General features: G+C 41.4%; 2 protein-coding genes across 3 annotated transcripts; one reads left to right on the top strand and one right to left on the bottom strand.

Moving 5' to 3' along the window:
- Nucleotides 1-20,824: 20,824 nt before the first annotated feature.
- Nucleotides 20,825-45,534, top strand: RAB1A (RAB1A, member RAS oncogene family). The gene is made up of 6 exons (XM_016224198.2): nucleotides 20,825-20,929; nucleotides 34,984-35,056; nucleotides 38,121-38,216; nucleotides 43,069-43,164; nucleotides 44,339-44,470; nucleotides 44,722-45,534. The coding sequence occupies exons 1-6, from the start codon at nucleotides 20,907-20,909 to the stop codon at nucleotides 44,917-44,919; spliced, it is 618 nt and encodes a 205-aa protein (XP_016079684.1). The 5' UTR covers nucleotides 20,825-20,906; the 3' UTR covers nucleotides 44,920-45,534.
- An 853-nt stretch (nucleotides 45,535-46,387) lies between these two features.
- CEP68 (centrosomal protein 68) lies at nucleotides 46,388-69,754 on the bottom strand. Of its 2 annotated transcripts, XM_016224195.2 has the most exons (7): nucleotides 69,674-69,754; nucleotides 61,700-62,077; nucleotides 58,286-59,812; nucleotides 56,689-56,811; nucleotides 54,245-54,341; nucleotides 51,063-51,233; nucleotides 46,388-49,789 (listed from the first exon to the last, which is right to left on the bottom strand). In XM_016224195.2, the coding sequence occupies exons 2-6, from the start codon at nucleotides 62,033-62,035 to the stop codon at nucleotides 51,067-51,069; spliced, it is 2,250 nt and encodes a 749-aa protein (XP_016079681.2). In that variant the 5' UTR covers nucleotides 62,036-62,077; nucleotides 69,674-69,754; the 3' UTR covers nucleotides 46,388-49,789; nucleotides 51,063-51,066. The 2 variants fall into 2 exon arrangements, with proteins under 2 accessions (XP_016079681.2, XP_016079683.2); XM_016224197.2 differs by lacking the exons at nucleotides 61,700-62,077; nucleotides 69,674-69,754 and adding an exon at nucleotides 60,203-60,806.
- Between the last annotated feature and the right edge of the window lie 1,910 nt (nucleotides 69,755-71,664).

Below are 71,664 nucleotides of genomic sequence, written 5' to 3'. Positions count from 1 at the left end.
TTTGCTCAACCTACTGGTTCCAGGTAAATTAAACAAGTGGTACTAGGGGCTATAAGATAGCAATAAAGAGGGATATCAGCCCCAAACAAAGAATATCTAATGCAGGAGAGTAAAAAATGCTTTACACAAGAAGGCTATTTGTTTTGGGCCTAGAAAGTTAATTAGGAGCTGTTAGACCAAAAGTGGGGCATGATGTTGCAAGTGGAAGGAATCATCATGTTCTGAGACAAAAATTGTAACGGGACACGACATGTTTAGGGATTGTGGTGACACTACAGGCCCAAAATGGTGTCACCATGCTAAAAGCCCACGGTACCAAATTTAATACCTTACCTAAATGCAGTTTCAACCTCTTCCAGAAACATAATATTAATCAACCAGTATGGGATTATCTGATCCGGCACCAGTAAAATAATCTGTCACAAGGGACCTCATAGAAAAAAGGCAATCTGCATCATAAAAGCCCTTCACATTCTCTACCCCCCAAAGAAAAGGCGTACTCAGCCCAAAAAATCCTTTCATTTCTTTTGTTAATAGTTCCCTTGCCCCACCCTTCTCCCTATAAAAACCTCCCATGTTGTGGAAAACAAGACAAAAACTAAAAACAACAACAAAGGCCTTCCCCCTGTTGAACAAACCCTCGAAGTGCCCTTCTAGTTGCTTGGTCGGATGCTGCCCAATTCATTCAAGCATCACTTAATGAAATGAATTAAATCTTCAAATGTACTCAGTTGAATTTTGTTCTTTAATAGTGGCAAGCCTACCATGGCCAGAATGAAGGGCTTGTGGGTGCAGGGTGGGGAATGAATGGACTGGTAAGGTGGGGCAGACTGAAAAGTTTTGTATACCATGCCTGAGAGTTTGCTTAGTATCCTGTAGCAGATTAAAGAGAGTCTGCAGAGACTTTCAAACATGATTCAATCAGATTACATAAAGCTCTAGTGACAGAAAGAACAAAAAGGTGTCCCACTAGGTGGGTGAGGCTGGTGACAGGAAGACCAATAGGGAAGTGATTGCTGCAGTGCAGTGCACACGGAAAAGGTCTCGATGGAGCCAAACTGAGTCCTATCAGAGCCTACAGCATTATTTTGTCTTGTCCCTGACTTTCACAAAAATCCCAGTCACTCCTCACTAGAAAACCCACCTAAACTCTCCAGGCAGCAACCCTTCCCATTATCTTCCATACCAAAGGTGTCACCATCCCCAAAAATTCTTTCTAAATATGTTTATTTTATTTTATTGATTTTTTAGAGAGAGAGGAAGGGAGAGGGAGAGACAGAAACATTGATGAGAGAGAAACATTATCCATTGGCTCCTGCATGCCCCGTCGAGGATCCAGCCCGCAACCCAGGCATGTGCCCTCCTGGTGCATGGGTCGACCCTCAACCTCTAAGCCAAAAGGTCCTTTCTCTTTTTTTATTAATAGCTCTACATTGTATACTGTTGTTTTAAGGGGGAAAAGTATTTACCATCTTTCCATGAAACTCTATGATTTAAATGAATAGGTTTTGTGCCATGTGTTTTTTGTTATCTAATTCAAGCATTCAGGCTTAATTCAGTTCCATGGATAAGATATGATTTTCACTCCTCAGCAGACTTTCAGAGTTTGGAATGGCTTGAATTTTCTTTTTAGAGTTCTTAATAAGTCAGAGACACCAATGACATGACCTCCTGGCCCTGACAGGTGTTGTGGTGGACTGTCCTTTAGAAATACCAGAGTCATCCAGCATTGCAAAGGAGTTAGTCACCAGCTAATGGGAGCCTCCAGTGAGGTTTCCAACCTCACTCACTATTTTTGTGCTCTTTTTTGCTGATCTATACCACAAAATAAACTCTAATTACAAAAACTACTTATGAATTGGCTTGGTATCACATCAGGAAAAAGTCTTTCTAGTACTCTAGATCATCAGAAAGCCGTGGCACCATCAAGCTTCTAAAGGCCCTTCAGCAGAGCCTTATTTAGACACCTGTCTTCTGCCTAGGCTTGGGAGTGACTGGTTTCACTGATTTTAGGGCACAGTCTCTGGACCCTGACTGCACATGAGAACTGTCTTTTAAAAAAACTTGAGAACTTGAGTGTTCAAAGAACTTAAAATAAGCTTGTCCTCAGTTCTCACCCCAGATCAATTAATTCAGAATATCTGAGGATAGAGTGCAGACAGTGGTGATTTTTTGAGCACCCCTGGTGATCTAAAGTGCATCTGGCTTAGGAGCCCTGACTTAAGGGTCCCATGGAGGGAGGTGCTTGGCTGGAGTTTCTGGAGCTTTTCCAGAGCTTGTTAAGGTAACTCCTCCTCTAGGTAGGGCCAAGCCAGAGGAACCCAGGCCTCCTCACTTCAACTCTGAGAGCCTGGAAATGAAGCAACAAAATCTTTTGATATTTTTCCTTCTGAGAAAGTTGTTCGACATATGCATGCTTTTTAAAAATGTTTTTATTGATTTCAGAGAGAGGGTGCGAGAGGGAGAGAGAGATAGAAACATCAATGATGAGAGAGAGTCATTGATTGACTGCCAACCCTGTCCTGACCGAGAATCCAACAGTGACTTTCTGATTCATGGGTCGACACTCAACCACTGAGCATCACCAGCCAGGCTATGCATGTTTTTTTAAAGGGCTTATCCCTTAAGCGGCGACAAGGAATACTGAGGAATTATGCAGCAGTCCTGGTTTCACACTTACACTTCTAAGCAGGTGTTATAACATCTCTTAACTTCAGTTTTCTAATGTGTGTATATATATGTGGATAAAAATCTCATAGTGCTCAATAAATAACAGCTTTTCTATTGTTTAAATAATAAAAATAAAATAAAAGGCAAAATAAGAACTTAAAAATGGTACTTCTGAGGTAAAAGATACTACTGAAAAGTTGCTCTGGGCAAAATGTGTCTGATTAGCACTATATCTGGCAGGAATGTTGCAAGACAGGTGTTGCATAATAGTGTTTTGCACACTTTAATGTTCCTGGAGGATCGTGTTAGGATGCAGATTCAGATTCAGTGGGTCTGGAGTAGGACCAAGAGTCTCCAATTCTAACAAGGTGATGTTGATGCTGTTGGTCCAGGGACCACACTTTAAAGAGCAAAGTAAAGGACATGTCAGCCACATGCTTGCCATGGTGTCTGCTGAAACTGATCATCTTCCTCCACAGTCCTCCATTCAGGACTTTTGCAAGGAGTGGGGAGAGGAGGGTATTGGACCCATGTTGGACCTCTGACCCAAGGAGAGCTCATGCACAGGCTGGGCTTCAAAATTTAAGATAGTGGAGCTTAAGGGGACTATGGTCACTAGCTGGACCACCCAGACTAGGAATTTACAGTCTAGGCCCCAAAGGCAGTGTCTGTAGCTTCCAATGGGGCCAGATAGGCTCTAGAGTTCCATTCCATGTGTATCTAAAACACTCCTTCCACACTTCTCCAAAGAGGACATACAGATGGCCAATGGACGTATGAAAACAAACTCCATGTCACTAATCATCAGAGAAATGCAAATTAAAATCACAATTAGGTATCACCTCACACCAGTCAGAATGGCTACCATTAATAAATCAACAAACAAGTGTTGACGAGGGTGTGGAGAAAAGGGACCCTCATGCACTGTTGGTAGGAATGCAAACTGGTGCAGCTACTATGGAAAACAATATAGAGGGTCCTAAAAAAATTAAAAATACCTTATGACTCAGTGATTCCACTTCTGGGCATATATACAAAGAAACCCAAAACACTAATTGGAAAGAACATATTCCCCCCTATGTTCATTGTAGAGTTATTTACAATAGCCAAGATATGGAAGCAACCCAAGTGCCCATCAATAGACGAGTGGATAAAAAAGCTGTGGTAAGTATACACAATAGAATATTACTCAGCCATAAAAAAGAATGAAACCTCACAATTTGTGACAGCATGGATGGACCTAGAGGGTATTATGCTAACTGAAATAAGTCAATCAAAGAAAGACAAATACCATGTGATTTTACTTATATGTGGAATTTAAAGAACAAAATAAATAAGTAAACAAAATAGAAACAGACTCATAGATATGCAGACAGACTGATTGTTGCCAGAGGAGAGGGAGGTTGGGGGGCTGGGTGAAAAAGTTGAAGGCATTAAGAAGTACAAATGAGTAGTTACAAAATAGTCCCAGGGATGTAAAATACAGCATAGGGAATATAGTCAATAATATTATAATAACTATGATGCCAGGTGGATATTGAAAATATCAAGGAAACACTTTATAAAGTATATGATTGTCTGATCGCTATGCTGTACACCTGAAACTAATACAAAATAATATTGATAAACTGTAATTGAAAAAAAAAATTTTTTAATCCCCTTTTTTTCACAGAGTCTGGATACATTCCTCCATTCATTCATTTATTCAACAAATATGTATTGAGCACCTACTCTACTCCAGGCACAGTTCTGGGCTCCAGAGATACAGCAGGGAGCAAAATAAGGTCCCTGTTCTCAGGGAGTTTTCATTCTAGTGGAAGACTTCTTATAACCAAATAGGTGAGCTAAATGCAAAAGGCATCCTGCCAGAGGGCCTTTAGGGTCTGTTAAACACCTGGAATGTGTTTAACTAAGTTAAGGGAGCTGGTTATGATAGAGACTTTGTGAGCCAGAGTGTACAGGAACATTTCAAAAGAATCACACAAAATAATGCATGATGGAGTCATAGCTGTTGGTAATGTGTGAATTACATATGCATTCAGGTGACAAAGGAAGTAGAAGGTGTATGGAGGTACTTAATCATTAAGAAATGCACTTTAGAGAGCATTTGTCTTATCTGAAAATGGTTTGGAACAGGCTATTGGCCACCACTTTTATGCTGAGCTTTATTTACTTATTTATTTATTTATGAGAGAGAGGAGGGAGAGAGACAGAGACACACACATATCGACTTGTCGTTCCACTTCTTGATGCATTCATTGGTTGCCTCTTGTATGTGCCCTGACCAGAGATAGAACCCACAACCTTGGTATATCAGGATGATGCTCTAACCAACTGAGCTACCCGGCCAGGGCCTACACTGAGCATTTTTAAGTACTATCGTAGGATACCAAAAAAAGACATTTATGTTGAGTGTATGAACTTGTAAGAAAAACTACAAGCCTTTTTCTATAGCACTTAGTAACAAAACCATGCATGTATAAAACCTCTAGCATTCTTAGCCGTGCTTTAGGAAATAATAGTCAATGCATAAAATGGAGCAACTAGCAACATTTGGAATTCTGATGCTTCACACCTGTCCTCATTTTCTATATAAGAAAGCAATAACGAACAGTGGGTAAGAACACAGATTTTAGAGTCAAATATACTTGCGTTCTAATCCCAGCTCTGCCTCTTGAGGGCCATGTGGCCTCAAGAAAGTTACTTAACCTCTCTGACCCTCATCTGTAAAACAGGAGCAGTAATTATACTACCCTCACAGGATCTATAGGAGCTAAATGAAAACAATCTACATATAACTCAATACCTACTGATGTTTTAATGAGTTGCTGTACTCATAAAAAGAGACTCCCACCCCCTGTCCCTCGCAGTGACCCTGCATTGCTGTTGGCAGCGACACAGGGATGCTTCACTAGTGGCCGTCATGACGCTCCCTTCACCCCCTTCTCCAGATTTGGTCCCCTTTGTCCACTGCTGCTGCCTGCGGCTTTATAGTGATACTTCTTATTCCCACCCCCAACGTGTGGTCTTAGCATGTCCACTCGCAGAGCCCCAGAACAGTGCTGAGGCAAACAGGAGTGGCGGGAGGGCCCTCGTTTTCCTTTGCTGTTAGTGACAGGCCTCTGAACGCCCCTCTTGAATAGCCAGCCCCATTGATCTCACCAACCTCTGTCTATAGCTCCATTTTCACTAGCAGCTCAAAGCCAGTCCAAGGAACTACACGGATGCTGGAAATCCTATGTCTTCCATTCCCCCATTCCTTAACTTCTGCCTCTCCCCCTCCCAGACTTCTTCTCCACCTTCTTTTCCAAAAGAAAAGCTCCTCACAGATCAACGTGTATGTGCTAAATGGGTCTGACATGAATGTAGGATCAATGGTGTCTACACTGGCAGTAACCAGACAACAGACGTCCTGTTTTATACATGTTTGGATGTTGATTGCACTTCATCACACATGTGACAACTTCCTTTTCCAATTTTTAATTTAATGGAGTAGTATAGAGTATAATTTTGCACACGGTGTACTCTACTAGAGACACTCAGTTTTTTATTACGGAGAAATCAATTCCACAGTGTCAAATGTTTAATAGGATTTTGTACAATGAAACAAAATAGGGTGCTGCTTCCGCCTGGCTGTCCCAGCAGATGAGAGAAACAATATTAATGTCTCAGCTCTTAATAATCGGAATGATTTTTGAGGCTAATGAACAGAATCCAAGGTTGGGACGCTGAGCAAAAAGAATAGAGAGTACCAGTTTCTTCTTTTGAATTGTCTGAACAAGCTCAGTGAATTCCAATGGGATAGACTTGCCTCAGCAACTGGATTTCAGGGATGACCCCAATGCTGGCTTGGCCACAGTGCAGTCCAGCAGGACATCTGGAAACACATTGGACCACATTCCAAGGAACAGTGGGTGTGTCCAAGGATATCACACTGTGTCACACCCTTTACCCAAGAGAAGAGGACTTTTTGTGAACGAGGTATCATGGTTGCATTTTTTCTGTATACACAGAGTGTTTTCATATTGCTGAACGTTCTGATTTGATTTTTTTTATTGTGGCGAATTATGCATAAGATAAAATTTACCATTTTTATCATTTTAAATTTGCAGCTTAGTGGCATTAAGTACACTCACATTGTTGTGTAAACTATCACCACTGCCCCTCTTCAGAACTTCTTTATCATCCCAAACAGGAACTCTGTATCCATTCAACAAAAACTTCCAATTCCCCCCTTTCTCCACCCCGGCTCATCACTGTTCTACTTTAGTCCCTGTGAATTTGACTATTCCAGGTACCTAATTTACCTGAGGTAGACGTGTACAGTATTTGTCCTTTTGTAATTGGCTTATTTCACTTAGCCTGATGTCCTTGAATTCATCCATGTTGTAGCATGTGCCGGAATTTCTTTACTTTTTAAGTTTGAATAATATTTCATTGTATGCATCTACCACGTTTTGTTGATCCACTTTGTCCACCTGCTGATGGGCATTGAGGTTGACTCCACCTTTTGGCTGTTGTGAATAGCACTGATGTGAACATTGATGTAGGGCCAGCTGAAACCTGTGTTTCTTACTCAGGAAGCACTTTTCAGTTATTTCAAAGCACTTTGAAAATAACTTCGGTATGAGAAAATTAAAAAGAATTTAAGTAAATTCCATAAATAATGTAGAATTATTATACTTAAGAAAACAATGGAAGAAATTTTGTTATAAATCTAAAACAAATATAAGAAACCATTGGAAATGTTAGAAAAATGTCAAGACATGACATTCTATGTATCAGAATGGGTAGAAGAAGAGTGCAAACCTGATTTCAATGAGGCTGTATTTCTAGTTCTCATAAAGAATGCTAATTATGGAGCTCCAACATTCCCTTCTCTCTCTCTTTCCCCTCACCCTCCTTTCTTCCACCTTCCCTCCCTCCCTCCCTCCCTCCCTCCCTCCCTCCCTCCCTCCCTCCCTCCCTCCCTCCCTCCCTCCCTCCCTCCCTTCCTTCCATTTGTTGTTGTTTTTTTTAGTTTTATTGATTGATTTTAGAGAGAGGAAAGGAGAGAAAGAGAGGAAGGGGGAGAGAGAGAAAGAGAGATCAATTTGTTGTTCCACTTATCAATGCATCGTTGGTTGCTTCTTGTGTGTGCCCTGACCAGGGATGGAGCCCGCAACCTTGGTGTATCAGGATGACACTCTAATCAATTGAGCTACCTGGCCAGGGCCTTCCTTCCTTTTCAGAGTGACATAATAGAAACTTATCTACCATCTTCTCTACTCATTTTGGAGTTTCAGCATTATTTTAAAATGGTAAGAAATATGATGGGGAGAGGGGTTTCAGGTTGGAAGCGTGGCAGCCGGGAACCAGTCCTACTTCCTTAAAGTAGAAAATACTGTATTGACTATGTGAGCATAGGCATAGTTTTCCTAACCATTCACTTCCTTCTCTCACAAATTTGTAGGACCAATTTTCCTTGTGGGCTCTGCTCTGGCTATACTGGGAGTTGTCTGCCAGCATCACTTCTAATTGGTTCATGCTTCATTTGGACTGGTTGGTGCCCAAGCCGAATATTTTTACTATCACCGTAAAAAGTGGCTATAACTATACTGCTCACCCCAAAGGGTTTGGAAGGTTCTTGTAAAGCAACTGAAAACACATTCAAAGAATAGCAACCATGTAAATATAAGGTCCCAAGGAATGAAAGGATAGAAAAATACCAAGGATGACAACCCAAAGATCAAAATGTGCATGGCCCCATCAATAAAGATGTAATTTATATATATTTCTGTGTATGTGTGTGTGTGTGTGTGTGTGTGTGTATTGACTTCAGAGAGAGGGAGGGAGAAGGAGAGAGAAAGACAGAAAAATCAGTGATGAGAGAGTCATCATTGATCGGCTGCCTCCTGCACACCCCGACCAGGGATCGAGCCTGCAACCCGGGCATGTGCCCTGACCCAGAATCGAAATCGAACCGCGATCTCCTCGATTATAGGTCGATGCTCAACGGCTGAGCCACGCCCGGCCAGGCAGGGTGAGGTTCTTTTTAATTTGTTTTGCTTTTTAAGCTAAGTCTTTGTTTCCGCTACCATTTAACCTGGGGAAAACAAAGGCTGTTATGACCTTGAATTTTATCTCAGAGTATACTTCAACCCCCCCCCCCTTTTTTTTTTTGGTCACAGGAAAGCAAATTATGACAGAAAAGAAAAAAAATATTTTAAATAATTGGGTCATCATGGCATGGATCCATGTGAGCTCTTCTGGGACAAGATTTAATCACTCCATAAATTGCGTGTGTTGATTGTGTTATAATAATCCTGTGTGCCTCATTAAACCCCAAGTGCATGTATTTGCATAAAGCTCATTTGCTTCTTGCCAGCAGGACTGGATGCATTGTCTTTGAAGTTGTCTTGGGAAACAGGTGCATCTGGCTCAGAGTTAGGCAGGTGTGCAATGCCTCAAGAGCTGTGGAATTTTATGCTCTTCATTTTGACAATCCATGCTCTAGATTAACTTTTAGGGTTTCCTTCCATGTTTTTCTTCTTTTCTTTTCTTTTCTTTTCTTTTCTTTTCTTTTCTTTTCTTTTCTTTTCTTTTCTTTTCTTTTCTTTTCTTTTCTTTTCTTTTCTTTTCTTTTCTTTTCTTTTTTTAAATTGATTTCATAGAGAGGAAGGGAGAGGGAGAGAGAGAGAAACATCAATAATGAGAGAGAATCATTCATCCACTGCCTCCTGCTCACTCCCTACTGGGGATCAAGCCCACACAACCCAGGCATGTGCCCTGACCAGGAATTGAACTGTGACCTCCTGGTTCATAGGTTGACGCTCAACCACTGAGACACGCTGGCTGGGCCCTCCACTTTTTTTCTTAACTGGTGCATCAATTAATAAAAATTTTTCCACCTGGGAAAGTAGCAAAGCACCTGAGACTCCAGTCTGTCTTATTCTATATTTAAGGCTTGAGATGGAGTTTTACAAAATGCATGCCTGTCTTAATTTCATCCACCCAAACTATTTGAAATATATCTACTAGAATAAGCCAACTTCATTTGATACAGCAATGAAAAATAAACTATTGAAAGTGAATGGATTTTTTAGAGTAATAAAGACTGTAATAAGGAGTTCTCACCTTTTATAGTGGTGCATTTACAAGAGACGCATTTATTGCAAAATTGTACAATGTGAGGTTTGCCTCCCTAAAACAGCAGTGCTGCTCAAGATGGGATCCTTTGACTGGCACCAGTCAGCAAAGTGTTTGTTACTTGCCCGTGACAACAAAAACATAGAAATTGATAGTAAGAATCTAGGAAGTTTTACAGCAATCTAAGTATGTGATTATTTTTCTACTACTGAACTTGATTTTCAGTTCATTTGGCAAAAATGTCAGTTCATGTTGGATTGGAAATGAAAAAATCTGGTCCTGAGATAGTTTGAGAAGTGCTACTGTAGAGAATTCTTTCATCACTATACTATCTTTCTCAAGGATGACTGTCCTCATAAAAGTTTCTTAGGCAAGAGAATAACACTGTTCTGTCCTTCTTGGCTGCTCTGCTTCAAAGTGTGAAGACACATAACAACCAGTTTTTACCTGCACGTATCAGCTCCTTGATGGAGAACCAGTGTCCATTCCTCCTGCCCTCTAGTCTCCTTAATTCTTTCCAAGTAGGACTCGTTTCCTTCCAGATATTATGCATTATCTAAAGTATGCCCTTGCCCTAGCCTGTTTGGCTCAGTGGTTGGGGCGCCGGCCCTCAGACTAAGGGGTCCCTGGTTTGATTCTGGCCAAGGGCATGTACCTCGGTTGCAGGCTCTATCCTGAGCCCCAGTCGGGGCGCATGAGGGAGGCAACCAATCGATGTGTCTCTCACATCGATGCTTCTCTCTCTCTCCCGTCCACTTTCTCTGAAAAGCAATGGAAAATATATCCTCGGGTAAGGATAAAAAAATAATAATAATAAATAAAATAAAATCTTTAAAAAAAGTATGCGGTTTGTGAGATGTCTGTGATGCTCCAGCTGGGCCCCTGTGCCTAGACAGGCGCTAAGAAACATCTCTTTCCCTGGTGCCTCCACATTCCTCTCTCCCATTCTAGGAGGAGCTGGTGTGTTATCATTCTTGCATCAGAGATAAGTTAGATTAGCTGAGATGTGAGGTAACCTGTAACAGGATATGAGGTGACCTTTCTTCCTCTTACTCAGACTGTGACTGAGGCACCCTCCTGGCCTGAGTGCCCTTCTCCACCCTGACAACCACACAAGGGAGCCTCTCAAGGCTTTAGGGCTCCTCTGGCAGGCAACATGGTATCTCATTAAACATGAAAGGTTTAGAGTTCCTTTGGTATACCTATATCTATCTTCTGGAGGAGTATGTGTGCATTGGGGGATGGGAAGGCTGAACAAACAATTTTTTAAAAAATTTTTATTTATTGATTTTAGAGAGGGGAGAGAGAGAGAAACATTGATTTGTTGTTCCGCTTATTTATGCATTCATTGGTTTCTTCTTGCATGTGCCGTGACCAGTGATCTAACCCACAATCTTGGCATATCAGGACAGTGCTCCAGCCAACTGAGCTGTGTGGCCAGGGCTGGACAAACAATATTTTTAATTAAAAAGTTTCAAACCCAGAATTAGCAAATGTTAATTTTATCTTTTTTCTGGATATCTTTTGTTTGTTTTTAAAGAACTAACATTAAGTCCTCTGCAGTCACAATCTTCTTTCGTCCCTTCCCAAATGCTATCTTGAAGTTGGCAGGTACACTTTCTATCTCTATTTTTATACTTTTACTATTTACTATTTATTTATTTATTTATTTACTTACTTACTTACTTATTTATTTATTTTTAATCCTCACTTGGGGACATGCTTAGAGAGAGAAAGGGAGTGAGAGAGCGAGAGAGAGAAACATGGATGTAAGAGAGAAACCCTGATTGGTTGCCTTCTGTACGTGCCCTGACCAGGAATCAAACTGGCCACCTTTCAGTGCACAGGATGACGCTCAGCCAACTGAGCCACTCTGGCTGGGCACTATATTATTTATTTTAATAAGCACGTATAAAACACTGTATCAGTTATCTATTGCCCTGTTACAAACCTCTCCAAAATTTACTGGCTCAAGGTAATAACAATAATTGTATTATTATTTTTTACCCTTCTGTGGGTTGATGAGGCTCAGTGAGGTGGTTTTTCGTAAGATTGTAGTCAGATGGCAGCTGGGGCTGGAGTCATCTTAAAGACTTCCTCACTCACAGATCTGGTGACTTATGCTGGCTATTGGCTAAGAACTCATCTAGAGCCATCAGCTGGAACACCTACATGTTCTGGGAGAAAATGTTCTAAGAGGACCAAGTAGAAGGTAGAAGTTGTATCACCTTTTATGATCTACCTTCAGAAGTCACATGACATTATTTCTACCACAGTCATAGGCCCACCCACATTAAAGAAGAGGGAACACACACATTTCCTCTAAAAAAAATTTTAACTTATTGATTAATTTGAGAGAGAGAGAGAGGGAGAAGAGAGACATCTGTTGTTCCACTAATTTACGCATTCCTTGGTTGTTTCTTGTATGTACCCTGACTGGAGATTGAACCTGCAAACTTGGTGAATTGGGACAATGCTCTAACCAACTGAGCCACCCTGCCAGAGCCTTACATACACATTTCTTGATGGGAGAAATGTAAATGTCATATTGTAGGAAGATCATGTAGAGTGGAAAATCCTGTGGCCATCTTAGAAAATACAACCTGCCATAAACACTTATTATATGCCAGGTACTACTGGTCTGTGTTTTACAAATAGTACATATCCATAATCAAAATGTAGTAGTAGTTTGTATATGTTTTTAATCTTGTTTAAGTGCTATCATATGGTATATATCATATGTAACATTTTTCACTTAGCTTTATAGTTTTGAGCTCTACCTAGCTCAAAAATTAGTGAGGACTAATTCATTTCTTTCTCTTTTTTTCTCTTCTCATTTCTTTTAATGGCTACTTTCTGTTGCATTGTAGGAACATATCACAGTTTGTTCATTCCCCTTATGCACATCTCTTTCCTTTTTTAATTGAAATGATATAGTACATATTACTTTGTGATATCATTTTAAAAACTGGAGTAAATAGTCAGTACTTTCCCATGCCACAAAATACTCTCCCAACACAAAATTTTAGTGGCTACATTGTATTCATCCATCATATAAGTGGAACATAATCTTTAAACCCTTAGAGATGAAATTTGGGGTTGTTTGTAATTTTTTTCACTACTGTACTACTTGTACTTTACCATGTCTTGCTCAAATAAGCCTTCCCTGACTCCCCAGGTAAGAGATGCTTCCTTCTTACAAAGCACTTAGCTTAATTTTAATAAACAATTCATTGTGTAATTAGTTGTTTAATCTCTGTCTCTTCCACTAGACCATAAGCTCATGAAAGCAGGGAATATGACTGTCTTTTCACTTCTACAAGCCTTAGAGTCTAAATAATTGTTCACTGAATAAATGAATGAGTGTATGAATGGAGAAAGAAAACGGATGTTTAGATGGTGATCTCATCACCATCCCCTTCCATGGCCTCAGCTTTCAGTATATTGGTGACTAAAATGTATATTGCAAATTCTCTTTTTCTTTTGAAACTGAAGAATAAAATTATCTTTAGGGAAAATCTCTTACTATATTAGAAACAGAAGTGCTAGAATATCAGAATTCATGTAGATATTTTGAAAATGCCAAATGTCAACAAAGGGGGCACACAATTCAGCTGGTGCTTGGCCTAGGAAATAGCATTTTACTGCCCAAAGAGTGTTGGGAGACAATTCTCCATGGGCCTCATGTCTTGTGAGGAGAAGCACCAACAGTCCTTTGTTCTGTACTATCTTTTGTTAATCCTCACTTGAGGATATTTTTTTCCATTGATTTTTAGAGAGAGTGGAAGGGAGGGAGTGGGGGGAGAGAGAGAGGGACAGAGAGAAACATTGATGTGAGAGAAACACGTCGATTGATTGCCTCCTGCATATGCGCTGACCAGGGGCGGGGATTGGACCTGCAACCCAGGTATGAACCCTTGACAGGAAATTGAACCCGAGACCCTTCCCTGTGGGGGCCAAGGCTCCAACCACTAAGCCACACAAGCCAGGGCTGTACTATCTTTTCAAGGATGGTAAAGCCTGGGACGATAAAGCTAGTATCTCCCTCCAGAACAGAAGGTAGAATATTTGTAGTATAATAAAGATAACGTCTCTCTGTGGGGCAAACACTGGGCAATAGGTTTGCCTGCTGCCCATTATACAAAATTGGAGTTTCCTAAGCTTGAGGTTCTCCCCCCGGAATGAAATCCACTGTATGTACAGGCGTTGCTTTGCTCTGGTTGTGTCACCTGTAGGAACCGGAGCTGGGGAATCGATGAAAGAAAATGATAGTCTCTGGATACAGCTATTGCTGTGAATAATAAACTGTCCTTTGTCACTAACCCAGGAGATTTGTCTTTTCTCAGTATCCACAAAACTGTGGCCAAGTAACTTGTTAGTTTGCAAGTAGAATAAAAATCTCAAATCTTTCACAGTTCTTGACACAAAGCAGCTATTTATAAACATTCATATTACTTATTTGGTGATCAGGGAACAAATGTTTTAAACATTTTACATCCTAATATAATTCTCACATATGTAGGTGCTTTGGAGTATTTTAGTTACGAATTAGAAAATTGTGCAATTATGCTTTCCCCTTTAAATAATACAAAACTGGCTTCCAGTCTGGGTTTTCACACAGAGCTTTTACTTTTTAGGAGAGCTTTTCTGATACTGAGTGGGAGGTGCCTATGTCTTTGTCCATATTTACTGGTATGTGGTTTTGGAAGTACCTGAACTCATTCTCTCAAGTGTAAGCATAGTATCGCCAACAATCACCTCAAAAGCAAGGTCCATGCAGGCTCTTCTTTTGCATCCCTCCCCCCCTTCTTATAAGGCTTGGTACAAGCTTCTGTCCAGATACTACCATTCTTCCAATATGGTAGATTGTACTTTCCAAAGATTGCTGCAGTGATATCTCCCACCCACCACATTGCTCTTGTGCAATGTGACATTGTCATCCTCTCATCAAGAGGTGGAGCCACTTTTTCCATATCCTTGACTGTGGGAAGGCCCTGTGACTCTCTGACCAGTAGAATATGGCAGAAGTAATATGGGGGAAGTTCCGGGCATAGTCCTTTACTGGCCCAGCAGCTTCTGATTCTGCCTCTTGGAACACTTGCTCTTGGGCCGCTTCCTCTCATTACTCAGCCTTCGTGTTGTGAGAAGCCCAGGACACATGGAGAAACCCCATGTAGGTGCTCTGGGTGACAGCTCCAGCTGTGCTCCTGACCAGCATTTAGCATCAACTGCCAGCCAGGTTAGAGAGTCATCTTGGATGTCTAACCTAGTTGAGCCTTCAGATGACTGCAGTCCCAGTTGATTGCATAAGACATGGAACAAGAACTGCTGAGCTGAACCTAGTCAACTTGCAAGCCCATGAGAGATAATAATAAATTGTTGTTTGGGGGTAACTTGTTACATAACCATAGAAAATCAAAACAAAGAGGTACATGAAGAATTTCAGTTGAAGGTATAGTTCTAAACCCATTCTCAACTTCTTAGAATTCTTAAAAACAGGAAGTGAGTTTTACTCAAGATCTAGCATGGCAGCTTGTACCTAGTAGACATTATTGAAGTAATTTTATGAATTAATAAATGATAATATATAAAATAAAAATCACTGCAAAATAGAGATAGTAAGCCCAGATTTTTAAAAAAATGTCGATTTGGTCACCTATACGTCAAACACTTGGAAATAACACTTCTTCCTTAATTAAAACTTACCTGGCTTCTTGGGCATGGCCAGATATACAGACTAGAAACAAGATAACCTGTTTGATCACAAGTTTGAGCTCAGGTAGGAGGATATTCTACAATTGGTTTTGCTCTTGTTGGGCAACAATTTGAATCTGATGTAGTTATGGTAGTATAGCATGAACGCTCATTCATCACCCTTTTCAAAGCCTTGAGAATGTTAGATCACTATCCTGGGGATACAATCTTCAGGTCTCAGAACATAAAGTATTTTTTGTAAAAAACCCTCACACAAAAAAACATTACTAGTGTATAGCAGTGAACAGAAATCTCCTCCCAACCTCCCATCCAATTAGCCTAAACTGTGTTTCTTTCCTATCACTACTTGTGCTCCCACCTTGCTGAACTTTTAAGTCCTTAAATATACCATGTCACTTCCTGGCATTGGACCTTTGCACATGCTGTCTTATTGTCCCACTCCCAGCTTTCCATTTCTTCATCTGGCCAAACTCATTTTGCCTCAGTTCAAACACAAGTTCTTCAAAGATGCTTTTTCTGAACTCTGCACAGTAGTGAGGTGCCCCAGTTATATGCTCCAATTATATCACAACATATTTTGAAATTATAATTACATATTTTTAATTGTGTAATTATTTTGTTTCTCCTAATGTGCATGTAACTTTTTACATGTTTATGAGACAATCTACATAGCTTGTTGTTGCCATCCACATAACTACGATTTCAGGAAACTCTTAACCAGCAAGATGAAAGTTACAAACAACTTTATTGTTGATTTTAGGATCTTCTTTTCTTTTAAATCCTCACCCGAGGATGTTTTTCCCATTGCTTTTCAGAGAGAGTGGAAAGGAGGGAAGTGGGGGAAGAGAGAGAAATAAATATCGATTTGTTGTTCCACTTATTTATACATTCATTGGTTGCTTCTTATATGTGCCCTGACTGGCAATTGAACCCAAAACCTTGGTGTATTGGGACGATGCTCTAACCAACCAAGCTATCTGGCCAGAGCTGGGGGTAGCATTTTGATGCTAACATCCAATCAATGTGCATATTTATTGTGATAGCACTTCTTTTTTTATTTCCCTGAAAAGCTGTTATTAAATCCATGATAGTGTAGTGAAGGAAAAAACTTTCCTTTACCCTCAAGGTTCCTCCGGTTGGTCTAATAATCAAATAAACATGAAACAGATTAACAAGAGAAAATAACCAAATTTAATACTATATATGCATGGGAACCCCACATACATGAGAGGTTCTAGGATAGAAAGCTAAAATGAGCTGTATATGACATTCTGAACTAAGGGTGAGGTAAGGAGCCTTGGGGGCTTTGGAAGGTTACTGCAGGATGACAAGAAGAGCAGATGTTTAGAAATGAGAAGTTTGTCCTGCCCTATAGATAGGTCATTAAAAGTTATTTCTGGTGATAACTCTCATTATGGGCAAGGGCCCTAATTTAAATTCTTTAAAGGAGAAGTACAAGTTTCTCATGAGCCTGCAAGTCTCAATTGCCTTCAGCTCAAAATAATTCACACGCCAAAGTGGCACATTTTGGGAAGGCCTGTCTGAACCCATACAATAGAAATCAATGGTGCCTTGGATTTGAAGAAATATAGTAGTTTATTGATAGATCTCTCTTGGGAATTCACATTCTCCATAATGACATGAACCTGGTCAGTTCTGTTCATTAGTTTACCCTCACATCAGAGCAGAATAGGTGCTTAATGCATAATTGTTGAATGAATCAGTAGATGGCAGATCAAGATGGATATCATGGAGTGCAAGGGTAATGCTTACTGATGAGATTTCCTGGCTGAGACTCTTGTGGTGGAGTAAGTTGGAAAGATAACTCCACTTTCTTACCCTTCCACTCTAGCCCAGTTCCAGGGAATATCATGTATGGTTACACAGGATTTTACATGGAGCTCTGATTGTGACTTCTTATTGTTATACAGCTGCTTCTCTGCTAGTTCATGATTTTGACTTACCCAGCCTTGTTATGCAATATCGCCAGTAGGTGAAATAGAAGTTGTCCCCAAGGGTTTCCATTGTTTGAGAAGTGAGTGAAAGAGTTCCTTTCGCACATATGTCAGTATGGCTTGACTGATTAAAGAAAGGGAGCAGAATACGCCACACCAACATATGCCACTTTGGCATAAGGTTTATTTTGAGCTGAAGGCAATTGAGAAGCAACAAACATAAAGAAAATGCTCTGCCCTCCCCTATTTGCCTAAAAGCAGGACATAAATTTGTAAAGGTGTACCCCTCTCCCCTCTCTACCTAGGGTTATGCTCATATTCTTTCGTCATTTCCTTCATAAAAGCATTCCCAATAATTTGAGTTGGAATTGTTTCCCTCCCCTGTACTTTCACCTCGTATCATTTTTGAATGCCAGGCTTATAACTGAGGTATAACTAACCATCACCACAATGAAGATATACAGTTGACCCTTGAACAACACAGAGGTTAGAGGTGTTGACTTCCTGTGCAGTCAAAAATTTGTGTATTAACTACTGTTTCCATTAAACAATGTTCCCTTCTGTCTCTTTGTAGACGATTCCTTCCTCCCACTCCTACTTCCTGGCCATCACTGATCTGATTTCTGTCCCTATACACCTCATATAATTTAATCTTATTTTTGCATTTTCCCTTGTAGGCCTTGTTTTGTGTGCATGTTTCTCTCACTGGGTTGTAATCTCCTTGCAGATGGAGAGCTGTAATTATCCACCTTTGTATTCCTCGTGGTTCCAAGCACAAGTTCCAAACACACTGATTGTGTGCCAGGTCATAAATATTTGATAAAAGAAAAAGGGAAGAAAAGGAAAAGAAAAGAAGGAAGACATAAAGGAAGAAAATAATGGCCCAAGAACAAATGGACAAACAGCTCTAGAATAGCTCTGATTCACCAATAGGGCAACCAATAAGGGCTCATGCCAGTTTAGTGAATTATTCTGAGTTATTAATCTAAAGTATAAAAGTAGCTACTCTTACACACCTACACATAAAATAATATTGTTTGAATCAGCAAAACTGACACTTTAAGTTTGGGAAGGAAGTCTTAATGTAAATGACATGTAAGTTGTAGTAGGGTGTAGGAAACAACCAGCCACCACTCTCAAACTGAGCTACCTCTGATTTCCTTGCATAGCACAATACTGTAAGATCTGAGGTGTTCTGTCCTTGGTATACAGCAAGTACACTTAAAAGTTTCAGGGAAGTTATGGGAAGGAGAAAGGTAATTAACATTTACCAAGTGCCCCCACAGCCACTGTGCAATATGCTTTATAATCTGTTTTAATCTAATTCTTACAACTACTCTCTCACTTAGGTTAAAAGTTATTAAGAGGTATTTTTAGGTTGGGAAAGGAAATAGGTAATTCAAGGAAATTTAGAGGCATACCTCCAAGGAGAAGGGGAGGTTAAAAATTGTATTTTTGGCTCAGGATGAGTTCTTTAGAGATTTTCTGGTGTTTTCATCTGTGAAATCACAATAAGCAAGAAAGGGTAACAGTCTAGGGTAATCAACACTTAAAAAATTTTTTAAATTGATTTTTAGAGAGAGGGAGAGAAACATCAATCTGAGAAGGAAATATTCATCAGCTCCCTCCTGTACACACACCCTACCTCTCCTGCCTCAAGCCAGAAACCCCGGCATGTGCCCTGACCCTAAAAGGAACTGGCAACCTTTTGGTGTAGAGGACAATGCCCAACCAACCAAGCCACACTGGCCAGGGCTAATCAACACTTTTTGATGTCTATCATTGACCCATTCCGAGTGCTTCTGGTGTGGTGACCATGTTCATTAGCCAATATGATGTGAAGGAACTCTAGTGTACTGTTTAATGAGGTTGTCAACTATGGCGCATGGTGGAATTTAGGGTTAAGGGGTGTAGTTCATAAATGGGTAGAAATAAGAACCGCCTTTTTTCCTTATTTTGGTGTCACGGGAATGTAAAGTGATTTTGCAATCACTCTTGGGAGATAATTTCTTGGTTCTTAGAACAAGTTGGAAGATAAACTTTGGACAACATGTTATACTATGCCCCTTGTAATTAAATAACCCAAGATAATGTGCTAAAGTTTAGTGATTTACATTCTCGAGCTGATTAAAGAGAGCTGTTAAGACCAAAAAATGTGTTGTTACTACTACTACTGGAGTTTTCTCAGCATTATATAGGGATAAACTGCATGTTTCTATCGCTTATTACTTTCCAATCTTGCAGAACAGCTCAGCGTTAAACAACTAAAAACAAGTACAATTCAACTTGAAGGCTGAGTCCAGGGCAGGAACACCTTGAATTTTTGGTTATCTCTGGGCTGGGTCCCATCCACGAAATGCGAAGCCATTAAAAGTTGCGGGGTAGCGACCGGAGTGCCATTCCAGGAGGCTCCACCTGGCTGTGTGCAAATAACCCGGCGCAGGGCAGACACAGCAGCTCGCCCACTTGGAGGCCACTGCAAAATCCGGGCTGCGGACATCAGCGCAGGGATCAAAGGGAGTCGTAAGAAACGGAAAAAGAAAATGATCGTGCCTGTGGGGTTACGTGAGGAAGGAAACTGAAAGAGCCGCTTCGTGTGTTCCAGAGACGCGAAGTTTTCAGCAGAAGCCCGCCGCCTCCCGTTTCGCCCTCAGAGCGGACATCCCGACACCAGCCTGAAGGCTGCAGCGGCAAAGGCGCGAGGGAGTCAGGAGCGGCCGGAAACGGCCTCCAACCCTTCCCGCCCCGCCTCCGCGCTCCAACAGTCCTCGGGGTTCTGACCCCTCTCCCTTCCCAACGTCGTCCCCAGATTCCCCCCACCCCCATCCTCTCCGCTCTCCGCCCGCACCGCCTCCTGCCCCGCCCCTCCCCTGTGGGGCGCTGACTCTCGGGGCTGCCACGTCTCACTGATGACATCACCAGGGCCGCTCGGTCTCAGCCAATCCGCTAGGGGGAGTCCGAGCGAGGTCGTAGCCAGCGAGTCAGCGGGGAGGGGAGCAGGGAGGGGCGGAGGGGGCGGTGGGAGAGTGGGGAATGGGGCGGGAGACAGCCCCTCAAGTACGCATGCACCAGACGCGCGGGGCTTGGCGGGAAGGTGAGTCCTGGTTTCTGCGCCGCACCGTCAGTCCCCAGCGCCCGCAGACGAGCTAGCAACACTCTTTCCCGGCATGCCACGCGGTGCGGCCGCCCTCTGGGCTATGTAAAGGCCCTCTGTCTCAGGCATTCCTATTTCCTGGTTCGCCGGCGGCCATTTTGGGTGGAAGCGATAGCTGAGTGGCGGCGGCTGCTGATTGTGTTCTAAGGGGACGGAGTGGGGGAAGACGTTTGTTCTCCCGGAACAGCCTATCTCATTCCTCTCCGATTACCCGTGGCGCGGAGAGTCAGGGCGGCGGCTGCAGCAGCAAGGGCGGCGGTGGCGGCGGCGGCAGCTGCAGTGACATGTCCAGCATGAATCCCGAATAGTGAGTGCAGGAGAGCACCGGACGGCTGGGTCCGCGGGCCAGCTTGGGAAGGATTAAAGGGGGCGAGGAGGGCTGGGGAGGGGGTTGGGGTCTCGGCCGGGGTGAGGTGAGGGTGATGGGGCAGGAGGAGAGGCTGGCGGCCGGGAGTCGGGCCCCATTGTCTGACGGAGGAGGGGCTGCCTCGGGGAGGGGTCGGGTCGGAGGGGCGAGCTGCCGGGGCCCGGACCGGCTGAGGGTGGAGGCCTGAGTGTCGGGCGGTGCGGAGGAACAGTCTGCTGGGAGGGGTGGGGCGTTTGGGAGTCGGTGGTAGGGCGGTGGGAAGGGGCAACTTCTCGTGGAGACAGTGACTTTTGAAGGACTTGTGTTTAAGGGGAGCAGATAGGGTGGGAGAGCTCTCGCGGAGGGCACTGTCATACCCTGCGCCCGCACTCTGCGGAGCTGTCAGAAGCATCTGGGTGGAGACCAGTTTACTTGTAAATCTTGAGCTTGTTGGCTCTGTTGTCTTCCACCCTCTCCGCCAGGTTGCAGGTAATACTGGTGCTTTTCAGGGCTGCGTGGGATTAAAGGAAATAAGTAGATGGTGAGAAGCGATTTAAAATTTTTAGTTGTCTTTTTTAGTTATTTCCTGGAGTTCTTTAAGAACTCGCCAGGCCCACCGCCTTCGTACAAAGCCTAGGCATTTGTGATAATTTTTTTTTTTTTTAGAGGACACTAAAAGTCATATTGTATTGTGTCGGTCAAGGGAAAAAAAAGACTAAATCTTAGGAACATTTTTCTGATATTACCAAACTGAAGGAAGACTTTGCTGTCAAGTTGAAAAGAGAAACGAATGGGCCCTATGATAGATCTGTAGGGTTTGGATTACCTACTTGAATGTTTGCAGATAGGGAATGAGGTTCCATGACGTGTCATGAAAAGTTAATGCATTTCTTTTTCTTGCTTACTCAAGAAGTCACCACAGCAGATGTGACACACCTGGCACTTTTTCTAGGAACTGGTGTTCACTTTCTTTGGGAAGACTTTGTTTGGGCTCTCGTAATGGCCCTTTAAAAAATCCTTCTACAGTTTGCGTATATAAATTAATAATTGGGGGAGATTTAATTGGTTTTCTTCTTCAGTGTTGGAAGGCTTTGGGGGACAGGGTGAATTTTTTTTTTTAAAGCAAAAATCAGTATTTGTTCTAACATTTGAGTTTATTTGCTGCTTTGCTCAATTAAACATTTTCCCTACAAGGTCCACCCATCAGTTTAGCTGACTGTCATGTGTGTGTCACATGGCTCTTGCAAAATGCATCTGACTTCAAGTTTTGTAATAATTGTGGTTTAATGCTGAAATGTTCCCTTTTTGTACTAAACAGAAGCCATAGTATTTTATTAAAATTTTATGAACTTTTTAAGAAGTTGAGGATAGTGTTCTCATAGTGCCATATTTGCTATGTTGGCAGTTTTTACATTTCTTTATGTAGGGCTCCAAGGACAAAGTTTGTTTTGCATAGTTGGGCAGAGTTGAACTTGAGGTTAGTAGTTTTCTTGGCAACAATAAAGTACATGGAGTTGCCACTCTCTGGAGGTTTGTAAACCTCTTTTGCTCAGGAAATTTCTTGTATTTCCTACATATATTTAGTACTGTAAATAGATTTTGAAGATTAGTAGAACAGAACCACAATATATTACTTAGCCTCTGAATTTGTTTCTCCTTTTTTAAAGTAAGATAGTAGTCATTATTCATAATCAGGGTAGTTGGAGGTTCAAGTGTATTGTAAAAGAATTCGGAAGACTAAGAGCACACTAGGTGATGTACATCATTATCATGTAAGATATTCTGGTAGTGCTAGGATTTAGGCATGTAATCCTTACTCTCAAGGAGCTAATAATGGAATATAGAAAATGTCAGTAGGTAACAGCAAATTCCAGGTGTGCACCATGGATTGGAACAACAAAATTTCAAAGGAAGGTAGAGGGTTGTTGTTGGCTAGTTGGGTTCAGGAAGGCTTTATAGAAAAGAGACCTATTAGGGAATTATTAGCTATCATTTGGAGAAGCGGAGGGAGTGAGGAGGATTTTTCAAGGGAGTTAGAAGGAAGAAGAATAAATGGCAAGGATAGTAATTCTTCAGTAAATACAGTGCCAAATTATCCTTCTTTTGTGTTCTCTGGACTAGTGACCTCAACAGAACCAAACCCAGAAATCAAGTTTATATTTTTTCTGGCATCAAGTATGCCAGTACCTGGCCTACTGTATTTATATTCTGTATTGTGTCTAGTCAAATAATCTAGGAGTTTTGAGAAAACCTTTGGAAAAGCATTAGTGGAAATTACTTGAGGTGAGAAGGAGTGATTGATATTTTATAATGGAAGGTCATAAGGGCAACTAGCAAGCAGATTTTTAGCAATCTGCCTTCAGCAGTTTCTTTTGTCTTCAGTGAAATTTGTTATAAAAGGTATAAGAGAAAAAATGTCATATAGAGAAAAAAAGGAAAGAAATTCTTAGTTTTATCACCCCCACACAGGTCCCTTTAATACTTTGTTCTAAACTTTAAAGTCTTATGTTTTCTTAAATTAAGATTTGTATTAGTTGACATAAGATTACCTGTTATAGTTTTATTACTGAGTGCTTTTATAATCTTTAAGTTGTAAGCTTTTGGTTTTGGAGTGAGGAGAATAAAAAATATGTCAGTCACTGTTTAAATTTTAAGCTGTCTCTGACTTCATGTTATTTTTCTGATTTGGGAAAATTGACAAGCCAGGGTTATCTTTATGGTAGAAATTAAGGGTAATGACTGACTCACTTGAATTTCAAGTACAAACAAAAGCAAAAGGCAACTGGAAGTGGTATCTGAACAGTGGAAAAGTAGGTGGAAAGTGTCAGAGCTTTTTTTTTTTGAGACCCGAAGAAAGATTTTGATTTCCTGAGCTAGGTAAGTGAAGCAGGCAGTGATTATTTCAACATACGAGTTAAGAAATACTTAACATTATTCTCATACCAGAAACATTTTTCCTAATCTGTTAGCTTCTAGTGGGCTTTTTAATGTCAAGAAAATCATTTTGCCTGCTTCATCTATAAGGACTGTGTTAATAATAAAGTGTGTTTACCTATCAGGAATATACCAATTAATTGCATTCAAAGAACAATAATAGTCTACTTGGCTCAACTGTGGTTCTTTAATGCAGAAAGTTTTTTAGAGTAGTTACTCTGTTTTTACTTTTCTTTATTTGTTTGCTTTTTAAAATCATGGTTCTAGATGATATTGAGATCATGGCTCAAGATTTAATCAGTCTTTCAAACTTTGCTCTTCTGTCATGGTAGAACTCAAGAAACATTTGACTTTTTTTTTTTTTTTTTGCCAGCACTGTGCTTTGATTAAATCTGTCTTTTAACTTAAGGATTTGGAAGTAAAAGCAGATTAATTAGGTATCTTATCTACCTGATCAGTATATCTTTACTGGCTTTCATATAATTTTTAGTTAGGATTTTATTAGAAAAGAAGCTGAAAATCAACTAAAAGTAAGTTGTCTTTGTTGTTTATCTTGATGACTTTTTGGTGGTGGTGATAGAAGTTTGAAAAATTCAGAAAAGTTTAGAGAAGGAAAATAACCAGTATTTTCACTATTAATATGATTTCTTAACGTCTGTAGAGAATCAATATATGCAATTCTTTGAGTAATGTAAGTTTTCATTAACTATATAGAATCTCCACAAAATGCATCGTAAGAGTTTTGTGTCAATGGATGATCTTGTAGGATCATTTAAACATAACTGAAATTTTGCAATTAGAATTTCTATTCTTTTCATCATAATTAAGTTAAAATGAGAGATGTTGAGTTTCTTACATATTCCAGCAAATAAATAATTTAAAGCTTTAAAAAATATCTTAAAGATGGATAAACTTAAGAATCAAGTGTTCTCTTGCCAACTATTTAGTTGGCTTTTAAAGAGAATTTTGCTTTCTGAGTAATTTTATTTCAGTGTTTTTTAATTCTGGAAGCAATCTTAGTAATTTACCTATGAGCTAACATCTTGTTATATTCACATCCTACTAGCAATCCTTGGGCTGTGTATGTGTCTCTTTGGCAACTTTTGACTACATATATGATAATTTTACTAATTGCAGTTGTTAAGTTTCGTTTTTGATTGTTAAGAATAGCTTCCTTTTCCTAATGTTATCTATTCTTTTCTCTTTCCTAATATATGAAAATGTTTAGGGTTAAATAAAATGCTTTTTAAGATTTTGAGATTTTTAAAGATTTGCTAAAAAATACTTTCAGTGTTTTAAGATGAAGAGAAACCAAACGTGGGTGTAGGATGCCAGTGCATGAGATATTTTAGATGTGTAGCTTATCAGTTTTTACCACTCTCTGAACTACATTTTGGGGTTTTGAGATTTAAGCAAAATGCCCACACTTTTTAAAAAAATCTTACAGGGAGAGGGAGAGGTCAAGACTATTCCACTGTTTTCCTGTAGAGGGTGGGGTTGAGATTGCTTATTTGATGTCTGAAATAGAATTTAAGGGAAAAAAATCTAGGGCTTGGCTTTTCTGTGGAACCACCCTGTGAGTGTTTCAGATTATAAAAGGGTAATGGTGGAATATTTGGGAAAGAAAAGTAGTCCTAAAGCCTTAAGAAGCCTGAGAACAAGTGTTTGTTGGTTTGTTGACTAACTTAAACATGTGAGGAAGTAAGGGACAAAGAAGTAGGAAATGGAAGTTTTCCTTGGTACTTTTGTGACTTGTTGGCTCAGTTGGTCAGAACACCCTGCTTTATTCAATCCAAGGTTGTGTTAGGTTCCAGTTAAGTTTACTCTGTTCCATGTTTGTAGATTCCTAATTATGACAAAGTGTGAATGTCTTTGCTCACAAGGGGAACCAGTCTTTGGAAACATTTTTAAATAATAATAGCTAGTGTTTAATTAGTGCTTAAGCTTGGCTAGGGTCTGTACCTTAGATTGTGAGCTGTACAAATAAATTTAGTGAATTATATAATTGAAGCTTTCCAAGAACAGTGATGTTTTTAACTTGTCTGAATGTATTTCCTTTGAGTAACAATAGAAGGTAAGTGGAATTATTCTTTGTCCTTTCCATTCTGCCTGTAGATGTTTTCTAGTAACTTGATTTAGGACAGTAGTTATTCTTAACACATTTATGGTCATGTACCCTTAGGAGCATTTGTGAACCCTGTGGACCTGCTGCCTATGTGCATACATACTCTTAATATTTTTCATAAAGTTGTAACCTATTCTCACTGCCTGAGCTTATTCATGAATCTCAAGTTAAGAATGCCTGATTTAGGAGACTGAAAACAGAAAAGAGAATTTACTACCACTCTTTTGAAATGTGGAAACCTGAGAGTGACAAGAGTTTAACTTTAAATCTGGTATCCTGAAGTAATTAGTTTTAAAATGTGAGACTTGTTTGGGCATGGCTTGATTTTGATGATCTAGTCTGTGCTTCTCTTCCTTTCCTTTTTTTTTTTATGCTTAATTACTTTTCTGTTCCTTACTAAGTTACTAATATATGAAGTGTTTCTAGGAGTCTTGAAAGAAAGGCACACTGAGTTCACTGAGCATTAGCTTTCACATTAAGAATAATAGGTCATCTCTAGTGTGTCTTTACTACTTTAAAGTCCATATGGTTGTAGTTAGGATAAATGCCTAGCCAAGTGTAATATAGTCCTAGGTGGATTAGATGGAACTTATAAAAATGGTTAAGTAGCTAGATTTATAAAAGGGTATTTGAAACAACTTTGTGAAATATGCATCATGGTAGATTGGTGGCTAGTACCTGTCCTCATGAATAGCATTTGTGTTCATTACTTACTAAAGCTAATGAAGTCTGAACTCCAAAATTTACTATGTTCTTCAGAGCTGAGCTAACTTATTTACTAACACAGATGTTCTAAGTTAACTTTTTTTAAAAATATGTTTTTATTGATTTTAGGGAGAGAGAGAACATCTATGTGAGAGAGGAGCATCGATTGGCACGCCCCCTACTGGGGATTGAGCCAGCAACCCAGGCATGTGCCCTGACCGGGAATCAAACCAGGGATCTCTCGGTGCATGGGCCATATAGGCCAGGGCTGTTCTAAGTTAATTTAAGCTGTGAATCACACTTTTTTTATATTTGGTCAAGTCCTACATGCTAGTTCATAGATGTTCTGATTTGTGCTGATAGGTTTTATACATAGGACTTAACATATTTACTGACATTTTTGTCATCTCAGTATATAAAATATGTCATTGATAAAATGTGGTGTGATAAAAAGAATATACCATTTGGAGTTATAAACCCTAGGTTTAAGTTCAGGCTGCCACTTAACTTCATACAAGTCATTTATGCCTTTGAGCCTGTTTCTTTATCTATAAAATATGATTAGTTTCATCTCAGTTCTGATTCTCAAGAGTAGTATAGTGCTATACAGACATTATTCGACATGTGCATTCTAGTAAGGGATGTTAGAATATGTGTAAATAGCAGGTGGTTTTCAATTTTAAATTTTTTCTTGCACATTTAATCATTATACATTTACCTCTGTGCTTGTCTGCTTTAACAGTTTTTCTAGTACAACTTTTAAAATCTTCCAATGAATGTATATGTGTACATACATACATACATATATATGTGTTCACACACATGGCTAATTTCACCTTGAAAGAAAGCTTGATAAAGAAAACAGCCAGCCCTTCCTTTCTCTGTGGTCATTTAAGAGTATGCTAAGATTGAGGGGGTTTTCTTTTTTTTTTTTCTCATCATCCTCACCTGGGATATTTTTTCCATTGATTTTAGAGTGTGTGGAAGGGAGCAGGGGGAGGGGGAGAGAGAGAAACATCAATGTGGGAGAGCCACATCAATTGGTTGCCTTCCACACATGCCCTGAATGGGGCAGGGAACCTGCAACCCAGTACGTGCCCTTGACCAGAAATTGAATCCTAGACCCTTTGGTGTGAGGGTCGATGCTCTCACTACTGAGCTACGCTGGCCAGGGCTGTTTTTGTTTTTTAATTATGAAATATAAACTCTGCTCCTAGGTGCTTGCTAATTAGTTACGATGACTCATGCTCAAACAGGCAAAATCAATATGACAGTATTAGCACAAATTGAGTCTGTGATACTTTTAAAGAATTAGGATGGCAGGATAGCCAGTGCAAAAGATTTGGAGAAGGGGCCTGTGATTTCTGTTTTTTTAAACAAAGTTTTAGTTATGTTTGATTTAGCTGGAAAGAAATAGAGCACTGAGGAAGACTCTCCAGAGCCCTTGATACTAGCTAGTTCTGGGATGACGTCAACAACTAACAATTTGAGTTTCCATCACCAGCCAGAAAATTATGTATGTACGTTACTTCCCTTAATTCTGTGAAGAGATAGTGCCCTAGTTTTACTGATGAGGAAAAAGAGTCAGAGAAGAGTTAAGTGGCTTGCCCAACGGCATTCCAAGTAAACAGCAGAATTGGAATTTTAACTAAAGGGTCTGTGAATTCACAGTCCAGATATGCTGTTTCTAGTTTTACTGTGTGTACTTAACTCCTGAGAATTCAACATTTAAGCCACCTAATTAGGCAACTAACATTTTTGTGGTCAATTATTTTTAAAATTCATGATTAGAGAGGTCTTTTTAAAATGTTAAAAAGGGTTTGTGAGTTACATATTATGAGTGGACCTTTGACTTTCTCCCTTATATCTTGTTTTGGGTTGATATTTAAAACTTCTTTAGGTTTGAAGTTAATTATTGTATCTATTTTCAGTTTTTCTATCATGATTATCCTTAAGTATGTATACTTGGGGCCTTAGAAGTCATGGTTGTCTTTTCTATGAGTAAAGCAAGTGAAGCAGAGAACTGCCTTTCTCTTGCTGGAGAGGACACACTTGCTGCAGACCATGCTACTATAATGTTCCTAGGTTTTGGGAGTTGTGACTGCTATGATCATAGTACTAGTTGGTAATTTTTTAAACTTTTAGATTATACTGGTAAGTTGTGATACTTTGTCATCCATCTTCTGAACAGAAGATTTGGATAAATTGCTTTAAAGTTTTTGTCCATAGCTCTTAAAGTTTTTCAAGTTACCTTGTGGTTGGACAGAGGAAGGAAAATTAATAGTAATGCCACTTTTTATGCTCTTATAATGTGCCAGGCACTGTGCTAGAGGTTTTAGAGGCATTATTTCTAATCCTGACAAGAAAAGCCTAATTGGGTCGTGGAGGGTGCTAATAGAATCTTTTTACAGATGAGGAAATTGGTGAGTATCTTGCCTCAATTATAGCTAGTATGCTATGGTACTTGAATTCAAATGCAGGTCTTTCCAGCTCTAAAACCTATGCAGGCTTTGAAAGGTAAAGAGGTAGAGAACATTTACACCTCTTCCTTGGCATGTTTCTCAGCAAATATTTGTTATAGAGGCTGTAAGACCATCTACTGGTTTGTCTTTTTGCATGACTTGCTACTTCCTTCAGCACTAACAATATTGCCCTCATTTGGAGAATTCCAGTTTTGAATTTTTGGAGCACTGTTCTAAACAGCTAAAATGGAACCTGGAGAATTAATCTGTTGTCTCCAAATATCAAAGAAACACATGTTGTTTTAGGGGTTGATTATGGGAATAGTTTTTTAAAAATTGCTTGGCTATTTCCTTAAATTTAGTAATTGATTATTTTGACTATTTATTTTGATTAACAGGTTGCTTTTGCTGAAGGTTTATTTATTTTTAATCACAAAACAAATATGTGCTCTATAAAATTCAAACATTATAGAAGCACATGAAGTAACTAGTTGTTACCGCTCTTCCCCAGCCTTATGGTCAATTTTGAGTTGTTTTCTGTGGAGCATAAAGTGAATAAAAAAGAAAAGTTGATGTTAGAAACAATTATTGCAGTTTTTATAGTCATTCCATGCCCCAAAGGCTAATAAAATAATGTGTAGTTTAGTAGTGAATTAAAGTTTACTTGGCTTCTATACATTAATATAATTTTGTTTTAAATTTGATATGTAAAGTTAGTTTTAGGCTGTTTTCAAGTATGATATTTATAAAAGGTAAAATAACATGATTCCTATCATGCAGGTGAATTAGTTCTAGATGAAAGAGAACAAATTTAGTTTCCATTGAACTTTTTAAAATAGCAGGCCTTTTTAAAGGTATACTTATAGATGTTATTGGACAATTTTTATTTCGGGGCCACTGTTTGATTAAAAACTACTAGACATTGTAGTGTTCTTCTGTTTTACTTTAGTCTTCTCTTTTTTGGTGTATGTTTTCAAAGGGTGGAATGTTGCAAGTTGTGTTAATATCAGTCAACTTTCTCTTGTAAAATATTCACTGACCTGTGAACTATGTCTAATAATCCAAATTTTCATAAAATGAAAACATTTAATCCAAAAGATTATAGTTGTGGCTATATTGGGAATGTGCCAGTGCTATCTGTTTACAACCTTGACCTACTCTACCTACTTAGAAATCATTTGTGTTATGGCAGGTAAGCTGAATGAACTTGCAAGGGTGTTAAGTCATTGAACAAACCTTTCAATTAAAAAATTTGTTCCTCTCCTTGCCTGGCCGGGCGTAGCTCAGCGGTTAAGCATGGACCTAGGATCCAGGTGATCGGGGTTCGATTGCTGGTCAGGGCACATGCCTGGGTTGCGGGCTCGATCAATGACTCTCTCATCATTGATGTTTCTATCTCTCTCTCTCCCTCTCTCTTCCTTGATATGAAATTAATAAAGATATATTTAAAAAAAAAATTTCTTCCTCTCCTCAACATCTTTTTTGGTTATAAAAGTAATACAGGCTTACTGCAGACTGTTAAAAAAGGTGTAAAGAAAAAAAACAGTTGTAATACTATAATTTAGAAGTGTCCATTTTTTTAAATCTTTTGTTGTGTGTGCACAATTTTTTGAAAACAAATATGGGTTAGACTAAAATGTTCTATAATCTTTTCACATAACAGTGTTTCACATAACTGTCTCTTTTGAGATTTTTGAATTTCCAGTAATATTTTAGATTCAGAAAGCAGCAGATTTATTCCCTACTTCATATTTTATGTGTACAGTTTGGTAACTTCATGAAAAGGAAAGCATTTTACCTAAATAGAATTTTGAACCAAAGTCTGTTTTAGTAATTTTTTAAAAATCAGTAAACACCTTAGGATATGTTTATTGATTTGAGAGAGAGTAAGAAACATCGATGTGAGAGAGAAACACATCGTTGTCTCCTGCATGCACCCTATTGGGGACTGAACCCAGCAACACTGGCTGGTGATGTTCCCTTTGATCACTTAGTTAAGGTTGCATCTGTCAGGTTTCTCCCATTATGAAGTTACTATTTTTTTCTTTCCATGCTCTGTTAAAAAGCAATCATTAGGAATCTACACTAGGAAAGAGAAATAATAAGCTCCATCTCTTGGAGGAGTGTTTAAAAAATTTGTGAGCAAATATTAAAACCACCACAGTAATAAATATTTTGCGGGACTAATTTGAGGGCATTCAAATAACTTGTTTCTTCTTAAAGTTTCATCCACCACGAATTTTAGCATTCATTGGTGGATCTTGCCTGTAGTTGTTATTGTGATGATCTGCTGGTGATTTTCTATTTCGCCCATTCCTTCTACATGTATTATTTGGAATCCTCCTGTGAGGAAGATTTGTGTCTTCTTTCTCATTTATTTAATCATTTCTACCCATATGGACTCATGGATATCTATTTTATTGTTCTGGTTATAATCCCGTATGTGGTTGTTTACTTTGTGGTTCATATTGCTCTGCTTTGGTGGACACTAACTACTGAGCACACAGGCTAGGGCCCATATCCTTTTAACATGCCATGTTCTCATCCATTTTTTTCCTCTGGAATTTTGCCCCAAATGTTAATCAAGGATGGCCATAGATATTTATTAGCTATATCTCACAATGAAAGAGGCTGATTAAAAATGCAAAATTAAAATGTCCTCTGATCTCTTAGCACATGCTTTGTAAAATGCACAGTGCTAGATTTAGGATACACAGATGAATAAGTCAGTTTACCTTCACACTCACAGAGAGATATGTCAAACATAAGAGTGGGGGAAATAGATTCCAGATTATTTAGGGGGATAGAGTATGAAGGGTTACAGCAAATTAGGCATGAAAAAGACCAGAGGAAGTTCTTATTTGGGAGCAGTGGGTAGGATTTACTAGAATAATCCATGAGAATGATGATTACAGTTATAACTATAGATTTCTGATTTAGCAAGCTTATATTGTAGATTGAAAACATAATCCAAATTCTTAGGGAATAAAGGAAAAATACAGTCTTACCATTTGTGATAGTATTCTTGAATCTTTGTACCAAAATTCTGACCTTGTGCTTTCTGACTTTAGATTTGCAAATTGTCTTATCAACATTTTTCTTGGTTCTGTTCTGTAAATTATAGTTACAGAAATATCTTTAAGCAATCTTAAATCTGAATTCTCTTGAACATTCAGTATATTAATAGTTTAGAAATAAGTTACTACAGTAGTAGGTTATTTAAAATGTCCCAGTGCATGTAACATTCTCTGGGTGTGTATATTCAATAATGGAGAGAAGTTTGTGAGTTTGACTTTGCCATTCTCCATGTCTCATCATGTTAGTAGAGCTGATGATGGTATGGGGGAGAACAAAATACAGTTGACCCTTGAACCAATGGGGAGGTTAGGGGCTCCTACCCAGGCACAGTATAAAACCTGCATATAACTTAAGTTGATCTTCCTCATATGCAGATTCCCAGCTGCGATTGAAAACACTGTTGACCCATGGACAACGTGAATTTTAAAAATCCGTGAAAATGGATTGAACATGCGCAGTTCAAACCCATCTTAACTGTAGTCTTTTTTTTTTTTTTTTAAATATATCTTTATTGATTTCAGAGAGAGGAAAGGAGAGAGAGACAGACAGACAGAAACATCAGTGATGAGAGAGTCATTGGGGATTGAGCCCGCAACCCGGGCATGTGCCATGACCGGGAATCGAACCCCGATCCCCTGGATCCTAGGTCGACGCTCAACTGCTGAGCCACGCCCGGCCGGGCTGTAGTCTTGTTTATTAATGATTATCTCATTGTAGAGAAGAGAATTCTTCATATTATTTATAATGGCTGTGAACCTTATAGTGTCAGAAACTTACAAAAACTCATAAATTAGTGTTTGAAATAACACATTTTAAAAGAATGTGATCATCGAAAAAGGTGATTTTAAAAAATTGACAATTAACCCCCACCCCCAAAACCTGTAGGGAATTTTTATGAGTTTATTTGAGCCAAGCAGATAACATATGTTGGATAGCAAGATCTCATATGTTCCCGATTATTATTTCCTTGAAATCATAATGTAATTTGTAACAGGAAGCATTCATGTTTTTTCCAGCCTTATGATTACTCTGAAATAGAGAAATTGATCTTTAAGGTAATGAATGCTACCTTAGGCAACATTTGTGGCCCAACGTTGTCCTTTATTGTACAACTGATTCAGGGGATGTTTATTGAATGTCTACTGGATGCTCAGGGAGATTGGTAAAGTCATAGCATCTGTTGTGTTGAAATTTCTGTTAAAAACTAAGTGTAGCAGTATCAATGGTGCGATTATTTTTGCTAACAAATGTAAATTCTTAACATGTACTTACTCATTGCTAATGTTCAGTGTTTAGCATTCTTAAGAATTTAGTCAAATTAAATTGGAGGAAGCTATTAATAGTGCTAAAGTCAGTCAGGAATTGTACTGCTTAATAAAAGTTGTATGGTATTATGTATCAGTCATTTATTAAGGATAAATTTTTACAATCATTGCCTTCCCCCCTTTTTCATTAGGATGTCAAACTGGAAAGGCTGTTGTTTAGTTCATCCAGTGCTTCAATCCTGTTCTTAATGTCTTGTTTAAAAGCTTATTTCCTTCTATGACCTTTATTTTGCTGCTGACTAGAGCACTTTGGATTTCCCCCACTTTCCTTGAGATATAACTAGGGACAATAAGTGTACTATGTTAACTTGGTATAACCAAAAACGTTTTAAGTAATACTTATCACTATAAACCTGGGTAATGATGAGTATTCACAAAGATAATAACTGCTCAAAGTTTTACATCTTGCTAACATGCAAATACAATAATTGAAATCTAAATTTAAATTGTGAGTGATACTTGGATTTCACCTTATGTAAGTAGCATTTATAAAAAGAAATCACAGAACAAAATTGAAACTCATGTCTATCTTCTAATAAACTGTAAATTCTGGATTATTTTTATTCTTTTGAAATTGCTTAAAAGAACATATAGAACTGGTCAGAATTAGGAAGGATCTGTGAGGGATTCCTTTGGAGACCATGGCCAGATAGTCTGTTGTCTTCAGGTCCATAAAGGAATCCCCTGGGAATGGTCTTTGAGTCAGGCCTGGCAGTGGTCAATGTATATATAAACAGAGCCTAGCTTTCAGTGTTTTCTGAAGAAGGCTTTAATACAAACTTAGAATGTTGGTCAAGTTGTGTACTTTCATAAACAACCTTTGATTTTATCACATCTTCAGTTTAAAATATTTATAATACAGGGTTACCAGAAGTTACGTGATCCTTTTTTTTAAAGGGAGAGCTTCCAGGTGGATGCTAGGAAAGGATCATAAAAGACCCTTGGAAGATTGCTATGAAATAATGATTTGATCTTGGAATTAGGAGGAAAGATTTGTTTCGTTGGCGAGAACAATGGAAAGTTAACTCTCTGTATTCTAATACTGCAGAGGGAGTGGGATTTATCTAGCATGGTTTCTTGGGCTCTCCAAGAATGCGTATCACTTTTGTTTCCTTTCTTTCTTTCCTTGGAAGTAGTTCACTGATCTCAGAGATCACTGTTGGCATGGCTTATCTTACTTTTACATAATTCTGTCCTGTGTAGTGATTCATCAAAAGAGCTTCTGCTGTTGGTTGCAGTTTTGGCTTCTGTTAAGCTAGTCATGGGCTTTTCAAGAGCTGTAGTCTTCTTCTATGAGCTGTTTATTATTATTGCTATGTTTTTTGTTGTTGCAGAATTTACAATACAATATGCTTTTTATTAATGTGATTTTTTCCCCCTTTGCAGTGATTATTTATTCAAGTTGCTTCTGATTGGAGACTCTGGAGTTGGAAAGTCTTGCCTCCTTCTTAGGTTTGCAGTAAGTTGAAATTGAAATGCCTTTAAAGAAATTAATGCTGTGTATGTTTTCTAGGTAGACAAAAGATTAAATAGTGTTATTCACAATAAATTAATTCTCCCAGAATTTATTAATTAAAGTCTCCAACTATACACCCCTAGTTATACCTTGGAGTCTTAAATAAAAGAAATGCCATTGCTCTTAAAAGAAATTCAGCAAAGTGTGGTTATAAAGTCAGAGCAATAGTCTTGGTGTAGAGGTCAAACAATGTTTCATTCTGACATAGGTAGTGAGGTAAGGGGAACATAGTTGGCCTGTGTTGAAAGTGACTTGATGGAAAACAAATTTTCAAGTAAAAGGTTAGTAGAATAAAAAGAAAAGGCAGGTCCTGGTCAAACTTTTTTAGCAGTGGTATAGTGTTCTATATGCTGAACTTTATAAGCAGATAAATGACTTTCAACCTAATGAATTCACAGTCTTCTTTGTAGTGTGTATCAACTGCCTTCAAATTTAGCATGTTTTCTTTCTCACAATCTAGATCATTGGTTTTCAGAGTGTGGAATAAACACGACTGGGGATTATCAAGACCTTTTCAGTGGGTCGTCCATGAGATCAAAACTGTTACTCTAATAATACTAAGCTGGTAGTATTAAAGACATTTGCCCTAATGATGCAAAAGCAGTGGTAGGGTAAAATTGCTGGTGTGTTAACACACCGTATCAAGGCAGTGCTAAGCTCTAAACTGTACTCAAAGTCATTGTATTTAGCTCTGTTTACCCACGGGGGGTGGGGTGGGGGGAAACGACCATTTTTACTTAAGAGTGTCTTTGATGAAACAGTAAAAGTGATTGTTTTAAAAATCTTGTTCCTTGAGTATTTTTAAAATACCATGTTGTGAAGAAATGTGGAATATGCATAAAACACTTTTACTATTTATTAAAGTGTGCTGGTCTAGTTTTCTCAAGGAAAAGAAAAGCAAAATTATTTTTTTTATTTGAAAGAACAACTAATAGACAAACTATAGTTATGTGGAATTGGGTATTGGCAGACATTTTCTCAGGTGAACTGAGATTGTCATTTCAAGCTTTCAAAGGAAAATTAGAATTTTAGAAAACTTATAATTCACCACTGCAAGCTTGGCACCATCTCAAATACTAAATATGACTTTTCTGGTAAGATGAATGATATTAATGAATGTCATTTAAAAATTATTTCATTGTATATCATAGTTAAAAATGAAATTATGGAAGTCATGGAATAACATAGGTAATTCTTTACTAACAAAAAATTAGGAAAGAAAATATTTTTAAATTTGATTGTATTAAAATTAATGTCAAGCATATAAAAATGTTAGAAGACAAATGGTACTAGCAAAACTAATATGGGGAAGGGATGATATTCTCAATACATGAAGTTCACTTATACATTAACAAGGAAAGGATGTTTGTCCTAATAGAAATATGGGCAAATACATGAGTGGGCAGTTCACAAAAGAATACAGATTGCCAGTGAATATGAACAAATGTTCAATTTCATTTGTAATTAAAGGTTTAAAATTAGATTTTACTTAATTCTTATTAAGTTGGCAAATATTAAAATTAAGAATATTTCCTAGTATTAAATCAGCAATTCTATGTAGGTGGGAAGAACTGGTATCTCTTGATGAATCTGGCTATATACCTGAGAATTTTGTGTTTCAAAGAAAATCCTCTCGAGATGCCTGTTGATCTAAGTTACAGGTTTTCAGTATACTACCTACACAGTAAAATCACCCGGAAGTATTTATAAAAATACTGATTTCTGGATCCCCAAAATAGAGATGAGGTACAAAAGCTGTTATAAAGAAATGTTTAAAAAAATTAAAAATCCAGTTCCTTGTTCTCACTAGCCACTGTATTAACTAGTTCATCTTATAGAACCTTTCCATCATCAAAGGAAGTTCTGTTTGATAGTGCTTCTCTTAATAGATTTAGGTTTGATTAGATTTAGGCTCATTTCTGTTGTCAGAACACTTAGGCGGTGCTTGGTGCTTGCTAAGATTTTCAGTGAGTTTAGGTGGTGATAGCTTGATCTCCCCATTCATATATCTTTCAGCAGACATTAAGAGTTGGTTCCATTCTGAGTAAAATGTCATAACAGATACTTGAGAAAAACAGGTATAATTTTTAAAGTTTAACATTGGGTTAAACATTGTTCACATAAAAGCTTGTACACAAATGTTCATAGCAGCATTATTCTTCATAGCCAAAAAGTAGAAACAACCCAGATGTCCACCAACTGATGAGTGGATAAACAAATGTGGTATATCCATACAGTGTATATTATTCAGCCATAAAAAGGAATGAAGTTGAAGTACTGATACATGCTATAACATGGGTAAACCTGGAAAACTTCATGCTGAGTTAAAGAAGCCAGACATAAAAGGCCACATATTGTGTGATTCCATTCATATGAAATGTCCAGAATAGGTGAATCCATAAATACATAAAGTTAGATTAGTGGTTTCGGAGAGTGACTGCTACTGGGTACAGGGTTTCATCACAGGATGATGAAAATGTTTTAGAGTTAAATAATGGATGATGGTTGCACAACCGTGTGAACATACTAAACAAAACTACTGAATTGTACCCTTTAAAAGGGTAAATTTTATATTATGAGAATTTGAGAAAGTTAAAACTATGAAATAAAATTGAATTCTAAAAAAATCCAGAAGAGAGTGACATGGTCATTACTTTGTGGTGAGTAAATTGGATTTGGGGGTAGGGGATAGCTAGAGTTTCACTGATTGGCAATTAGTAAAATTATTCATAATCATTGAAAATATAAAACCTTTTCCTATATAATGTGTGTAAAGAATTTGCCAAGAAATGTGTGAAAAAAATTAAAGAATAGCTATTGAACAAAATCTTAAGAAAAAACTAGTTAAATAGTGCTTTGTAATCAAAACATGAACTAAGTACTGGAGCAAGATGGAGTGGTGGTTCTCAACATGTTATGCCTTATCAACTTTGTATATAAAAGTTAACATTATTTTCTTATTTATTCTATTGAACATTAATTTTAACATTAACTTTTTCCCCTTCAGGATGATACGTATACAGAAAGCTACATCAGCACTATTGGTGTGGATTTCAAAATAAGAACTATAGAGTTAGATGGGAAAACAATCAAGCTTCAAATAGTAAGTAATTTTTGGGCCAGAAGGTTTTTCTGAAATTATTTTGGTAAATTTAGAATGTATTATTTATTTTTAATATTTAACAAAATTAAACTATCTTAAGGATTATGTATTTATGACAGAGTGGTAGAATAAGAATTGTTCAGATTAAAAGTGGTTTCTCTAAGATTACCTTCTTCATTGAATTTCTATTCATAAAGCAGAGAAATACATGTTTTAATTAAACTTGGTCCTAGTTCTTTTTCTTGTGCTTTTATCAGTGGGGTCTAATTTGAACTTTACCTTGTCTTATAGCAAAAGTATATTGAGCATTTTCTTTATGTCTTTTACTGTGCTGAATACTGTGGAACCTGAAAAGAAACCTAGGGAGATGTTCTTCATATGTAGTTTGAGTACAGTTGACCCTTGAACAATGCAAGTTTTAACTGTCTAGGTCCACATATACATGTCATTTTTCCTTTTGACCTATGCAGTTTATTTGAGCCATGCAGTTCAAACCCAGATTGTTCAAAGTCGTCTGGTGGTTGGGAATCCACATGTGTGGAGGGCAAACTTAAGTTATATGGAATTTTCAGCTGGGCTGATGGTTGGCACCCCTGACTTCTGCATTATTTAAGGTTCCATTGTATTTATTTCTGTTGTATTTATTAGATAGTATGTACCAACTCTTAAAAACAGAATTTTATTGGAAAGGAACTTAGCTTTTCTAACATGTTTTACAGCTCAGAAATTGGGTGCTGATTTAATTACTTGCCTACAGTTCCTAGCAGAACCAAGTGACCTATAGCTCTGTCTTCAATATTGTGTGTCCCTGTGCCATCCTAGCCCCCTAATCTAGCCTTATAACCCCAACCCCAGATTAAAAATAGGCAATTGCAGTAGTTTAATTATCACTTTAATATGGGCCTGGGACTACAAGTGTGGTCTTTAAGATGATTACTCTCTGGGTATCTTTTAGAGCTGGCTATTAGTAGGAGGTACCATAGAAAACCAGTGACTGTTCTTTTCATGGGATTGATAATGCACTGAATCGGGAGTTCTGGATTTAGAGTGAGAAAATTTGGATTTGTTATTTTCATTCTGGTATTTACTAGTTAAGAGAGACATGGTCTGAAGCTGTCCACTGGGTGTGCTGGCTCTGGGGCCTTCCAGGAGGTGCAGGCCACTGTCTATGTTCTGCCCAGGTCTACCCGGCCGGCATGAGCTACAAAGTGATCTGCAGGTGACTGCTACTTGTGTTGGGCTTAGAGGTGCCCAGGAGAGACCCAGCTGTGAACCAAGGCTGCTGCCATTGATGCAGGGCCTTGGGCCTCTTAGAAGTATGAAGCATGCTGAAGCCAGATGCTGCTTGTTTGAGATTTTAGGAAAGCCTGAAGCATGAGCCAAGACAGGCCATTCCTATGTAAAAACCACTGGAAACAGCTTAGGAGGGCCTGCAAGTTGGGTGACTCTGGATGTCACGGAGTCATTGGGGCCGGGGAGACAGTGATAGGTTGATGGTGACTCAGATATCACCTGTCTGCCAGCTCTGTGCAGGGAGAGCTAAGAAAAGGAACAATGGCCTCTGCCAGCACTTTTTTCTGGGAGAAAGCTGCCCTTCCAGCTCTCACCCTGATGCCAGGCAATTCATTTCCTCCTTGTATGTCCCTGGTACCTTTCAAGCAGTTGTCCCACTACTGGAGCTCAGAGGGAGTGAGTCCGAGTAAGTCTGTGCTTGAGCCCTTTAATAGGAACTGCCTGGGACTCCAGCAGCTCTCCATTTCACTCAGCCACAACATTGCTGTTTTTTACAGCCAGAAGTTATGGGGACTTCTCTTCCTGGCACTGGAACCCTGGGCTGGGGGGGCCTAGTGTGGGGCTGGGACCCCTAGCTCCTCAGGGGGGAATCTAGGCAACCAATGTATCCCTCCTCATTTTTCTCTGCAACACATGGGTGTGGGACTAGCCCAGTCTTTGCTGCATCTCCTGCCAGTCTCCATGTGGCTGCTTCTTTATATTCTTAGTTGTAAGATTTCTATTCAGCTATATTTCAGGTGGTTCTGAATGATGTTTTTTCTGTAGTTTAGTTGTAATTTTGGTGATGTTGTGGGAGGATGTGAGCACTGCCCAGCCTGCTCTTTGGATTGATCTTATCACAACCTCTATATTTGAAGTCAGTGTTTCCTTTCTGGAAGTATGTTTTCAGAATCTTTTACAATTTGATTACTCTCGTGTTTTATGTCTTTTGTTAAAATGTGATTCCTGAAATCAAATACGATATATATAGTTCAGCCAGTGTGGACTATATGAGGTAAATCCTCTCAATTTAGACTCTGAATTTCTTTTTTTCCCCTCTTGGACTTCAGGGACTCATGGCCTTTTCTCATTGTTAATCCATTCAAGGATAGAAAACAAGGACCAGAATTAACTGCATTTGCTATCTCAGTTGAATCATCTTCTAGTTTGGATCTTATGGCTTTGGGTTTGTAATTTTTTTTATGAAGTCTTATACTTCGTGACTATTGTTTTTAAAGCTGAGTGCTAGGTTTTACTTTTAAACCCATTACATTTCATCTTGCTAGGCTTCAATTATCTTTCCAAGTTTTCTAGGTCTTTCAAAATTATTGTGTTGATCTATATTTTAATTATCCTTTCAGCTTTTCCTTTTCAAGTGTGCCATTTGGGTCTTTATCAGAGTTAGTGATTACAAAACATTTTGCAGGGCAGGTACGGAGTCCAGACCCACAGCATGAAAGCATCCTTCAGTGATTGTTCATTAATGAAGCATTTATGGAAATGCTTACATTATACTAGGCACTCGAGAGATTCGAGGTTATAGAGATAAATAATTAACATAGCCTCATAGGAGATTCCATTTCAGTGGGAGAGAGAAACATGGGAAAGTCAGTTACCCTGTGATTATGAGCGGTAATGAGGATTATATACAAAGGGTGATCAGTTATAGGAGAAGATACTGTTAGGATGTGGAGTCAGTAGTTTTCAGAGTGGCAGGGAGACATCAGAAATTTTACTCTCCATTGCTTAGCTACAATTCTGTTAACATTTATTTATAAATAATTTCTTCCTTCTCTTGTGCTGTCTTTGTGCAAGGGGTTGGTGGGTGGAGAAGAGAAGGGAGAACTTGCTTCTGTATATAATCCTCATTACCCCTCACAGAGTAACTGGTTTTCTCATGTTTGTCTCTCCCACTGAAATGAGATATCCTGTGAACACTATATTTCATTCATCTCTATAACCTTGAATCTGAGTGCCTGGTGTAGTGTAAGCATTTCCATAATACTGAGCAGCTTCTATAGTCAGGCACTTTGCTTAGGCGTTTTACAAACATTAGCCCATTTAAACCCATTTAGCAATTCTATAAGGTGAGTGACATCTAGGATTTATAGATGAGGAAACTGTTAGGTGACTGTCCCTAGTGTTAAATAACCAAGAACCTAGATTTGATGTTTTGAAGTCAGATTGGCTTGACTCCAAAGCTCATGCTTCTCCAAGGATATCCTGAAAGACTTTGATACTCTTTACTGATACAGATCTAAAGTCTTCTGGGCTCTCAGGCCAGTACTTTGAACAAAAAAGGTAATGAAGCTGTTGTGACTTGTTTGTTTTAGATTAATGATGGTAACTTTATTTGCTTCATCAGTTTTTTCCCCTGGAGTATATTAAATTACAGACATTTTACTCCAAACATACTGTTTTTGTATGTAACCATTATCATATTTTACAAAATGGACACTAAAGCCTCAATATTATCTAATATCCAGTCTGTATTCACATTTCCCCAAAATTTCAACTTGTTTTTAACAGCTCTGTGTCTGCTGGAAAAGGAAGTGATTTCACTGAGTGCTCCTGAACCAGGTTTTTTTTTGTTTTTAATTTTGCCATTTAAAACGTTAGAGGGGATCAATGTCAGTGTCACAGATACACTCCAGAACTTTGTAATTCCCTCCCCATAAAAGCTATTGCATCTTGATCTTCACTTGTCTTAAGCTTCAAGTCCTTTTATTTTTACAGTAACCATTCTGTTATTTTCCCATCAATCAAGATGTTACATTTTACCAGTTGGGTAGGTAGCTATTCTAATTATACAAATTTTTTTTGAGGCCATTGTCTAAGAGCAATTTAAAACAAAATTCTCATTGCCCTTTTTAAAACCAAGGCTTTTAAAATCTAACAATTGAGTTTCCCTCCAGTTTTTTTTAAACCCACAATTTTAATGTAGTAATTTAAATGAGCATTTGTTTTTGGTGTTTAAGCGTAAGTGGTTGAAGTGTGGCAAGTTGCTCTTAAAATGAATTTTATGGAAGTATTTTTAATCATCTTCCTTACATTGTTTTCCCTAGGATTAAGATAATACTTTCCAGAGGTGGTTAAAGTGCTATCTTGACTGGTAATTATCTTAATTAGATCCTTTCAGTGCTTTCCATGATGCTAAAACATGGTAGCAAATGTTATTCTTGTGTGTGAGTGTACTATGTTAAAGGGGTGTTAGGCCAAGTAGCCTTCCTAATCAAGACAGTCTGTTTCTATAATCATACTGAATGTCTGATACGGTGCTAAGGGCTATGTGGAATATGAAAAGTATGACATAGTTCCTAATCTCAAAGAGCTGGTAATATTGGTAGCATTGGTAGCATTACCACAAGCTAAATTGTAGGCACTACCTTCTTTTCTGGGCCTTCAGGTATTTGGTAGTTACCATGCAATTTATTAGTGTGGGCACTGAGGGCTAATATTTCCATATCAAATCCTGGTCATTTCCCTAACCATATAAATGAAACTGTTCTCCCTCCTCCTGCCCTTTTCCCCAACTCTGTCTTAATGGAATTGTTTGGATTTCTTGGTTATTTTATAATAGTGGGACACAGCAGGCCAAGAAAGATTTCGAACAATCACCTCCAGTTATTACAGAGGAGCCCATGGCATCATAGTTGTGTATGATGTGACAGATCAGGTAAGTTCCAGGAGGAAATTGTGTTACAGTGACCAAGTAGGAAGTAACTATTTGATAAATAGCCATCCATATTATTTACATGGCCAAAAACTTGGTCCACTTCCAAATAAGTGAATCAAATAAACATTATTTGGGTACCTAATGAATTGGTCAACCAAAATTTCATATTATTTTCCTTAAGTAAATAGAAAATTTAGTAATTAGTTTTACATTTGCTTTCAAGGGACTCTGGTTATATTTATTATCAACTAAATAAAACTGATCATTCTAGCAAGAGTTTATAGGGAATTGTGGGTTACTGGTTTATCTAAAGTATTAACAAATTTGCCCAGTAGTTAGACATGTCAGAATTGCCAAAAGCAAGATTATGGGTCTCTGCCCATGGAGCATGTGGTTCAGTAGTAGTATGAGCTAGAGGGAGATTTTAGGGGAGGACAAAGAATATCCGGAGATTAGCTTTTGAGAGAAGGTGGAGGAGGGTAGGGATAGTGTGAAGAAGGTGGTCCAAGGACCATAACTATTGTTTTGATTAGAAAATGTCAGGGTTCTTTTTTTTTCCTATTAAAGAATAAAGTAAATGTTTAGAACTTATTTTTCTTGTAGCAATGTTAAATCTCACCTCAACTACGATGTAGCTAATTAGGAGATAACTGGAATCATAAGACCTTAGATTCAGTGCCATGAGAAGTTATTGGGTGAGTGATACAACAGGAGGACAAAAATCACACTAATTTCAGATCTCATGTCATTACCATGAAATATTTTAAAATAAAAAATTTCTTAATATGAGGTAAAGAAAATAAGCACCTTTACTTTGGACCCATTTAATAATTTGTCTTTAGTAGTGTTATCTATTCATAAACCAAAATCAAATTTCAATTTATATATATCAAATTTGCTTGAGTTATAGTCTGATACTGAGCTTTCTCTGTCAGATAAAATATTTTTATCCTCAAGCCTTCAAATTCTGATTTCTTATTTATTTAGATATGGGTAGTTATTTTAATATTAAATCAGTTTACTTCTTAGCCAGTACTATAATTATTATTTTGTAGCTAGAGTTGCTTCATTAATTCTTAGGTCAAGAAAAACACTTCTTTATCAGTTATTTCATTAGAGCAGTTGTTATAGAGCAGAACCATATTATCATCCTGAAAAATGTCTGTCTTCTTAGGAGTCCTTCAATAATGTTAAACAATGGCTGCAGGAAATAGATCGCTATGCCAGTGAAAACGTCAACAAGTTGTTGGTAGGGAACAAGTGTGACCTGACCACAAAGAAAGTAGTAGACTACACAACAGCAAAGGTATGTTTAAAGTTTGATTTTCAACGGAATTTGAAGGTGTTGAATTTGAATTATGTATGGATGTGGAGTCATACAATGATCACAGCCTTTTGCTCTTAAAATGTGCACTAGAGTACTTTGAAATGACAATTTTTGTATGGCTTCTGTTTGGATTCAGTAAACTTGGTCTTTCCTCACTGCCCATTTTAGATAGAAGTGCACTAAAAGTGAAGATTTTTTCCAGTGTTAATTGTGCCCTGTTATTCTCTTAGGAATTTGCTGATTCCCTTGGAATTCCATTTTTGGAAACCAGTGCTAAGAACGCAACGAATGTAGAACAGTCTTTCATGACAATGGCAGCTGAGATTAAAAAGCGAATGGGTCCTGGAGCAACAGCTGGTGGTGCAGAGAAGTCCAATGTTAAAATTCAGAGCACTCCGGTCAAGCAGTCAGGTGGAGGTTGCTGCTAAAATTTGCCTCCGTCTTTTTCTCACAGCAATGAATTTGCAATCTGAACCCAAGTGAAAAAACAAAATTGCCTGAATTGTACTGTATGTAGCTGCACTACAACAGATTCTTACCGTCTCCACAAAGGTCAGAGATTGTACATGGTCAATACTGACTTTTTTTTTATTCCCTTGACTCAAGACAGCTAACTTCATTTTCAGAACTGTTTTAAACCTTTGTGTGCTGGTTTATAAAATAATGTGTGTAATCCTTGTTGCTTTCCTGATACCAGACTGTTTCCCGTGGTTGGTTAGAATATATTTTGTTTTGATGTTTATATTGGCATGTTTAGATGTCAGGTTTAGTCTTCTGAAGATGAAGTTCAGCCATTTTGTATCAAACAGCACAACCAGTGTCTGTCACTTTCCATGCATAAAGTTTAGTGAGATGTTATATGTAAGATCTGATTTGCTAGTTCTTCCTTGTAGAGTTATAAACGGAAAGATTACACTATCTGATTACTAGTTTCTTCATACTCTGCATATAATTTGTGGCTGCAGAATATTGTAATTTGTTGCACACTATGTAACAAAACAACTGAAGATATGTTTAATAAATATTGTACTTATTGGAAGTAATATCCAACCGTATGGTGATAAGTATTGTTTTAATTCTTATGGTTAAAGGGAAATAGAGCCTTGCATTATTCTTAAAACATCCATTTGTGTGTGCAACCAGGGCATTGTAGACCTACCTACCTTAGAGCAGCATCCAATATGCTTTCCAGACAATATACCCAATAAATGACCTAGGGAAGCTTTGTGCTGGGTAGAGATTTAATCAAGTTTAGTGGTTCAGGGAGATTAAGTGGTATGGAAAACAAGTTTAGGATGTATGCCATCTAGCCTATAATCTCTGATCCTTTTCTAAAACCATCTGAAATGGCTTCATTGATCAATACTTTATTCTTTTGTGTGGTAAAGGTGGAAAGCATCACCTTTCCTAACTGGCAGATGATCAGACTGACTAACGCATGTGCTGATATTTCTTCCATGCTCTGAGTCAGATGTCGAGCGACTGTTGTATCCTCCACAATGGTGTAACTTACGGTGGAGGAGAGGTAAAGCATTAATGTAGAAAGCAGGAAAATTTTACTATTTGATTGCCCTAATTTTAAAAATTATATCCCTAACAATGAACTGAAAACATGAACGCTGGGTGGGAATGATAAATGAGAGAAATATATTTATTTCAGTGGAATTTTGCACATGTGAAAATTTTGTTAAAGATTCTAGGGTTTGTTTTTATTGCGGGAAACAAATCTTTTGCTAACACTGGCATTTTAAGATGATAGAAATCAAAGACTGTTTTCCTTGGGGTGGAAGTAGCCGCCAAAATATTCTTTACTTAGGGGCTTGGGATGTGGTTGTCGGCAACACATTTTATGGTGGGGTCTTGAATTCAATGATAAAATTGAAATTAAAAACAAGCCAAAAATTAAAGGTTTTTTTATTTTCACTAAACAGGCAATTGAAATACATGGTACAAAAATAAGTGGTAAGATTATTGTAAAATGAAATGGACAGAATAAATATTCAATTTAATTTTCCATCTATGAGAATTTCACAATAAAATCATAGTTTACTTTGTATTATAGATGTGCTTGTTGGATCTATTCATCCTCACATAAGGCAACTGAACTCAAATTACCAAAGTTATTTGGGTGAAGATTTTTTTTTTTAATGCTTCAAAAGGTTTTTTTGCTTCACGATACGGTATAAAGGGGGAATGAATTCAGAAACTATTTTCTAAAGTAGATAAACGATACAAATGTTAGTGTGATGCCATGCACTTCAGTTTTATACAGCAAGTTGTTCAAACTGTCAGCTTATTGTTGGTGAGTTAGCAAAAAAATTACATGACTTTAAGATATAAGCATATTTACATACTCAGTTTTGAAAATTCTAGTGTTTGTTCCCCCGTAACAGTCAAGACTGTGGGGCTTACCCAAGCAAGATGTTTCAGCATGCTCCATTGTTTGCTTTTATGAATATGCCAATAAATGCAGTCCTGAAAAAAGTATATTCCCATTCCTACCCCCTTTTTCAAGTACACACATTTCAAGCTACTATGGGCTTTGACAATCTATTCACTTAATAAAGGGAAGTTATCACTTACAAACTATAAGTGGCTGCCATGAATTAGCTTACCTGACAAATGTAATGTAAGCTAAACCTAAGCAGTGTAGTCTCTGGGAAATCCTTGCAGGATAGCTATCTGATCTGAGCAGTAACTTCCTATTCTTTGACCTTGAAATTTCCATTAGCATACATAACATGTTGCCATTGCAGCATATTTTTACATCAACCCTTATTTCCCGTTTAAGCTTCAAAACAGCCCTATGTTGACATTTTATGATTTGCGCACGAGCTTAGCCATGAGCTGCAACAGGAACGAAGGTCTTAAAACTGGCAATACAGCTCTTAGTACTGCCACTTCCTATGGACTTAAATTATACTGATTTAAAGAGACTACTAGGAAATTTTACTAGCTAAACTTGAGGTTTCATAACCGCACTTATGTCACTGTAGGCTATGTCCTTAAGGCTAATGTGTACCACTGTGCACTGTCCAGCCAGGCTACTTGAATATAACCTGGCCATGTTTGCCAATGAAAAGGCTGCTGGCATCTTCCTAGGCTGAAACAATTTCAGCTTCAGTTTTGAGGGAGCTCTTCAACTTTTTATAGCATTGCTGAAGATGTAATTAGCAGCTGTGCTGATTATTCTTCAGTGGCATTCACAGCTAGGTCCAGAATAAGCACCCTTCAGTCACACCTTATTTCAAAGGAGATGAACAAAAATCTTGAGTTCATCTCTAGGCAAAATAGTACTTTCTTGGTAAACAGGGTACTTTGAAATAAAGTACTCTGAAAATCCCTATCATTACAATTATTAGATTGAATGGGAAGAGAATGGCATGTGCAGCATTCAGTTACTGTAAGTCTGGCCAGTTTGTTTCTATAGGGTTGTCATCTTCAATTTTTTTTTTTTTTCTATAGACTTATTTTCATGCCTATCAAATAGTACTAGTAAAGAACTGGGTTTAACTCCTAACAGCTAACCTGTAACATACTCAGTGGAAGGGCATGTACCAATTTATAGCCACATCAAAGAGAAGGTGAAGTATACCAATTTAAAAATAGAGGCTATTAGACATGTCTGCCTTTTTAACCAATTCTAGGCTAAGAATATTTTACATATACAATTACTTGCTAAGGAGGTGTTTTATCAAAATCTATGTATGGAACCAAGATTAACATGGAGAATCATAATACAGGAGTATCTTGATACATGGTTTTAAATTCTGATCATGCCCTTAAGCATTATGGTAAATCATACCATAGTAGCAGCAGGCACTTGAAATACTGAATTTTATATAGCTACTATTAAATTTTATATCATTTCCCAGTGACTGTGCAGTCTTGAAATTTTAAAGCAGAAAAGTTAACTTAATAATAGGACTTCAGTTCATATGGAGGTGGGTGAGGTGTTAAGATTATGTGGTTCAGCCCCCAAAACTAAAGTCCTAAACTTCTTTTAAAAAAGTAATTTGGTACTAAATGCTTTTGTTCTGAAGGGATATCAGAGGTCTGCTTATTGGAGTAATTGCTCCAACATCACCTTCTTTTGGTTCAAGATGACTTGTTCATTCTTTATAAACTTAAAAGATCTTCCTTTTTAAAGCACCTTCCTCAAATGAGACTCTGGAAGGAGTCTGAAAAAAGATTTTCAAGTGCTGTCTCATGTAATTAAGTATGAAGAACCCTTTCCTTAAATCTTAGCTCACTATAATACTAAAATTATATGGGAGGAAATGTGTTTTCCTCCTTCCATGCTCATTCATGACCAGTAAGAACTAAGTGATTTTTGGTTTTGCATAATTTGTCGTTACCAGCAACAGGTGATCATTTTGCTTTAAAAGCTACAGAATTGATTCTTTAAATGGTTATCTGTAGATTTTCTCATCAAGGTGCTTACAAGTCAACTCCCAAGCAACAAAAAATTCCTCTTTCCCCTTCACTATTGATGGCCTTTGTTTCTGTAGTTAACCACGCTGTGTGACCCTATCCATGCCCTTCCCTTCCCTGACCTTGGACTACTCTTCCACAGGAGAGTAGGAATGGAGGGGTGCATCCTCCTAGAGGTACCTTTAATGTGGAGCATTAAGTCCCATAGCCTTGCTGAAGCTCAGTGGCAGTTCCCGAAGTCCCTGACACATTTTCCTTTAAGATGTTAGGCAGGCAGATGGAGCCCTAAGCCAAGATGATGACCAAAGGTGTCCTAGTAGCCCAAACTAATTTGTAGAGATTCTACTGATTCAGAACCTTCTATGAATTTGGAGAGTTCCAGTCTCTCCTAAAATCTTCAAAGTAGGACTTATAAACGTAAGCTTCATTTTATGAAAAGACCCAAGTTCCTGGCCAACTGTATGCCTGAGAGTAGTGAGTATTTGGTACCTTCTTTCTCATACTAGCCTTCTTGAAATGATCTCAGTGCACAGACTAGTTTAGGAGCTCTGTTTGCTCTTTTTAACTGGGTAGAGGGGGAGGAAAGACCTGTAAACCTATAAACCTTTATCAAAGACTGCAAAGACACGCTCTTTGCAGAGAAGCACCAAAAGAACACCTTAGTTTGGAAGGACTCATTTTAAATAAAAATAGTAACTCAACAGCCCCTTACTTCAGTGAAGAGAAAGGCATTTTAAAGCTAGTATATTAGGGTTAAGTTTCCCCCTTGATATCAGTGTTAAATGGCTCTTACTAGGACTTCCTGAAAGTTTCCGACCAAGCCAGGTTTTGGGAGACAGATCATAGCTCTGCCTGAGAAGATGCCTGAAAGAGAAAGACAAGCATTTGTTATAGGCAGAATGCTGCAGAGGAAGAAATAAAACAAACATTTTAGAACTGAAACAACTTGCTCACATTTCTCTGATACAAATACATGAACTCCCCGCTCTTGACATACCTGGATATTATCCTTTACCTTCTTTTGTCTACAGTTCTAATCTAGAAAATCTGAGTTAAGCACATTTTGATTGGAGAAGCAATTTCAGAGATAGTATGTTCCGGTTGTCCCCCAAAGTGGGTACCAACCCCCTATGCTTTCTCAGCCTCTCTCCCCTATCATTCTGTTTGGCTTTTCCAGAGATCAAAAGAAAGTTGTACTATTAAGTTTCCCCAATTATCCCCTCTTAGCCCTTTATGGAAAGGGAGGTGGGGGAGTTATCAGTAACTGGGTCTCTAGGCACGGGGTGCCGTCAGTAATTGCTCGGAGATGGAGTATCAAATGAGTTGGGCAAGAGGAGCCTGAAGTGTAGATGTACAGACACAAAAAGTAGGTATAGATGTTTTGCTGCTATTGCTATTAGGTGGTGGTGAAGGGACTACCATAGAAATGGAAGCAAGGGCATCCTAGCCCTCAGCAGGCAGCGAGGGTGAAACAGTTACAGAAAACACCGCAGTGAGCCTTTTCACCACAGGAAGCTTCACCCCCCCCCCCCAGCTTCTTCCTGGCAATGGCAGCTGCTTCTCTCCTAGCATCTTTAAAAAAAAAAAAAAAAAAATTTAGCCTCACTCAAGGACATGTTTACATTGATTTTTTGGGAGAAAGAAACATGGATGTGAGATAGATACATCGATCCATTGCCTCCCGCAAACGCCCCAACCAGGGATTGAACCCACAGCCTTGGTATGTGCCCTGACTGGGAGTTGAACCCACCACCTTTTGGTGTATGGGATGATGTTCCAACTAGCTGAGCCATACTGGTCAGGGAAATGTGTGTGTTTTTAAGTAATTTTTAAAAATATTGATTTTAGAGAGGAAGAGAAAGGGATAGAAACATCAATGAGAGAGAAACATCATCAATCGGCTGCCTTCTGCACACCCTCTACTGGGGACCAAGCCCGCAACCCGGGTTTGTGCCCTGACCAGTAATTGAACCAGTGACCTTAATTCATGGGTCACTGCTCTACCACTGAGCCACATGGGCCAGGCCATCTTATTTAACAGCTCTTGGCTCAAGCTTCTAAGATACAGGGAAATGTCAAAGCAGGAGGTCTGTACTGGGGTCCAAGGAAAGATGTTCTCTTGGGCTATTCTACTTACCTGGCTAATCCGTCACACCAGCACTCCTGTGTGCCATTGGTGTGTCATCAGGAATGAGGGTGCAACCAGCCAGCATGTCCACAGAGGCTAAGAGAGTGTCATACAGGTGATCTGCATGGCTCTCCAGCTCGCTAGGCTGCTTCGAGATCCTCCTGAGGACATCCTTTAACACTAACAAAAATCATGCAAGTTATTTTCAAAAGAACATACAAGGGTGTAGCATTTTACACAAAATAAGAACATGGCAATAGTTTCAGAATGTCCACTCTTAACAGTAACTCTCCAGGAAATGCTATTGCACTGGTGGATCTGTTAACTTCTGATTAAAGCCGAGAGAAAAATTTCTCTGGCTCCACTTTTTAATTATGTAATTCACAAAAAGGCCAAGACTGGTATTATCTGACTTTTAGAGATAAGACTAGGGGCACACCCAAGAGCCTGTGGAGAAGGCTTAAATGAAAAAAATAAAACCACACCCAGATTAGGGTTCCCAGTCCTGCTACCAGGTCGTATCAGCTTCTGCTGGCTGATGGACTATGATTTAACATGTGTATGGGTAGTCTGGTAACATTTGGGAATGCTTGTTTATGAGTCCTAGAATAGACTTCAAAAGAAAATATCTAAACGCAGGCAAAGACAAGGTGGTTAGTGAGGACAAGATTCCTTCCTACAGGCCAAGTGTTCATTTGAGAATGGGATGGGCCCGGTTCAGAGTGCATCCCACACAGCAGGCTTGTTTTTCTCTCTTAAAAACTTTATTTCCTTTGTTAAACAGAAAGGCTGCTCTAGTTTCCTGCACCTTTATCAGCTGTGTTAACACTCTCCCTAGTTTCCTGCCACAGCTGCAACATTTGCCAGCAGCGGAAGGGAAAAGGGAAGCTGCATATCTGCAGAGGATGCTGTCAGGTGGGCAGAAGCACGGGCTAGCTGTGTTGAGATCAGCCCCAAGGGAAGCCACAGGAGTGCACAGTCATCAGGGCAAAGTGCTGTCCTGACAACTCATGAGAGCTGTGAGGGCAAGGCCTGGCGGAGGAATGCAGCCAGGGTGCACAGTACAGCTTGCCTGTAAGGGCACCTGGGATGGGCTCTCCCCTCCACGTTCACCAGAACTTTGCTCAGTCTCCTGTGTGCTGTTAGTGGAGTTCAGGGGACCTTTATTTTTTTGAACTTCTTAGAATGTTAGAATGTTTGGTTGGAGTCAAGTAAAAGGAAAGCTGGGAATGGTAATGAAATCTTTCCCGGTGAGATTTTTATGTTTTAATTTTACAGGAGCCTGGTTCAGCTTGATGACAGTAGGTTCCAGCCATTTGATCCAGTATTATAATGAGTTTGGTGAGACAGGACTGTAGTGAAAACCTGCCAGATTTCCGCAGGGAGCCTTTGGCAGGAGGCTGAGATCAGTAAAGTTCCTGGTTATGCCAAACAGGATGGGGAGGGGCAGTGCATAAATCTGAAAGAGCCTGGATACATATCTGAAAACCACAGAAACCCCCAAATCCACTTATTTTGGCAATGAAATACATCTAGACTCCTTTGAGAGAAAGGCAAAGTGGGATGTTTTTATTAAAAATTAAGCATTGAGAAGTTTTACTGAATTGGTTTTTAAGTGCAGGTCAAAGAACCTATAGTCTTTAAGAGAACCACTGTTATATGTGGCCTCTGGGAAGAGTTTCCTTGTATTGAGCTCCTTCCCTTTCTGCTCAGGCCCCTGCACCTCCAGATACTGACAACAGGATAGGAACCAACATCTAGGGGCTGGAGCCTGGCTGCCATTCCTTGTGTGACGCAAGGCAAGTTCACCACTCCACTGAGGTGAGAGTAAATAGTATCCATCTCACAGGGCTGATTAAGTGGAAAAAACAAAATTCACATGTCAGCTGCTTCAGCAGTGTCTGGCACACAGTGTTCATTCAGTAAAACGCTGGTGTAATTACAGATAGCAAAGGAGCTTGGCATACTGAATTACTGCCCCAATCAAAACCAAAAAACCCTACTGCAAGAGACCACCAGAAGAACCAAAACAAAGGCCTCCCAAAGGCCAGGGATTGCAAAGGTCTCACATAAGTCACTGGATAAGCACTATCCCTTGGAAATCCCTGCAGTGCCTCCATGGCTCCTTCCATTCTCAACCGTGGTGATTTTTCTTCCCAGGGGACATTTGGCAATGTCTAGAGATATTTTAGATTGTCACAACTAGAGAGGGGTGCTATTCGCATCTAATGGGTAGAGGCCAGGGATGCTGCTAAACATAGTACCATGCACAGGACACCTCCCTCACAACAAAGAATTATGCGGCCCAAAACACAGTGCTGAGTTTGAAGAACTGGCCATACCACCTCCCTAATATGCACCTGCCCACTACTTCTGGTCAGGAAAGTGCAACCTCATTGCCTCTCAAGCCTGCAGGTCCTGCCCAGCTTTGCTTATACTATTTGCTTCTAGGCTAAATTCCATCTTCAAATCTAAAGCACAATATAGATGGGCTTTTAAAGCACTTGGATATTGAGTCTTACAGGAAATTAGGGTCTGCTTTTAGGGATACATCACTTCATTGCTTTAACCTAGCATTCTCCTAGCTCGTCTTCCATATCCCCCCCCCCCCCCCCCAAGCAAGGGCAACGTGATCATAAATCCTTGTACCACGCACATTTTACTGTACTTGTGATTTTCACTTCTTCCTACCTTGGAATCCCACCCTACAAAGTGGGTTTGAGCTTTGCACACCACTGTCCACCCTGTCCCTTCTCATCAGTCCACTTCTTCCTTCAGTCTATTCCCTCAGAATAGACTGCTCTTAAATCCTTAAAGAAATTCTTCCCCAAAGCAGATGAGAGAGGAGTTCTACCTGCGCTGGGGAAGGAGGGGGTGTTCCCCACTGTGAACACCCTAGCCGAAAACCAAGGACACCTGGATTCAAACCAGCATTCCCACCCAGGACACCGGGAAAAGATGAAAGCAGAAGAATGTGATTCTTACAAGCTTCACACCTAACTTCTACTGAGCTTACCTTTATGACTAACTGCCTTTTGCAGTTGCGGTAGCATTGGTGATATGGAAGTCATGGGAATCCAAGGCAATGGGTGCATGTGGGAGGGGCTCTGGCACTACTGGCTTACCAGTGAGTGTGTGGGTCCCCGGCCCTGCTAATAAGCTGGCTAAATTCAAAGCCTCAAGCACCTCACCTGGGGTGTTATCCAACAGGCACTGAAGAAGAGTCTCCCCTTTCTGTAAGACATTCTCCGCCAGGAACTGGTGTTCATCTAGATCTTTCTTAAATTGCTTAAAGCATATCAGAAAAAGAAAAAAGCTTAGTTACTATCACTTTACAAAGGTTATTCAAAATGATCTCTTGTAAGGTAGCTTGATTCCCCTCTAACCTGGAATATAAACCCTGTGATCTTCAGGATTTTCCAAGTAAACAGTGTAATAGTTTAACTTCACCTCTTTGGAGCCCAAAGTAAATACAGAATCTTTTTTTTTCTGTTTACAGTTGGATAAAATAAGGTTTCTTTTCCTTGGTAGAACCTGGCTTATCAACAGTATGGAGTCAGGGCTTCTTTCTTATGCCAAACCTCACAGGGTAGGTTCTCTAAAGTCACAGGGCAATGGGATTCTTAACACAGTCTATGCTAATGGAACTGGCAAGTAAGAGTCGCAGGAGATGCTATTAACGTGACCATATGGACTGCTGCCTCACCCACGTCCTCCCTCAGTGTCCTGTTCTGTGTGGATGTTAGGCCTTGAGAAGGCATCAAGGAAGCTGTGTCTCCTCAGCAGCTCACCTGTTTTCCCCTTGCAGGTACCAAGCCTTGTAATTGTTTTTTATGTTCCTTTAGCTGCTAAGTGTAAAGTCAAATCCATAATCACTTTTAGTACAGGGTGCAGAACTTGGTTCACATTCTTAAGTTATAATTTCCCTCTTGGATTTACTATATTCCTGTCTTCAGTCCTAATACCTATGCTTATTATTTTATTCGTTAGTACTCTTGATAGTTTACATGTTGCCACAAACCCACTGTGTTATTAAGACAAAGTGTATGAGAGTCCAGTTAAAATATATGAATACATACCCACACTCACGCTTAGAGTAAGTATCTAAGCATGGATCAAGGTATCTCATACATATGCATGAGCCATACACCATTCTGTGTAGGGAAGGGGTTGACAGTGTGGTCCCAGTTGTGTGGGTGACACGAGGGCTAGGGTTCACTGGGCTAGGGTTCACTAACCTGCACGGATAACTTCCATCTCAGATCTCAGTTCTACCCATAAAGCAAGACAGTTGCTTCTGGTTAGCATGGAAGTTGAGGCACTGGATGGAATGAGGGACACAATAGAGGGAATGGAGTTGTTTTACTTGGCACCTGCTCTGATGGGGGTGGGGCTGAGCCACTCTGGAAAGGCTACCCAGGTAAGTCTAACAAGGGCAATCCCCCCCCCCCCCCCGTTTGGTACTGCCCCTGGGCTTCCTGTGGGTGGGCCCAGCACATGGAGGACCCTCGTACTCAGCCTTCCTCAGCGTACTCTGGGCAAGGAGCTCTCCACCCAGCAGGAAATAGCATTCCCACTAGTGTAGGACAGCTGGCCCACCCACGCCAGGCTCCTCCCTTAAATTTTAATTGGCTCCAAGTTGGAAAACAAAGGCCCTCCATCCTGCCTGGGTGTGGTGGGAGCTCTAGGCTCAGCCCAGCCTGGTGTGGCCCCTGGCTCAGTAAATCAAGCCCTCTTTTGCTGAAGGCACTTGGTCAGGTTATAACATGGGAGAAATTCAAAGACCTGTCCGAGAAAAACCCTTTCTGGACTAGCACCAAGCTCAGACCACAAATACCCCTGCTCCTTCATTAGAGGTTATAAAGGTTTGGCCAACCAGACATGCTAGAAGCCATGGGTAGTTCAGTCAAGGTTAATGTTATGTTTAGAGTAACTGTATAATTTATCATCCAATTCAGAACACTTCTGGGAATGAAGAGGGACCTACTGATGATTATGCCAGAACAGCAGGCACAAAATGTCACCTAAGTATATTTGATTCAAAGTTGTAATCAGAACCACAAATAGATTTTTAAAATTGAAAAAACCAATTTTTTGTAAAAGAAGAAAAACCCCCCAAAAGCAAAACACTGAGTAGCAAATTTGAGTCATATTTTTGTTTAAATACCATCAAAATGCCCTGCATATATTCTGGAGTCAGTATAATTTCAGCTCAAACACCTGAATAGCAATCAGTACTATCCAAAGAACTCTGTGGTAATGGAAATGCTCTATCTGCACTGCAGCCACTAGATGCATGTGTGATTGAACACTTGGAATGTGGCTTGTGCAACTGAGAAATCTGGATCTTTAATTTTATTTAAATAGCCATATGTACCTAGTGACTCCATAATAGTGCAGATATATGCTTATCAATCCCTGAGACATTTGGAAAATTACATTGGAAATTCCCCTTAAGTATTTTTGATTGAAGATAAATATGTATTTTCTCCAAACTATTTGGCCTAGGAAATAATTGATATATTTTAGTTTTTCAGCATTAAGGATTTGAAAAAGACCTATGATAAAATTTCAGGTAAAAGTCAACTGAGCCACAATATACTGAGCATCAGGTTTAGCCCCTCTCTTGTATTACCCGGTAAAGCTGCAGAGAAGACTTGAGACTTGTGAGACTGGACTTGGGTGGAGTCAAGTGGTTGGTCACATCTGCTATGTTGTACAGCCAGTGGATCAGCTCATCCAGCTGACAGCAAAATGTCTGTGCAGACAAATAAAAGACACATGCTGTTTACATTTTCAAAAGGCTAAAAATATCCAGGGGATTCCGAGAGATGGACTGTGCACCGTTCCAGAGCATTCCTTCACTTGAGGCTTTAGTTTCCTCTGTCCTCCCCTGCCTATTCCCACCCCATGACTCCAGACTCTGCCAGGGCAACAGGAAATGCCCCACCTTGGTTCTATCTCCCCTCAGCCTGATATGACATAAAAACGACAGACTGAGAAAAGCCAGCCCTGCATAGGAACAGAGCAGAGAAGGTGAGGGCAATGACAGGGAGCAGCCCAGACGAGGCACCCTGCCACAGAAACCAATTCTTGGGGTACCACTGCTAACTATCAGACTGCTCCTGGGAAAAATGTGGACATCAAATGACTAATCATGACTAACCTGAATGTACGGCTGACAACTGAATTAAATCTGCATGTCCCTGTTCTGCTTCCATGCTGCTCATAAAGCAGGGCCCCTAGACTCCTGCCAGTCACTTGCCCTGGGGAGGCAGGCTGTGAGCCAAGTACTTTACCTCACCATTTCTCAATCTTTTATCACAAAGGAAGGTACATGCTAACATCTGTCCTACCTGCTTTGCAGTACAAATGAAATCATGCACAGGACATCACAAGTAGGTTAAAGCCCTCAAGTGCTAGGAACCACCTGTGGCATCAGCTCATCGGTATATGGCCCTCCGGCTGGCCACCCTGCTGCAGTGTAGGTGCAGTGTGTTCACCTGGGGCTCTCCCAGTGTACATGCAGAGTCCACATTTCTGAACATACCTGTGTCAGGGACTGCACGAAGCCCTCAGCAGGAATTATTTAACTTATTCTACACAACAACCTGAAGTGGCATACCTGATTTTAGAAAACAAATGAACTCAAGAGACTGAACTAAATTACAAAAACAGCAGTGCTGTGACTCAAATTCGGATCAGCCTGAGGCTGACAACACTGTTCCCTGTAGTTTTAATTATATCTCCAGATATTCTTGGGTGGTCCATCAGAGACGGTTCAGTGGCCAAGTCTAGAAAATGGTACATCTAATAGCCCCCAATCCTACAGTTACACCACTATGAAGCTGAAGCTCTGAGAGGTCCCACAGTCAACAAACCACTTTTGTTTAGCCCAGTGTTTCCTAAAGGTACCTGAGCACAGACCCTTGTGCAGAGTATACCTCTTAATCTTCAAGGTCAAGAGCCTTGGGAAGCAGCCTGGGGTAATCATTAAGAGCTCAGGCTCCAACCCTTGCTAAATGTAAGTGGGCAGGGTGCCTAACCCCTCACTGCCATTTTCTCTGTGAAATGAGAACAGTCCTTATCGGGTAAAGGGTTGTGAAGACTAAACAGGATAAGGTACAGTACAGTGCCTGGCACAGGAAACATACTCAATGTTACTGTTTTATTAGTGGACTGGGGGAGGAAATGAGACACCGTTACGTAAGCCTCTTAAATGTTAAGTTTACCTTCACGCACTGCACGAGGGATTCTTTTCCTTGCTCTCTTCCTCTCCTGGGAGGCTGCCCTTTAGGATCTGAGTCCGAGAATGCCTGCCGGTCCAAAATAACTGGCAAGGAGGAGCGTGTTCTCAGAGCTCCAGAGGAGACCCCCAGTGCCTGGCTGCTCACCAGACTGCTGTCCCCTGCAGAGTCCCTTGCACGGAGACAGGAGCGTAGCAAACAGTGGTTCTGCCCCTCAAGCCCCCCAGACCCTCTAAGGGCAGCCCCAGAAGGAAGCTGGCTTTGGCTGGAGTCCGATGGGAAGGAAGTGGGCCCATCACTGTCCGACACATCCAGGGAGCTCTGCCCTTCAGCAGCCCCAGTGGGCAGGGTCACCAAAGTGGGAACAGAACCTAGATACGAAACCAAGCTAGAAACCTGTGTCAGCCGAGTGGGCAGGGCAAGATATTCATCGTCACTTTCCAACTCTTCTTCTGGTTTCCACCCAGATTCCATGCAGGCAGGGCGCCGGATGCCTTGGCTAGCCCCCTTCTCTCTTTCTGGTCTGGTTGAGGGCCATCCTCTATCCCATGTCCTCAGCTGAGGACGGCCCACCTCAAGGTGCTTGCCCATGGTCCGCCAGTCTTTCATGCCCCTCAGGGCTGGCTCTTTACTTTCGCAAGGAGTGTCTTTACTGCCTGCAGCTCTGGGAGTAGATGTGAGCTGACTACAAGATGGCAACCCAGGGCTACTCTGCTCCTGGGGTACTCCAGAGTGCCACCATTTAAGGTTTGGCTCTCTGGGCCCAGAAAATGGCAGGGCAGTGGCCTCCACTGGTGGGCAACTGTGGGAGACATTAGTGGGTGACTTCAGAGTACTTGCTGGGGAGATAGAAAAGCTATCCAGGTCTACACCTGAGTCTTGCAGGACAGGGTCAGCCAGCACGTGGCTGTCAAGGTGCTTTGGGAGCCGAGGCCTGGGCCTAAGTGGGTAAGTATAGTCCAGCAGGTCTTCATACTCTTTATTTGGGTTCCACAGGGGGGAGCGGCGGTCAGGGGAAGGCGGCAGGGAATCTGGCAGCACGCAAGCCCAGTACTCAGCTTGGAAGGATAGGTGCCTTCTGCCAAGCCCAGGAGCATCATCCCCAGAGGACATACGCTGTGGAGACCACTGGAGCGGAGGCCCTGGTCCCACCACAGAAGGGGCCACATGGGGGCCAACCAGCTCCAAGGAGGAGACTTTGGCAAGGGAGGAACTTTGAGGCTCTGCCTTCTCTTGTTGACCCTGGAAACTGCTGCTAGGGGATGAGGCAGAGACACTGCAGCTGGAAAATGGAGGAGCAGTGGCCCCTGGGCTCACCATGGACCTCCACTTTGACGAGAAAGGGAAACCTGAGATGTGAGGCTGTTGGCTGAGGTCCAGCACCCGTGGTGACTCAACTGGGGATGGGTCATCTTCAGTATCAGCATCATGTCCTGAGCTAAGAGCCATGGCTCTGGGAACAGTTGCAGTTTGAGATAGCTCCTCCGAGGCAGAAAGCCTGGTATCCTCCATCTACAATCAGAGGGAAGAAAAAAACGAAAATAAGTAAACTAAATTTCTTTCTTTCTTTTGTAAATCCTCACCCAAGGATATTTTTTTCCCTATTGATTTTTAGAGAGAGTGGGAGGGGGGAGGGGAAGAGAGTGTGGGGAGGAGCAGACACACATGGATTGGTTGCCTCCCACATGTGCCCTGACCAGGGCTGAGGACTGAACCTGCAACCCAGGTACATGCCCTTGATGGGAAATCAAACCCATGACCCTTTGGTGTTTGGGGCGATGCTCAACCACTGAGCACACCAGCCAGGACACTAAATTTCTTTTCTTAAATGACAAATTGGGAATTTTCTTTGGGGAGCCCAGATGATATTCAGGAGAGGTCTTGACATGAAGAGTCTGTTACCTGATGTGAGAATCAGACGGAGTGCTGCTAGTGGCAGTGTGGAGACTTGGCCTGCTCTGGGAAGCAGACTGTCTTCCCCAAACTGATCCCACTCTCAGTCCTTTCAAGAGTTCTTCCTCCACAGATACCCTGCCTGTGAGCAGAACTCGAGCGCTCTGGCATGTGCAAGCTTGAACACACTGCCTAGCCTTTCAGAAACACGTCCTAGGCAGATAAAGCCTCAATCATTCTGTCACTGACAGGAGACACATCCAAGCCCACTTGGCTCAGTTCACATGCCAGTGGTAACTGAACACTGGAAAAATGGCCATTCGTCTCAGCCTCTTCACTCTGAATTTTTAATCTGTGTGATGAAGAACCTGCCCCAAGAGAGGCCAATAACACAGTTGTTAAGGCCATGGGCTCTGGAACAGACAGACCTGGTGCCAACCCCTAACTGCCACTTCCAAGTGTATGACTTTTGATACTTGTTTCCCACACCTGTAAAATGGGGACAGTAGTAGTTCCACTTCCTCAGGACACGAGGATTAAATGAGCTCATGTGTGAAAAGCACAGGGTGAGAGCTCAATACCCAACAGGAGTTATAATAAGCACCAGACTCACATCATGAAACAACCCAGTTGGCTTATTTGCTTCCCGCCTCACAGGTTCCCTGAGCCTCCTACCGCCCTGGCTCCCAGGCAGGTGGGCCCAGCTTCAGTTTTCTCCCACTGTCATGCTCAAAGGCTCCTCACAGGATGGGCTCCATAGAGGCAGCATGCAACAGTCAAGGCCACAATGACACTGAAGAGATCAAAGTCATTCCCATGAAAGGGCTTGGCAAGCAGAACACAATAGGACATCAGAGCTCGGAGGGACAGGTCATGCAGGTCACCTTCCCAATTATATTAAGGGCCTGAAAGATTTGGTGATTTGCCTGAGGTCACAGAGCTAGCCAGGACTCCCTGCTCCATATGATCCCCACTAGGCAAGGCTTCCCTGCAGTCAGGGAGGCCCAAGAAATTCTCCTTGCCCAGCAACACTGCTGCCCACCACAGGGGCTCCATGGCTTTGCCGTCTCCAATGGCAAAGTTTCAAACCCTCAGGAGACCACAGCCCTGGGCCCTCCTTCCCCAAGTCTCCTCAGGGCCCCCCTGAGGACTTTAGATCACCAAGTCAGAAACAGGACATGGCTCTCCCTTTCAGAACATTCCCAACCTAACCTTCTGGGTAGTAGGTCTTGGCCACAGCATCCCTGGTTCTCAGGTCATCAGTCCGTTAAGGAACAGAAGATGCTGTGGACAGAGCCCCCTGCTGGCCCCAAGGCCCAATTTTCCAGGTGAACCTGTAAAACAGAAATTACCACATCCATGCCCCCCCCTCCCCCCCCCCCCCCCGCAATGCCCCACCTTGTACAGGGACTGGTAAAGCATTTAAGATGGTTGACAACATGCTGGAACACACTCCCAAAAGACTGCATTAGGCAAATCTATAGTCCCATTGACCTGAGTAGCTACCTGGCTTTCCACAGAATGCTGATCTCCAGTCCCCACGTTGGCAGGAGGAAGCAGACAACTGGGAGCAGGCTGAGACACACCAGCTACCAGCTCCCTGCTGGTGTTGCTGGCCTGTGACTGGCAGGCTCCAGAGGAACAGCAGGCAGAGGCAGGTAGGCTCCCTATCCCCGACACAGGGGAGGCAGGCCCTCCCTCAGCTTCTAGGCATTGCATCTGCTCCCCACTCACAGGCCCCAGGGTGTCCACCTCCTGCTCCCTGCAGTTCCACCTCCCACAGGATGGGGTCTTTGTGTCCGTGGATGCCACCACCTCTGCCTTTTCTTCTCCCAAGGCCATTGACACGTCCCTAGGGCAGGGTTCCCTGAAGCCTTCAGCTGCCTATAAAGTGGGAAAGGGAGAGAAAAAGATACAAATTTTCTACATCTGTGTCCAGGCAACCTTGTTTTTTAATGATTAAGAAAAACATTTTTTTCCACCAAAGAAAAACAAACAAAAAACTATGGCTACTTCCTCAGAGAAGAATAGAGGTCCAGGTCGAGTGTTTCCTAGGCCCCAAACCCTTCTGAAGGGAAGGCAGGAGCACAACATTCTGTCCTCTGCTTTTATGTGGCCTGTACCAGCCCCGGCAGCAGGTGCCCAGGAGGGTCACTGCAGGTCCAAATCAGAGTCAAGGCTTGGTTCTCACTAAAGTCACCTTTTCGTCCCTGTCCCTTCAGCCCAGCTCCAATGGGTAAGAGGCCTGGCCTGTGCCAGCCCAGCTGCGGATCTGCTGTCAGCAGGCGGCTCTAGCCTGGCTCTCACGGCTCTGCTCTGTAGGAGAGCAAGTCAGGGCACGCCCAGGCCTCAGCTGAACCCAGGCTGCAGGGCCCACTCTGCCCTGCAGAGAAGGCAGGACCCTCTCAAAGCACAGAAGCCACGCCCCAGGTTGTGGAGCAGATTGTGAAGAGACACACACTAGGAAGCAGGCAGGGAGGGAAGAAGGAACAATTTAGGAGGTGGATCTGAAAATAGGACTGTTGCAATAAGAGCTTCAGGGACAGAGGGAGACCCTCTCAGCCTGAGTGCGCAGGCAAGGGCTGCTGCTGGGAACACAACTCTGGGAGGATATGAAAGGGGAGGAAAGGGACCCTCAAGCACCCAGGATTTCAGCAGCTGCCTGAAGTGCAGTGGGCCAACCCCAAAGCTAAAACTTGGACACAAATAGCCTTGTTTCCTCAGAGACCAGGGAGTGAGTGATGGCAAGCAGGTGGCAGCAGGGAAGTTTGAGAAAGTGGAGGCGGCTGTGGGTGTGGGCTCACCCTGATCGGCTCACACACCAGGAAGCACAAATGTGTGAGGACAGCTATCCTGAGAGGGTCCTACCCTGCCTGTCTGGGCACTCAAGGCTCCGACCAATACAGTGCCACCCTAGAGAAGAGCACACACTCCACATGTACTCTCGTTTACTTCTCACAACCACCATGGCTGAAATATAAAATGACCATTAGATCAAATATCTCTCCGCCCTTGTCCCTGTTCCTCCCTAAAATGAGCTAGTACATGCAGGGTACCACGACAGTGCCTGGCACAGTGCCAGCTAATGCCACCTTCAAGGGGGCTGTGTGTGTGACAGGATCAGTGTAACAAGTTACAAGGAACAAAGTCCAACAGAGGAGAAAAAGCAGCCTCTATTTATATAAATCAGCAAAATATTTACTACCAGATAACCCACAAAAACAGGTAAACAGTCTCCTTAACTTTGTGTCTCACCTGATGTACATGCAAACAGACACAGACACAAATGCCTCCTTCATCCTTCTCCCTCTTTACGTGAAAACAGCCAACTGTACAGGACACGACGTTCAGAGCCTCAGCAACACACAGCTTCCTCTTTCTTTGTGTCGCTGCCCAGTGCTATATTCCACTGTAAGACTGCACTCTACTTCATTTCACCAGTCCCTTACCAGTGGGTATTTGGGTTATTTCCAATCTTTTGCTATTACAAACAATGCTGCAAACACACATCGTTTGCACGCATGCTAGCACACCCTCAGCATAAACAGCCACAAGCAGAACTGCTGAGGCGAAGGGTACGTGCATGAGTACTTCTGGCATATGCTGCCAAGTGGCTCTCAATGGGGTGACATCAATTTACACTCCTACCCGCAGCATGTGAGGGTGCATTTCCCACGGGAGGCAGGTCCTTTTATCCTCATTTCAGAGGGGGAAACCAAGGCTCAGAGAGATTCCACTCTAGAACTGTGTGACTCCAGAACCTAAGCTCTTTATGAACCAATGAGGGAACAAGTCACAAAACAGGCCCACAAAGTAGAAGAGGGAAGAGACTGGTAGAGGGACAGAGATGAGTCACTAAGTCCTGCTGAAGATTTTCATGGAGCCACATCATCCCCTTGTGGCTATTTAAGAAACTGCACATGAACATGCTTCCAGGCAAACTGTTTTCATAACTATGAGGATAAGCTGAGCCTATGAACTGGAAAAATCAGGGTGACAGCTGCACCTAGCCCGTAGCCCCTAGTTTCTACTTCTTGCTCCATTCCTAAACTATCTTACTGGCTGGTGTTGGGCCCTGATGGGTGGCAGCTAATCCCCCTTTCACTCCTCTACTCTCTCCTCCACTAAAGAGTGTGGTCCTAAGATAGAGCTGGAATAAGAGGATGCTGGGGCAAGAGAGCGGTGCAAAGGAATAATCTCTTTGTTTTGGTGAGGTATTTTTTATGTCTTGTCTGGATTCCAAAACAGAAGGTATCCATTTATCCCTGGGGGGTGGTGAGCTAGAATTATAAGCTATTCAGTAGACACCTCTAGTAGACACCTTCCAGGACTTGCAGAAGCCGTATGACCTACCAGATATAATTAGGAGTGATGCAGGCTTGCTTGCCTTACTCCTGCCCTACAGTAAAAATATGCTCACACATCACGTATGTGGTAACACTAACTCCATAAGCCTGGACATCTGATCTGACCCTTCCTGGTGAATGCTGCACCACCCTTGTGCAATCTTGTCCCAACTGCCAGGGCTTCCTCCCACTTGCTCCAATCCAGGGTGGAGAAAGGAGGACTGGGAACTGGGGGGAAGGATGATGTTCCTCTCTTCACTAAACCATTCAAATAAACAAATGATCAACTAGGGAGCAATCCTCCTCTGATCAAAAGAGGACTTTCCCAGGTTCTTTCTTTAAATCATGAGCTCCCTTTGAAACAATCTGATTTATACCGAACTTTGTTTGGGAAGGGCCATCTTTCAGACAGCCCCCTGCAGCAGCCAGAGTGAGGTGCTGCTTGACACAGCAAGCCCAAGTTCAGGGGCCAAAGCCCCAACACTCTTGTTTTCACAGGCCACAGGTATAAGTGGCAAATGCCACGCGCACACAAGCAGAATCTGACCAGAAAACCAGAAAAAGAGGCTCTCAGTGCTGCTCTTTCCCTAAGAATATGAAACTGCCCACAAGGAAAGGGGGAGGGGTTGGGGTAGAACCTAGCGCTGTAGGTTGCTGGAAGGCTTCTGGGGGAAGTAGATTGATGGGAGAAAGGAGCTTAAAGGCAGAAGCCCATCTATGCGTGGGAGGCAGCATGAAAGGGGGTAAAGACAGATGTGAGGCAGGCCAACAAAAGGGGCAGACACAAGAGGCCCAGGCTGCCTCAGAGCAGGGTGGATGCCAGCAATGCTGTGGCTGGAGGTTTGAGAATGAGAAGCCAATGGCCATGAGTGACTGCCATTCTACCTGTTCCTTCCCTGGTGGTGGAAGCCCTGAAGCCCCTTAGTCCTCCACATTGTCCCATCTTTCCCTGTAAGGCAGGTCACCATGAGTGCTGTGTCCCTCTCCTTTACAGGTGAAAGCAAAGCAAAGTAAAAAGAACAGGCTCAAACCTGTAGAGGGGTAGATGTGTCTTCAATAGGCTGATGCCATCCTCAGGATCCTGGGGGGCACCACCAGCCCCTTTTTTCCCTTAGGGCTGCTTCCCCACTTTTTGCTTAGAGTCAAAGAAAGGGTCCTCCAGGGCCCTAGGAAGAGCCACTGGGTCACTCTAGATCAGGGGTGGCGAATGTCTGGCCTGGAAATCATTTGGTCTGGCCCTGCCAAGGCAACTGCAGGGAGGACTCGAAATTCAATAAAGCTAGGAGTTTTTTTCATAGCTAATTTTTAAGTCAGTAATTTTGTAGTTCAAGTGGCCCTTGGCAGAAAAAAGGTTCCCCACTCCTGCTCTAGATCAATGCAGTGGGAAGGCTGTTGCCATGCTGCTCTCCCTTCCCCCTCTAAACACTCACTCACCAGTTGGCTGACTGGGACCACCAGACAGCCTCGCAGCAGGGCCATCTTCTAACTTGTAGTGAGAGGTCTTTTGAGTGGCTTTTAAAGAGACGCAAATGCCACATCTACAAGCAACTTAGGACTGAGCTCATAGCCACCCCTCCCCTCAACACAGGCTCTCAGGCCTTCTCAGAAGTCAGTAGACTGTTCCTGTCCAACAAAGATCATCAAAGTACGAGGATGATGAGGACTGAACATGCCAATTGACTGTATCCACAAAATTCCCTCCAAAGAGCAAGGCAGAAAAATGGCTTCCCTGGAACAAAAAATCACTCCTACTGTCACAGGAAGCTGGCCCTGGACCAGAGGCCGCTGCTTTTACTGTACAGACAGTTTGCTGAGCCCTTTAGGCTACAAATATGAAAACTGATAAAAGTCTTACTGATTTCTCAAGAGACACTATGAAAAATGTCACTCAAGTACCAAAACCAAAATGTCCTCTTAGAGAACCCGTAAGACAAGAATTCTCTGGTCTCAGTAAGACAAACAGCTGTTTCACAGAGCAGCCAGTTGGCTTTTACTTTATAGTTATTGGCAAAACTGATTTAAAGAAAATTTTCCTTTTTGCTTTGGCTGCTAGGAAGCTCAGGACCAGATCTGCAGTCCCACCCAAGCAAACTATATAGGACAAAGAGGCACTCATTTTTTGTACTGATCTTACCCTTGAGTTCCTCTCTTCTTTTACCCTATCTGCCTCGATTACTTCTATTAAAAATCCTGTTACACTGAAAATATCTTGGAAAGACTCCTCAAATCATTTCTTGGAATAAAACAGAGGAACTGTTAAAAACAGAATAATGAGGGGGAAAACCTCCTAAACCCAAGACTTCATCCCAATACTATAAGAAAACAAAACCTGTTTATCAGTACTTCTAAAAGGCAAATGCAGACATGTTAGTACCTTTCTACTCAAAGTGAGTTGTCCACAGACCAGCAGCATCTACCTCACCGAAGACCTTGTTGGAAATACAAATTCTCAGGCCCTACCCCATAGCCTTGGAATCAGAATCTGCACTTTTGCAAGATGTCCAGATGACTGTTAAGCACGTTTCAGAACCACTAGGTTAGAAAGCCCATTTTAGCACTGTGAAGCAGAACTATACTAGCTTTACATGCATTCATTGAGTGCCTATCTTATGCTAGGCACACAGAAGGAAATTTATGGCTCTGTCCTTAACATCTTTCCAACAGGACACTAGAAAAAGCTCACATCCTGTGGCAGATTTTAATGGCTAATTATAAAATGTCACAGCTGGATGGGAGTCCCCAAAAAGAACAGCATTCCCTAGAAAGGATTCAAGATTCTTTGTGGCTTCAGTAAAGGAGAATCAGAGATTAGAATTCTCCTGTGACAGTTACAAGTGAGGGGTGGTTTTGTTTTGGAAACTCCGAATAATTTAAGAGAATCTGATGTGCAAAGGGACCTATGGCTGGGAGGAAATGTATAACTTAAGCCTGTTTCCTGCAACCAGAAAGTGGTACCGGAAAACCTGGAAGTGAGGCAATATCCCCTATGGGTTATATCTGCAACCTCTAGGTCTGGCAAATAGGTCTAGGGCCAACAGGAAGTCTTCTTCCACTTTTCACAATGTTTATGAACAACTTTAAAGAATGGAACCAGTTTCTTCATGATAACAGATGTGTTATAAGGAGAGAAGCCATCCCAAGTCCACCTCCACAAGCTCTGCCTCTCTCTGGCTGAACCTTCCTAAAAGAGTCTTTGTCATCCACACCAGGCCCCATCTGATTTACTCCTCTGCTCATTATGAGTAAGAGACCACATTTTGAGTGTATCCAATACTACCATAATACTTGTCAAAATGTTATTTGGCACTTCATCAATCTCTAGTGGGTAGTGAGACTAAAAACATAGAGTTAATTTTCTATGGAATACAGGCATACCTTGAGATATTGTGGGTTCAGTTCCAGACAATGGCATTAAAGTGATTATGGCAATAAAATAAGTTGCAATCTGTTTGCTTAAAGGGTCTTGCCTTCAATTTGTATAAAACGTAACATCTGTGAAGCACAACAAAGCAAGGTATGCCTGTATGTACTTTTTTACTGAGGGAGGCTGGGGTGGGATCTGAAAAGGTTTAAGAGATTTTTAAAAATCAAGAAACATATAGGACCAAAGGCAGACAGATCCTGAAGGGTCAAGTACTATACAGATATTTACTATTAGTGAATCTGTTTAGTTTTATTCTTAACAGCTACTGAACATTTCCTGTGTGCCAAGAACTACACTAAGCACTTTATGTAAATTATTTTACTTAATCCTCAGAACCCATGGAGTAGGTACTATTGTAACTCCCATTTTACAGATGAGGAAACTTAGGTATAGAGAAGTTTAATCACTTGTCTAGAGTTAGTAACATGGAAGAGCTAAAGTCTGATTTGACTTGCATGCCAGAGCTCAACTATCTCCCTACCCTGTAAGAATAATTTGTCCAGCAAGTTAAAGAAAATTTTTGTTTTGTAAACTTTTTGGTTATGCTACTGATTTTTTGTTCTCTTTTAGCTTCTTTCAGTCACTGAATGACTTCTACGTTCCAAGCACTGTGCTAGGGTCTAGGGAAACCACAACTAAAGGAGGGAGTAATCATCAATTAGTTGTGGGGAAGAGGAAGAGCTTTAAAAAGCTTTCCCAAAGAGCTGGAACTGAGTTCTTTGCTCTTTTCTGTACTGAGTGGCCCAGAATTGGTCGGTCAAAGTGGTGGAAGAAACAGGGATGAGAAGTGGGGACCTGTCTTTTAATCAAGCCCTAGGCCTTTGATATCTTAACTGGACACACTTCCACATGAATTTTAACAACGTTTTTCATGCCCTAGATGTAGGAGCTGTTAGGGTATTTATGAATGCTATCTATCTTCGGGCCGCTTCCCCACAGTCCCCAGTGAATTCCCAGTGAGGTTCAACGTGCTCTGGCAAGTTTCCGCTCATTTTTATTACAAACAATACACAGAACTTAACCTCGTAATTATAAAGGGCCTGAAATAGGTTTTGCACAATGTGCCTCTGGGCTGCATACAGCTGTTCTAGTGATGGCAGTTGGTAAGCGTGGCCCTTTTAGGCATGAGTGAGATATCTTGCGTTTTCCTCATGGCAGCCGCGAACAGCTGCATTCAAGGCGAGAAGAGAGCATCATTCATCATCATCTTGCCAGTGGGAATGACCCGAGCTGGTGAGCGTCGGCCAGAGTCCCTTACTCCCTGCGCGTCTGGGCCCCGGCGTGCGCGCTGGGTAAACAAGACACTACTGGGGCGAGGCCCTGAGGACAAGTGAGTTCCCCTGAGCCAGAGGCCCACCTGCGGCGGGCTGCGAGTTCGCCAGGCCACGAGCCCCCTCCGCCCCGCCCCGCCCCGCCGCGCCGCGCTCAGGCTTTTCCAATCCCGGCCTCCCGCCTCCGCGCCCCGACCCCTGTCCGCGACCCGCAGCCGCAGTTCCGTCTGCAAAATGGAGGCGAAGGCAGAGGCACCCCTGCCCCCCAGAAAGCTTTTGTGCCCTTCCAAATGGGGGACGCGAGGCCCGGCAGTCAGCCCGGCGTCGGAGACCGGGAGGGAGCGCAGGACACAGGGGGCCAGACCGCGCGAGCGGGGTCAGCCTGGGCCGCCACCTCCAGAGCCGCGAACCCCCGACACTCGCGCCGACCACTACCTACCGCGCCTCGAACGCTTCGGACGCCACAACCAGGCCTGCGGCAGCGCCCACGGCTCCGGCAGCCCCATGCAGCGGCCCCGAGGCGGGGATCCCAGGTGCAAACCGCTGCCCTCGCGCGGGAGCCCAAACGCCTGGGGCGGGGCCCCGCGCCGGCCACGCCCTTCGTACCCGTCCCGCCTCCTGGCCGAGGGGGCCTTCGCCGAGGCACGGCCAATCCGAGCCCGCAGTCCAGAGAATGACCAATGCGCGACCCGCTCCTGCAAGAAGAGCCCACCCCTTGTGACGTCTTAGCGTATGGGAGGCCGGATCTTCTTCGGGCTCCCGTCCTCCCTCCCTCCCTCGCCTTCCTCGCTCGCGGCTCACGTTTGCTGGTTCCGCGCCAGTGGGGTTGTGCGAGGGCGTGACGTCTGGCGCGGGGCGGCGGAGCGGGTGCCGCGGTGAGCTTTTTCCCTGCGTGTAGGCCGCGCTCTGAATCACGCTTTCATTCATTCATTCATTCTGCTCGGGGCGCACGGCCGTGTTCCCGGCGCGCCACTCGCTGGGAGGCGGTCCCACAGTCAGTGCGTCCGTTTACATTTTTCTCTCAGCGGCCAGGCGTGTGACCCGCTCGGCACAGGTGCGCGAGGCGTGAGCCGCGCAGGGGGACGCGGCCTCCTGGCTGGGTGCATGGAGGCAGCTTCGGGGGAAAGGTGGGGCCTAAGCAGGCTCGGAAAGGATGGGAGGGGTGTTGGTAAATGAGCGGGGGGCTGCTGAGTGGCTTTCTGAGCTGCCTGTTCTGATGGGGAATCGGTGATGGAGTCTGAAGGGAAGCGGGAACCGGCCTGGGGGAGGCCATAATGCGCATCCTCTTCTGCCACCTCCTCTTCCTCTCCACTCCCTGCAGCAGGGCCTAGGAACCTAATGACACAACTCTAGTTTTTACTGCTCAGCAGAATCCTGGGGCACAAAGAACTACCGCCGGGCTGGGGTGGGAAGAGGCGCACACTGCAACCCGCGTCAGACCCGCTTCTCCTTTCTGATGCTTTTCTCCCAGCAGCGCTTTCGGCAAGCTGGCTTCCATTTAATGCCGCCTCACTTCCTAAAACACGTGTCAATGCCTGAACCCCAGCCTACAAATTCTTCCCCTTGGAGATCCTGGACCCCAGGCAGTTTAGGAGATAGACTTTTGGGTATTCCTGAACCTGTCATGATAAGCTAGAGACTTCTGTCATACTCTTCATCTATCCTGTTTTGCTGATCTGACCCAAAAAATAAGTATAATTTTGATTCATTCACAGCAGATGGCTATTGTTGTGTTGGCTGTTGTCATTTTTAAATTTAATAATCTAAGGGAAGAGATGTCATTGCCCCTGACTAAGTAGTCAGGTATTGCATGTTTTAAAAATTCTTGCCACACACCGGTCATTAATCGCCTGAGTAGAGGAAGGAACTTTGCTTGGCCTACACACTCCCATCTCGCTGATAGAGATAATACGTGCACAGAGGAAGGAAGCTGCCTGAGGTAAAAACAATGAAGTTGATTTTGGACACAGAATCAAAGTGAAATGTCCAGGTGGTGCTGATTTGTAGTCAATCGGAGACAGGGAGTTAAAGTTCAGAAGTCGGGGCTGAAGATTAGGAAGAGATAGTTGGTCGTATAGACCAGATAGCTAAAGCTATTGTTCTATAAACAGAAAGAGTTCATCCACTTGGTCAGCAGTTTGGCCAGCAGAGCCAAACATTAAACATAAAGAAATGCAGTGAAGAAATATTGGCTATTTTATTGATAATGAATGGCGCCATCCAGGAGAATGGGGGAGCTACAGAAGCCCAAACTCCCCAGTGGAGTGTAGGTTACATGTCATATAGGGCAAAATCACAAGACACCATGGGTTAGGAGTTTGGGATCATGCTGGAAGCTGATTGGTCAGAGGTGAGGTAAGGGTGACAAATTTCTTCAGGTCTTGAGGACAGCTCTGAGGACTGTACCATTGTCCCTCTGTCTGATTTCAT

Source organism: Miniopterus natalensis, chromosome 13 (assembly GCF_054644295.1).
Source record: "Miniopterus natalensis isolate mMinNat1 chromosome 13, mMinNat1.hap1, whole genome shotgun sequence".
Classification (NCBI taxonomy): domain Eukaryota; kingdom Metazoa; phylum Chordata; class Mammalia; order Chiroptera; family Miniopteridae; genus Miniopterus; species Miniopterus natalensis.
Note: the sequence above shows the minus strand (reverse complement) of the source record. Positions and strands in the feature narration are given on the sequence as shown.

Coding starts and splice junctions, on each gene's coding strand:
- CEP68 (XM_016224195.2), bottom strand. CDS start 62,035: ATGGCCTTGGGAGAAGAAAAGGCAGAGGTGGTGGCATCCACGGACACA. Junction 54,342..56,688: donor CTTCTCTGCAGCTTTACCGG/GTAATACAAGAG, acceptor ATATGCTTTAAG/CAATTTAAGAAAGATCTAGA. Junction 51,234..54,244: donor CCTGTTGGATAACACCCCAG/GTGAGGTGCTTG, acceptor GATTTTTGTTAG/TGTTAAAGGATGTCCTCAGG.
- RAB1A (XM_016224198.2), top strand. CDS start 20,907: ATGTCCAGCATGAATCCCGAATA. Junction 20,930..34,983: donor TCCAGCATGAATCCCGAATA/GTGAGTGCAGGA, acceptor CCCCCTTTGCAG/TGATTATTTATTCAAGTTGC. Junction 35,057..38,120: donor GCCTCCTTCTTAGGTTTGCA/GTAAGTTGAAAT, acceptor TTTCCCCTTCAG/GATGATACGTATACAGAAAG.